The 69,599-nt window shown below is 46.0% G+C and overlaps 3 protein-coding genes, 1 long non-coding RNA gene and 1 other non-coding gene across 9 annotated transcripts in view; 3 read left to right on the top strand and 2 right to left on the bottom strand.

Moving 5' to 3' along the window:
• The first annotated feature begins 2,427 nt into the window (after window positions 1–2,427).
• CALU (calumenin) lies at window positions 2,428–31,658 on the top strand. 2 transcript variants are annotated; one of them, XM_036089294.2, is made up of 7 exons: window positions 2,428–2,538; window positions 11,673–11,904; window positions 17,059–17,252; window positions 21,332–21,498; window positions 22,583–22,643; window positions 27,819–28,018; window positions 29,258–31,658. In XM_036089294.2, the coding sequence occupies exons 2-7, from the start codon at window positions 11,684–11,686 to the stop codon at window positions 29,360–29,362; spliced, it is 948 nt and encodes a 315-aa protein (XP_035945187.1). In that variant the 5' UTR covers window positions 2,428–2,538; window positions 11,673–11,683; the 3' UTR covers window positions 29,363–31,658. The 2 variants fall into 2 exon arrangements, with proteins under 2 accessions (XP_035945187.1, XP_035945188.1); XM_036089295.2 differs by lacking the exon at window positions 17,059–17,252 and adding an exon at window positions 17,326–17,519.
• A 904-nt stretch (window positions 31,659–32,562) lies between these two features.
• Window positions 32,563–35,762, bottom strand: OPN1SW (opsin 1, short wave sensitive). Its single transcript, XM_036089282.2, is given in 7 exon segments — window positions 32,563–33,098; window positions 34,010–34,023; window positions 34,261–34,318; window positions 34,321–34,341; window positions 34,344–34,423; window positions 34,960–35,128; window positions 35,411–35,762. Coding segments are annotated over 7 exon segments (846 nt in total). The 3' UTR covers window positions 32,563–32,946.
• A 6,381-nt stretch (window positions 35,763–42,143) lies between these two features.
• On the top strand, window positions 42,144–42,215 carry TRNAP-AGG (transfer RNA proline (anticodon AGG)). Its single transcript has one exon. It is a non-coding gene; the product is annotated as a tRNA-Pro (tRNA).
• Window positions 42,216–45,889: 3,674 nt separating this feature from the next.
• LOC118533847 (uncharacterized) lies at window positions 45,890–48,150 on the bottom strand. Its single transcript, XR_004916389.1, has 2 exons — window positions 47,800–48,150; window positions 45,890–46,211 (listed from the first exon to the last, which is right to left on the bottom strand). It is a non-coding gene; the product is annotated as an uncharacterized LOC118533847 (long non-coding RNA).
• Window positions 47,221–69,599, top strand: part of CCDC136 (coiled-coil domain containing 136) — a 26,633-nt gene continuing 4,254 nt past the window's right edge. Inside the window, exons 1-18 of one of the 4 annotated variants that reach the window (XM_036089289.2) lie at window positions 47,221–47,375; window positions 48,159–48,266; window positions 49,827–50,075; window positions 50,153–50,227; window positions 54,247–54,570; window positions 57,364–57,475; window positions 58,043–58,211; window positions 58,477–58,617; window positions 58,954–59,112; window positions 59,391–59,561; window positions 59,979–60,164; window positions 61,807–62,001; window positions 62,502–62,729; window positions 64,168–64,665; window positions 64,998–65,225; window positions 66,302–66,580; window positions 67,251–67,553; window positions 69,431–69,537. In XM_036089289.2, coding sequence (XP_035945182.2) covers window positions 47,318–47,375; window positions 48,159–48,266; window positions 49,827–50,075; window positions 50,153–50,227; window positions 54,247–54,570; window positions 57,364–57,475; window positions 58,043–58,211; window positions 58,477–58,617; window positions 58,954–59,112; window positions 59,391–59,561; window positions 59,979–60,164; window positions 61,807–62,001; window positions 62,502–62,729; window positions 64,168–64,665; window positions 64,998–65,225; window positions 66,302–66,580; window positions 67,251–67,553; window positions 69,431–69,532 — 3,585 coding nt within the window. In that variant the 5' untranslated portion in view covers window positions 47,221–47,317 and the 3' untranslated portion in view covers window positions 69,533–69,537. The remainder of the gene's footprint in view (window positions 47,376–48,158; window positions 48,267–49,826; window positions 50,076–50,152; window positions 50,228–54,246; window positions 54,571–57,363; window positions 57,476–58,042; window positions 58,212–58,476; window positions 58,618–58,953; window positions 59,113–59,390; window positions 59,562–59,978; window positions 60,165–61,806; window positions 62,002–62,501; window positions 62,730–64,167; window positions 64,666–64,997; window positions 65,226–66,301; window positions 66,581–67,250; window positions 67,554–69,430; window positions 69,538–69,599) is intronic. The other 3 variants (XM_078059547.1, XM_036089291.2, XM_036089292.2) reach the window with 3 other exon arrangements.

The following is a 69,599-nucleotide window of genomic DNA, read 5'->3' on the forward strand; positions in this document are numbered from 1 at the left end:
GCCTCCTGGCCAATGATCCTTCTAAGTATCTCCTCCAGCCTATTGATTCTTTTTATTTTTATTTTTTTAAAGACTTATTTATTTGAAAGAGAGAGAAAGAACGCATGAGCGTTCTTTGGAGTGGCAGAGGGAGCGGGAGAAGTAGACTCCCCACTGAGCAAGAAGCCCCACGCTGGGCTTGATCCCAGGACGCCGAGATCATGACCTGAGCCGAAGGCAGACACTTAACCAACTGAGCCACCCAGGCACCTCTATTGACTCTTCTTAGATATTCTGCCATCATCTTAGACTTTCCATGTCTTGAACTCATTTCCCTTTTCTTACACCCATTTAGTTCATTCTCCCAGTTTCCTATGATTAAAATTTTAAATTTTTGACTGCTCCTTTATTTCTTTCATCTAAGCAGTCACTGAGTCGAGGACTTGTTATTTCCACTTTAAAAATTTCTCTTGTATATGAGAGGTTTTTTTTTTTTTTCCCAAGGCCAAGCCCTTATCCACAGGGAATCTCAGGGTTGGAGGGCCCCATCTCTGGCAGAGTCCCACTACCTTATCCAGCTTCCTCTAGGACACTTTTGAGATGGGTGGCTCTCCTGCTGGACTGCAGTTCCTTGAGGGCAGGGACCTGTCCTATTCATTGTGGGTTTACCAGCACCTGGCACAGTGCTTGACTTCAAGGAGGCATTTCTCCTGATGCAGCCTATTCTATAGTTAATCCCTATTAGGAGATGTTCCTCCTAGAAAGAACCACTTTCCACTTTCAATCTCATTCTACCTCCCACATAGGCACAAGTTTAGAAACCTTCAGAAGACCCACAATTCCCACTGCCTTCAGCTCAGGCTCCTCAGATTAAGACTTTGTATTACTTAGAGAAACTTACACATGTGCTTTCTCTTCATGCCCCCCCCCCTTTTTACCTCCCTCATCCCCTGCCTGGCCTAAGAATTTATCTCCCCGCTCTGTCCCCCACTTGCTCTTGTTTCTGTTACTGCTGTTGCTGAATAGTTGCATTCAGGAATTCCTTAGTCCAGTTTGAGTTGCACCTTCTTAGGAGGAAGACCTCTCTGGTTAGCACCAAGGGTCACTGTCATTCCTAAAGCATTTGTTGTCAATCTTTCACCTTGGCAATTAAAAGTACGTTAACTTGCTTTGTATTTAAAGCTTTCATCAGCATACTACTTGTTTCAATTCGATGTTAAAGTATGAGGCTTTATGTGCTAAGACCATAGTAGGTTTATGTTCCATTGGTGTTGCTAACATAGTAGTCCTCATTCAATGTTTGCTTGAAATTCATGACATGAAATTGAATGAGTAAGTGAAAAATTTCCTGTATTCCTCTTAACTCAGGGACATGCAATGGGTTCAACCCATTCAGTTCACTTCACTTAACATTATTGAGCATTTACTCTGAACTGGGCAGCAAGGTCAGAGCTGTAGATAAAAAGATGAATAAGGCAGGGGCGCTTGGGTGGCTCAGTCAAGTATCTGCCTTCGGCTCAGGTCATGATCCCAGAGCCCTGGGATCGAGCCCCGCATCGGGCTCCCTGCTCAGCAGTGAGTCTGTTTCTTCCTCTCCCTCTGCCTCTCTGCCTGCTTGTGCTCGCTCTCTCAAATAAATAAAATCTTTAAAAAAAAAATGAATATGGCAGATCTTTACCCTGGAGCTTAGCCTAGAGGAGAACATGTGGATAAAAAGCTTTTTATAGCAAAATTTGGCAAAGTGTATTGAAGATACAAAGTGTTAGTAAGGCAAAAAGAGGAATTATACCTAGTGGGGTCAGGAAAGACTTCAAAAGCTAACCGAGACTGAACCAGGACTTCTATTGGCATTCATAACACACTTAGTCCAGGCAGAGGAGATCACATGATGAAGACAGATCAAAGAGATGTGAAAGGGCAAACTGTTAGGATACACCGAGATGGTGGTGGCCAGAGCACAAGCTATGTGGGAGGGACTGGTGGGAGATAAAGCTGAAAGTTACACTGGAGCCAACGAGTGAAGAGCCTCCCGTAGGCTACATCAGGGCGGTAGCGCTGAAGGGAAAGAAGTTGGGATTGTTCAATATAGTTGTTGACTGATACAGTCGAATTAATTCGGTCCTGTGTGCTTGTGGGCATGAAGATAACTGGAAGGGTGATCCAAAAAGCCGTGTGGAGGCCGAGTCACGCGCTGTGAACTGGGACCAGGCCGCCAGACAGCCGCGCCCACACGCCACCCGGAGTAGGGGGCTGGGGCCCGCCATCCCCACAGGGCCGGGGACCAGGGTTGGGCGGGAATCCGGTCCACGCACTCGGCGCGCTCGCGGGGACGTGGCGCTTTCCAGCCAATCCCGGTTACGCGACTGTAGGGCCAATGGATGTCGGGGAATGCTGCACGTCAGCGGCGGGTTCGTTGATGATTGGTCAGGAGGCCGCCGGCGAGGCGGATGGGGGCGGGGCGCGGAGCTGCTTCCTGTTGGGCGGTGCTTGCGCGCGTGAGCTGAGCCGGTGGGTGAGCGGCGGCCGCGGGAACCTGGGCTGTGGGCGCTACGAGGAAAGGTAGGTACTGCGGTCCCCAGTTCTTCTGCAGCCTCGTCCTTTTCCGCTTTTTGTCGTCTGCCCTCGCTCCCGACGCGGCATGGGTCCCCTTCGTTCGGGGCCCCTGTTTCTGCTAGCGCGGGGGGAACGGGCCCTGAGCCTGCTCGCGACCCCGGGGCCCTCGGCGCGCAGTCTGAGTTGAAGGCCGCCGCTCGCCCTCCCGCGCGCTGGGAAGGGGCCTGAGTCTCGGCGAACTCCGGCTCCCGGTTTTGCGTTCTGGGGGGTACTGTTTTGTGCCTGGCTTGCCACGTCCTCTGCCCCTGGGCTCCGTCTCTCACCGAGTCCCTCCTGTTTGCCTACTGAAGGTCGGAGGGCAGTGGGGTAGTGTTAGTGTAACAGTTCTCTGCCACCTCCCACTAACCGGCCTACCTGTGTCCTCCAGCCCAGCCCCAAGGCCACATCCCGAGAGTAGGGTGCGTCTGCCAAGAAAGTCGTGTTGGCTGACTTTGAGGGTGTAGAAACGGGGCGGGGGGAGGGGGTGGGGGAGAATGCGGGAAGACACTATGTGATTAAAAAACAAAACAAAACCTTTGTGTAATTTTAAAGAAAAGCCGACTGCTTCGAGCTTCCGTGTTTGGCTGCATACTTCTGTCAGCGACGGGAAATAGTTTTTAAGCTTTATTAGGGAATTGTATTTTACTTTTTTTGTTGCTTTTAGGTATAGATCTTAGTTCTGATTTTTGGCATGCTGTGTTGAGAAGTAAAGTTAATTCCCAACAGCTGCCCTGATTAAGAGCATAGTTAGGTGGTAGGTAGTTTTGAAAGCAGCTTGTGCACTATGGCAAAAGTTTCCTGGGTCTCCTGCTAAAATTGTAGGGCCCTTGATCTCAATTCCTGATTGTTTAAATTCTCAGAGTAATGTCTCTGAGAATTGAATTGCATTCACTTCCTGGCGGCATGTACCATAAGATCAACGTTAATGAATTGGGAATAAGGTTGCTTTTAATATGGTTTTGTAGTTGGGAAGTAGACAACGTGTAGTGTCCCAATAAATTATTTTTTGCCCTAGAGTGGAAGACACAAGACAAATACATGTCTGACCTCATTCCATGAATTTAGTGAGCCAAGTAACGATGGCCATCACTGAAGAATTTAAGTATTATAGTACAAATTTACAGTACAAACCTGTAAATTGTATTTGTGGGTAGAGGATGAGTTGCCTAGGCCTAATCTGAATTTTACAGTGATTCAGGGGTCTCCAGTAGGATTTTTTTTTTTTTTTTTTGAGAATTGCAACTAGGAGGACCATGAACTGATAAAGATGAATTGGGTATGCCTGAGTGGATGGTAATTGGTTACAGCTTTGAAATCAACTCCTACCACTAACTCTCAATATAATTGTTGGCTTCCGTTCATCCAGTGATGTGTCACAAGATACATATTGGTGGCATTTTCTATACATCGCACCAGTACAGGAGATTGGTAATTGATATTAACACAAATTTTCTATAACATGGGTGTGCCGGGGTATTGGAAGGACAGAGGTGTAGCCGGGGATAGCCATTGGAGATGCTAGGCCATAACATCCTAGATCCTTTGTGAACTCTTAAATATGGGTGTTGTTGATGTTGTAATTTATGTATTAGAGTTAAAACAGCTGAAATAACACTTGCCTGTTGCTGCCTGATGGCCAGATCCGGTGAGGGGAATTGGGGGTTGGGGAGCAGGCAGGAACTGCATTGCTGCCAAGTACTGTCCAACTAATCCAGTAAAATGTATTGGTATATAAAAAATGTAAGACATTGTACTGGGGACTGTAGAAAGATATTAATTTATATTAGCTGAGAGTCCTGCCTTTTAAAAATGTAGTATCTATAAGGGGAGCTAAGGAGACAACTTAAAGTAGCCTATGATCATTATTGTGGAGTGGTACAAGTTTTATAAAAGTTAAGTGGAATGGGTACGGATTACTTCCAGATGGAGTAATCATAGTAGATAGGTCTTTTCATCTAGGACTTTAAAATTATTTATAGACATTTGGCATCAAAGGGAGGTTGAGCTAAAATAACTACCAAATTCTCAAGGACTTTATGTGTGTTAAACATGCGCTGCAGAATTGCAACTAGAAAACAAAGCTCCTGTCCCTACATTTTGCAAAGCATTCCTATGGCAATTAATTATGTGTTAAAGTTTCATCAGCCCCAAAGGAAACTTTTTTCTTCCAGAATTTTTAGAACTTTTTTCTTAATTTTTTCACTCCGTAGCCAGAAAATTTTAGTTTGTACTGAGCTGCTTTGGTTATAGAACTAAGGAAGCCTGAGTAATAGTTTGTCATTCTCAAAGCTCTTCTTTAGGCAAATTTTGCAGTTTTTCTATTCTCAGCTGTCATATAAATGTGTGCTCTCAGTACCACAAATAATTTAATTAGAATGTGTTAATGATCTAATGTAAATTTGCTTTGTCACTAGAGAAACATGGAATAAATGGTTTGTCATTACAACTTTTATCAGATCATGCAGGATGACATTATTCCTTGAATGTGATAATCCGTTGTACTTGCACTAAAGTTGTAAGTGAAGAATGTCAGATAACCAGATAGCTTTAATTTCTAGATTTTATAACCTGGGCCTTAGTATACTTAAGCTGCTGTCAGGCTGTTCCCGCAACCCACAACTGAAGTAGACACTTAGGCAGTGAGATCCTGTTTTTGCTGCATTATAGAGGATTGTCCTTTTTTGCTGATTATCCAGCTCAGAGAACTGGAATTTTACCACCACACCCATTTCTCCCACTTGTTAACTTTGAGTAATGGGTCTTTGATCAACCAAAATACCTGTGGGATCACTCAGTGCTAATGTTCTTGAGAAGTTGTATTTAATCCAGACATCTGAATTTCCCTGGAACAGTTTAAGTGTTCTGTGACCAATGACTGGGAGGGAAGGGAGGGAAATGGCAAGAATTTAGAGCTTTCAAGGAAATTTTTGAATGGATAAAATAAACTGATTCTTAAGGCTAATCTTTGTTATTGAAAGAAATTTAAGCTTATGCTATTAATTTTCTCCTTATGAATTAACTGGAGCAGTTCATAAAAATAACTTTTGCGGGAGACCATTGTTGGTGATATACTTTGAAGGATGATAGTTACTTGATATCTTTCCTGTTCTGTTTAGTTTGTGTCTCTAACATGGCATTATCCAGTAGAAATATAGTACATGTCACATGAATACATTTTCACCTGAAATTTTAAAACAGATTAATGTTAATAATTTAATCCAGTGCATACAAAATGCCATTTTTTCTATGTAAAGTGTAACACTTATATCACATCTTATTTACGCCAGCCACAGTTCAAGTGCTTAGCAGCTGCATGTGATTCATAGCTATTGTCCTGAACAGTACAGGTCTAGATTTTTTTTTTTAAAGATTTTATTTATTTTATTTGAGAGAGCACATGCAGGAGCCAGGGGAGGGGCAGAGGGAGAGGGAAAAGCAGATTTCCCCGTGAGCAGGGAGCCCGACGTGGGGCTCAATCCCAGGACCCTGGGATCATGACCTGAGCCGAAGGCAGACACTTAACCGACTGAACCACCCAGGTGCCCCAGATTTTCTTTCTTTCTTTCTTTTTTTTTTTTTTTAAGAAAAAATATTAGATGTTACCCTGGGTGAAGGTGGGACAGAATTATAGAAAGAAAAACTTACAGGTCATTTGAGAAATAGGAGATGGGGAGATGCTTTTTCCACAGCCATTGATTTACCTTCTAGATCACATGATAAAAGTTCATACAGCTACGTCCGCCATTTATGTTTTCCTGATATCCTGTTATCCATTGATGTGTAGCTGTGATGAAGAGGGAAGGAGAAAGAGAAAGGTCATTATTTGGTTTCAGTTTGGTTGAAAAGTTAAACATGCTTCAGAAATAACTGCACTAATGTAGTTCTTCAAATACATTGTGTGAAAGGTTGTTTTGTACTGTTCTCACATCTTCCTATATAAAATATCCTTTGTCTTGGTGGATATCTTTTGTTTCTACTTGAACATTTTTATGTACTGTATGGATTTAGATAAATCTAGTACAGTCTTTTTTTAGTGTCTATATTCATAGAACAAGAGGCCTTTCTGAAAGTTTCTAATAGCCAGGAGTTGGTATATTATATGTGGGTACAAAGGGTGTATATTTTTTTTTAAAGTTATTTAAAGTGCAGGGTTTTTTATTGTCCACTGCAGAGAGGTGAAGGTAGGACCATTGGCTTTGTCCATCACGTGGTCCTTGTGACCTTTTTAAGAAGTAGTTCCATCAGTGGTAGATAGAAAGCTAGATTTCACAGTGGCAGTAGGTGGTGAGGAGCAGAGATAGCAGTATAGACACTCCTGTGGGTGAAGGAAAGGGAAGGGCAACCTTGAATGAATAGCGAGGTCTGGGAAAGACTGATTTTGGATTGTGGAGACCTGAGAAGTAGTGATTGACAAAATGGGAGAAGGAGCCTTTAGAGGCGTGGGATTGGAAGTTAATTGAAAGAGAAGGAAAAGGGATGGATAGATGATAAAGCAGAAGCTCTTGACTTTTACTCTGGAATTCTCTTATCCTTGTTATCAAGATGTTAAGCCTCAAACTTAAATGTAGCTTTGCCTCTAAATCACAGTGAATCACTGTTAACATTTCTGTATGTTACATGTATCAAAACTTTGTACAGTATCTTTTCCAGGCCTGGTAATGGGCTTAGGCATTTATTTATATTGTAACATTTGAGGTTTGCAAGAGTTGTTAAGGAATTATGCAAGAATTGTTGGGGTATTTTATTCTGAGGATGTAATTAATCATATATAAAATTTTCCTAAATGTGAAGTTTCCTTATTAATAGGCATAAGGAAAATCATCTGTTGCAGTGACTTGATTTTACTTGATTTTGTAAACCTCTAACATTATAGATATTGTTTGGATATATCACAAAATATCCACAACAGAAATTTGTTCCTTTTCTCTACAGAGTTTTATTGGTCTAAAGAAGTGTTTGTAGTTTGAGATGGAAGTCTTATTTTGTCCTAAAATAAAGTCATACTCATTTTGGCATTTAAGAGAGCCATTAAATCTCTTAATTTTCTCTTGTGCCACTGATTTGATTGATCAGTTGAATTATTGAAGGACAAGCTGAAGTGTTACTCTAGAGCAGCATGTTTTACTTTAAAAAGAGTTTATGTCTTAATAGATACGTGTTTTTTCTTCAGTCTCCTTTTTCAATGTGGAGAAATGGCTTGAAAATGTTTTCTTTGCAACTAGTATTGAAAAGAGTTTTTATAATATTTAAAAAGTAATATACACAGGTAATACACATGAGTGTGTATTCATTTACAAAATATAGACAGCAGAGTACAATACTAAAGTTCATACCAGCCTCACCACCCTGCCCCATCTCTTCTTCCTTGAGTCTGGGGGTTACCACTGTTTACAGATAGATGTTTATCCTTCCACGCCATTTTTGTTCATATGTGTTCTATATTATACAAATACAAACAACCTGGGAGGTTATTTGGTTTCACTTATTACATAAATGAAATCTTAACATTGTTTTGCAACTTGCTTTTTGTTGTTCACTTAACATGCCATGGCGAATTCTCCGCTTCAGTGCAGATAGATTCACCTCATTCTTTTTAACCTTTGTGTAGTCTCCCATAATAGAGATTTCATGTGTATTTACTAGTTCTCTGGTTTTGTTTGTTCTCCATTCCTTTTTTATCATTATAAACTGTCATTATGGAATATCTTTGTGCAGGTGTCTTTGTATACAAATTTGGGCGTTTCAGTGGGCTAGCATGAAACAGAATACTGATAAACTTTCAGAAGCATAGCTGAGTTCTGATGTTGGTAGGAACAGCTTAAGAAAAGTCCCACCTTCTTCCCGGTTCTCTAGCGGTCTCTTGGTCTTGCTTTCACATTGCTTCTTACGGGTTTTCATCAGTCTCACCAACTATCCAGTAAGACTACTCTTTTTTTGGAGAATGAGCATTCCAGGAGTGACTGCCTTCAGTCATCTCCTTAGAGGCGTTTCTATTTGACTTATTGGTGCTGTCCTATTTACGTAGAATACTTTCTACTCTCTATTGATGCCTCCTCTGCCATTTCGGGACCTTCTCACCCTTCCCCACTGCGCTGCTTTCCCAGGCACTGCATACAGTGTCCTTGTGTGCTCTTACAACCTGAAAGTTACTCGTGGAGACCTCAGGTTGTGCTTTTGTATGATCATCTTTCTAGGTTGTGTTGGGATTAAACATATTTCTCTATTTGCTTTCTTTTTACTTTTAAGGAATCTTTATGTAACATGCTCACCATTAGCTGTTGTAAGCATTTTTTAGTTTACTGAATCCAAAGGACTCTCTAAATCCGAGGTAATACAATGTAACTTCCTTTACTATTTGGTGGTTACAAGAAAAACAGATACATTGAAATATGTCTAATCTGTTGGCATACTTAATTTCTTTAATTTAATTAATCCCCTGGAACAATTCATTCTAGCTCCCAAAACTTTCAGGCAGGATCAGATATATGCAGTTTCTTCATGTTAAGTATATTTTCAGGTCAGTTTTTTTTTTTTTTTTAAGATTTTATTTATTTATTTATTTATGTATCTATCTATTTATTTATTTATTTAATTTATTTGTCAGAGAGAGCACAAGCAGGAGGAGCCGCAGGCAGTGGGAGAAGCAGGCTTCCCGCTGAGCAAGGAGCCTGATGCGGGGCTCGATCCCAGCACCCTGGGATCACGATCTGAGCTGAAGGCAGACTGAGCCAGCCAGGCACCCCTAAGAGAAATAATTCTTAATCAGGAAGAAACAAGATAGATAGGGGTGTTTGTATGATTGCAGCTTTATTTTTTTTTTAAGATTTTATTTATTTGAGAGCACGTGCACACGAGCAGGGGGAGGGGCAGAGAGAGAGGGACAAACAGACTCCATGTTGAGCAGGGAGCCTGATGTGGGACTCGATCCCAGAACCCTGGGATCATGACCTGGGCTGAAGGCTGATGCTTAACTGGCTGAGCCACCCAAGCATCTCTCAGGTCAAATTTCTTAAGATATTACTATGGCTGTTTGAGAGGTTAGTTAAAATAGTGGTTCTCAGCCTGGCTGCCTTTTAAAAATACTAAGTTAGGGTTGGGATTTAGTGATCATATCTTCTTAAAAGTCTTTGGGTGATTCTAGGGTATAGTCTAGATTGAGAACCGCTAAGTTAAAAGTTATGCTGAAAGAATTTTCATGTTTTTAAAAATATTTACATATAAATTGTGAGCCCTTGGACTAGATGGTTCCACTAGTGACATCCTGGGGAAGGTGAAGTCTGTCTAGCTTAATCTGCAAATTAGGGTAAGGCAATGCATTTACCTTTCATGTGATACAGTGGTCCTCTGTACTGAGCCTTTTATTAGTTTCCTAGAGCTGCTGTAACAAATTACCACAAACTGGGTGGCTTAAAAGGTCAGATATGTATTCTCTCATAGTTCTAGAGGCTAGAAGTTAGAAATCAAGGTGTTAGCAGAGCTATGCTCTGTCTGAAGGCTCTAGGGGAGGATCCTTCCTTCCCTCTTCCTAGCCTCTGGGGTTGCCTGGAATCCTTGACATTCCTTGACTTGCAGATGCATCATTCCAATCTCTGCCTCTTCATAACTTGGCATTCTCTTCTCTGTGTGACTGTCTAAATTTCCCTCCTTTTATATCAATCATTGGATTAGAGCCCACCCTCTAATCCAAAATGACCTCATTTTAACTTAATTACATCTGCAAAGATCCTGTTTCCAAGGTCACATTCACGGGTACTGGGGTTAGGACTTCAGCATATATATCTTTTTGGGGGACACGGTTTAACCCACAAACAAGCCTCATGCCTAATAACCACCTGCCTATCCAGTAAGGGAGCCATTGGTTACAAGTGGAAATGAGTTAAGATTTTGTGAATTTACAAAAACTGACTCACTACAGGGGGAAAGGCATTCAGAATCCATGTTCTACTGGTGAAAGAGTTAAAATATGAAAATTGGGAAAACCTTTCCTCTTGATTTTTAATTTTATAGTTTTTTTCTCTAAGACCGTAACCTCTCTAGACAATACTCTGGGGAATCTGTAGAGTATGCTAAACAAGTTACCATCCTGCAGCTTCTCTGCAAATTTTGGTCAACATTTTTTGATAAAGTGTTCCAGCCTTGTGCTTGTTCATTAGAGTCAGCTGTGACTGCCGAGATTCTGAAAGTATGGAGTAGGACCCAGGGATCTGTACTTTGAACAGTACTCCAAGCATCCTTATGCCTGGGCAAGTTTGGGAAACCCAGTATAAGGAATGCTAAAGCAGTTGTTCTCCATTACCGTACCATCTGAATGGTTTGATCTTTGAAGGTGGTTTGAGGTTGAGCATGAATATGGGAGACAACTTGTTGCTGTATACAGGACAACTGATCTCAAATATTCTGTGGTTCCTAATCTAATGATCACCGGAATCACCTGAGAAACGTTTAAAACTTCAGAGATTCTAATTCAATAGGGGAAATTTTTTAAAAGCTGCTTTGGTGATCCTAATAACCAGCCAGTTTTAAAGACCAGACCCCTGATACAATACAAAAGTAAAGTTATTTGGAGTCAGTAGGTCTGAATTTAAATGTTGGTCTTTTTGCGGGGCGCCTGGGTGGCTCAGTTGGTTAAGCGACTGCCTTCGGCTCAGGTCATGATCCTGGAGTCCCGGGATCGAGTCCCACATCAGACTCCCTGCTCAGCAGGGAGTCTGCTTCTCCCTCTCCCACTCCCCCCTCTTGTGCTCTCTCTCTCTCTCAAATAAATAAAATCTTTTAATAAAAAAAAAAAAGTTAAGACTTTTAAGTCTTAAGAACTTGGGCAAGAGGGTTAATGTTCTACTTTTGTGTTTTTAAAAGGGAGCCTACTTACAGGGTGGATATTTTAACTGATTCCATGTCAGCTTCCAATCAGATGAAGGAAACCGGTGAAAATTTCTCACCATAAAGTTGGAAAGTCTGATATTCTACCATTCTTATTTTATGGATTAAGTAATAATACTTGGGATAATATCAGATTAATAACTGGATATGAGCTTTTAATTTCTTATTTAATTACAGAGCACACTGTTTCCTGAATTAACTAACCTTTGTTTTTCTTTAAGATCTAATTATCATGGACCTGCGACAGTTTCTTATGTGCCTGTCCCTGTGCACGGCCTTTGCCTTGAGCAAGCCCACAGAAAAGAAGGACCGTGTACACCATGAACCTCAGCTTAGCGACAAAGTTCACAATGATGCTCAGAGTTTTGATTATGACCATGATGCCTTCTTGGGTGCTGAAGAAGCAAAGACCTTTGATCAGCTGACACCAGAAGAGAGCAAGGAAAGGCTTGGGTAAGGTGCCAGCTCTCGGGGGGCTAAAGTAATGACATTTCTTTGTAAATCAACGCATTCTTTTTTTCTCTTCTGGCTTGGCCACCCAGTAAAACTGTTTCGAACTACATTCTTCTGAAAGCTAACCACAGAATTCCTACCACTAAAATTTAATTGCTTGCTTTCATACATTTCTCCACTGAGTAACAGTTTACCTCATTCTACAAAGCAAAGTCATTTTTGCGTAAAAGTACCAAATACTACAGGACCCAGATCGAACTGCATCTTATTTCCAAAGGAACATTACATGGGGGGCATCTCATCCCTGATGCTTTTAATTTTTAAAAATGATCCGTGACCTATTATTCATTGTTTCCCAAGCCAAGCCTTTGAGTGGATAATAAATTGCAAATGAGACCCCTGGGCTAATTTCTATACAGTTTGTGATTTCTGAGAATGTCCTTCACCTTCTTTGTTTTCATTCTCAGATATTTGCTTAATAAAAAACAAAAGCAAACCAATCTTGCCTTTTATAAGATTGTAATAAGTAATGTTCTTAATGTCAGAGTGTGAGTTGCTGGGTTTTTTTGTTTTGTTTTTAAGATTTTATTTATTTATTTGACAGAGACATAGCAAGAGCAGGAACACAAGCAGGGGGAGTGGGAGAGGGAGAAGCAGGCTTCCTGCCAAGCAGGGAGCCTGATGTGGGGCTCGATTCTAGGACCCTGGGATCATGACCTGAGCTGAAGGCAGACGCTTAATGACTGAGCCACCCAAGTGCCCCTGTGAGTTGCTGTTTTAAATAACAGCTGGGCCATAGTTGGGTTCTGTGGCTCTCAGCAGGCATCTTTTTACCTAGTGAGTTGATTCGGTGGAATCCCAGTTGATTATTTCTGAGGATCTAGGAATGTCTTTTTTTTTTTTTTTGGCTCATCCAAAGCCTTGCTTTTTGAGGAAATGCGGATTAATTTAGTGAACATTTTCTCCTTAATGAGCACCATTGGTGTAACTTTCTGAACTATATTTAAGGGATTTGTTTGGAAAGTTGTACCACATAAGAATTTCCAAAAGTATTTTGTCATCATGGATAGTCCTATGAGTAGAAGACATTACAGAGGGACACCTGGGTGGCTTAGTCGGTTAAGCGTCTGCCTTTGCCTCAGGTCGTGATCCCAGGGTTCTGGGATTGAGTCCCACGTTGGGCTCCCTGCTTGGCGGGGAGCCTGTTTCTCCCTCTGCCTGCCATTCCCCCACTTGTGCTCTCTCTCTCTGACAAATAAATATATAAAATGTTAAAAAAAAAAAAAAAAAAAGACATAACAGAGTTTGTTTTGGGTGATACTTCAGAATAAATTTATTTTATCCTTTCATTGGATTATCTGCTAACTGAAGGGTACAATATTTTATTCTTAAACACTGACAGAAATACTCAAAAGATTTTGCTATGTAGAATGAGAAACTATATTCAAACATTTGAAAATAGAAAAAAACAAATACATTAAAGAGTCAGTCTTCTATTAGGTTACTTTTCTAACTTTAAGAGACCACGCTCACTTTTAATTTTAATCTTCTAACTGTGCTAACATTTGGGCTAAAAATAGGGATGCATGAGGGTGTCTTGGTCTTCATGTCTTAACCTATTAATAATGTGCATGTCCGACCCACATTTGGGTCTGCACATGGCTCTTCACAGAATTACTCTTAAATAATGAAGGGCCTTTAGCCTTGGTGTCAGTCAGTATATTCTGGCTCTCTGCAGGTAGTGGGATAGCTCTGCTAGCAGTTGTCAGTAGAGAGAATGTTCCTTTTTGTCATTAGTAAATAGCAAAAGGTCAACACATGAGCAGACTCTATATTTGATTAGAATAAGATGGTTAAAATAATGCTTTTCATAGAATGTATGAATGAATACTATTTGCTTCTAAATTTTGGAGATAATGAGAAATAAGGTGATGTACTATGGAAGCAAGGATTCCAGATGAACTTTCTTTTTTTTTTTTTTTAAACTGATTCATTGTGGCATTTCTAAACATTGTTTTGATAGGTGACTGCACACCAGAGGTTGGGGACAACAGATTCCCCACCCCACCCCTTCTGCCTATATAGAAGACAAGTGATTAGGAGAGAAGATCATTGTTTACACCTATAGTTGCAAAAATTCACTACTATTTTAAGATCTTCAGTAATACCTAAAAACATTTAATATAGTTTTCCCTTTTTCTTAAGAATGTTGACAAATAGAACATTTTTTCTTATGTGTGTATTCTCCCCCTGCCACCCAAAGAAGTGTACTTAATTTTCATTTATGTGTCCTTCAAATGAGGTTTATTTGTTTTGAGGTGGTGGTTCTTAATATTAAAAGTTTTCACCCTTGGTATATTTGCCTTAGAAATGAACTAGAGCAGTTCATCATCACGGGCCAACCCCTTTGAGAGTCCAAGGAAAGCAAAGGACTCTACCTCAGAAAAGTACATATATGAATATGTATTAAATTTTGCATGCTAAAAATTTCAGGAATATTATGAATCCTCCTGGAGCCTATTTACTCAGGTTCACTTAAAAAACAACAACAACAACAACAAACAAAGGATTTGCATTTTGACTCTTGAAATGTAGAGGCATGTGTTACCTCTTAGGAGAAATAACGTAAGGTCCACTAAGTACATTGTGTCTATCCTGAAATGCTTATTTGGTGGCATCATAACTACATCTGTAGGGTTCTTCAGTGTCACAGGAAAACAACACCATTAGCTTCATAAATTTGCACAGGCTTTAAAAGATCAGAGTTTAGAGCTTAGTGCCTAAAATAGGACATACCCACTTCCAGTGTACTTTCACAGCTGCCTGCAGGCTGGATGGCCAGCAAGATAAGAATGGCTTTTATATTTTTAAATGGTTATTAAAATATAGAGATATGTGACAAACCATATGTGGCCGACAAAATAAGAAATATTTATTATCTATCCCTTTTCAGAAAAAGTTTGCCAACCTCTGTGTTAAAGCATTTGAGATATTTCTGTTGGAATAAATAGAGTGGCATTCAGCCAACTTCATTAACAGAAGCCCATCTTGAGCAGTCATATGCTTCTTTATCTGAATGATCCTTCTCTTCAGGCTATTTATAATAGTTTAAAATTTTCATTTGAGACCGAGAGGCATTCTGATACCTTACCCTTTTTTTCTTAACGGTACAATGGCAGTATTGGTAGTCAGTACCATTTGGATATAAACTGGGTTCCATTTTAGATAATGCAGGTTTTTAATACTGGTAGAACTTAATGTGTTAATATTTTTTTAAACTCTCCAGGGTTAAAGTTGCAAAAAAAAAATTTGTCTTATGCTCATGTAGATAGAGGAGGGTATTTAAGATATAGCTTCTTACTGCTTTACCTTTTCTATTAACTTTTTTTTTTTTTTTAAGATTTTATTTGACAGAGAGAGACACAGCGAGAGAGGGAACACGAGCAGTGGGAGTGGAAGAGGGAGAAGCAGGCTTCCCGCTGAGCAGAGAGCCCTATGCGGGGCTCAATCCCAGGACCCTGGGATCATGCATGAGCTGAGCTGAAGGCAGACGCTTAACGACTGAGCCACCCAGGCGCCCCTCTATTAACATTTTAGAGCAAAAGCTAGATTACACATTCCCTGAAGGAAAATGCTTGTTAAATTACAGAGTTTAAGTACTAGACAGTTAAGGCTAACAGCAAAGCAAATATCAAGATGAATATCTTTTCATAGTGTCACTAGTACTCTGTGATTTTAATCATTTTCCAATGTTGTATTCATAAAATGCATAGTGGGAAAAGACATTTGCTACCAAGTGACAGTCTTTTTCAATCCTGCAAATAATAGGGCATAGGAGTATGCCAAGATTTCAAATCTCTTGGATGTTTTTTTGTTTTTTTTTTTTAAGATTTTTATTTATTTGACAGAGAGAGACACAGCAAGAGAGCGAACACAAGCAGGGGGAGTGGGAGAGGGAGAAGCAGGCTTCCCGTGGAGCAGGAAGCCCGATGCGGGGCTGGATCCCAGGACCCTGGGATCATGACCTGAGCCAAAGGCAGACGCTTAATGACTGAGCCACCCAGGCGCCCCCTCTTGGATGTTTTGATTTGAAGTTCCCATTCCAAACTGGGCTACTTACTTGGGTGACTTTACATAGGTTGTCTGTGCCTCTATAAATGAGTGGTTGCATCTTCAAAGGTTTTCATGTCATGCACATATTTCAAAATTCTTGAGTTAAACTTGAGATGGCAAACCTGGAAGAAAAGCTCATGAAGAGTGAAGTATATTGATTCTTTAGCTTTGTAGTTTTGCTTTATCATCTGTATCCTCACCCTCTCCGCTTATTAACATTCTCCTAAGCTCACATATGTCGGGGCAGACATTCTTACCACATCATTTCCTCAGAGTTCTCTGTTTTTGTGGTTATATGTGAAAGTCCAACATAATGTATAATTAGCTGCTAGCTATTTTTTTTGGAATAAGCATGCGTCTGTCCTTCTGGCTTTGTGTAACTTTGTGGATTTTTTTTTTCCCTCTGTTTGGGGGTGTGTGTGTATGTGTGTATGTGTTGGTTTTTTGGTTTCTGTTTTTAAATCTTGACTTGAGATATAAGTGATCCCAGAACTATCTTTGTATCTTTATATTTTTAACAAAAGTGTTCCTTTTTTTTTTTTTTTTTAAAGCAACTGAATTAAAAGTCTGGTTTAAATTTTTGAATTTTTTAGAAAACTGTATCAGTGATTGTGATTATTTACCAAGAAATTGAGATTCTCCTAAAAGCAATAAAGAAAAACATAAAGATTTGCATGTTTTTTGATACAAAGAATGGAGAATCCAGATAGGGATGGGTATTCACTCCTGAATTCTGGCCGCTGGCTGTAACCTACCCGGGTCTAAAGGGATGAGACTGGGTTTGCTTGACTGGGTTTGCTTTTGCATGTAAGTGCACCAGCCATGGACTGTGCTTGCCTTATCTAGATGGCTCATTTCAGACCAGTAACAGGCCATTTATGAGAAATATTTTCAGTTGCTTGTCTGGAAGGTTTTTTGGAGACTTTTTTTATGTCCATGCTTTAGCCCTGGGCAACACCTCTAGTTACAGCACACGCCTGGCTAGGTGTAGAGCCTTGTGTCCCTTTAACCTCTTGCTGGATTTCTCTGCATTTTCTACAGAAAGATTGTAAGTAAAATAGATGGCGACAAGGACGGGTTTGTCACTGTGGATGAGCTCAAAGACTGGATTAAATTTGCACAAAAGCGCTGGATTTACGAGGATGTAGAGCGACAGTGGAAGGGGCATGACCTCAATGAGGACGGCCTCGTTTCCTGGGAGGAGTATAAAAATGCCACCTACGGCTACGTTTTAGGTAGGTCCCTACTATCTGGGGGAAAAAGCCTTATGGAGCTGGCACCTTGAAACGTAACTGTTTTGTCTTGTAGAATGATTGTAGATAAAATAGACGTGGATAAAGATGGGTTTGTGACGGAGGGGGAGCTGAAATCCTGGATTAAGCACGCCCAGAAGAAATACATATATGACAATGTTGAAAACCAATGGCACGAATTTGATATGAATCAAGACGGCTTAATCTCCTGGGATGAGTACAGAAACGTGACTTATGGCACTTACCTGGGTAAGGGGCAAGATGTCAGCCTGATAGAGACTGTGGTCTTGAGTCAAAGAAACAAATGGGTCACACAGTGAAGGAAAGGAAGAAATTGTGCTTATTTTAAATAGTCCAGTGCTGAACTGATTTCCCTTTATTTTATTAACTTTAAATGTGTATATTAAGTATTTAATTTTGGCTTTCTAAGGTCTGGCATCTTCTACATCTTTAGCATTTCAGATACTTTACCGATTTTTCTTTCTGTGATCCCTCAGAGACCATTTTTTGGGGTAGATCTCAGCTAAAAGGCTGCATTGTTTCAATAATGCAAAGCAAGAGACTTTGAGATGTCTCTTGACATGGTCACATTAAAGTATTGGACCTGATGGGTGTTTTATGCAACTGATGAATCACTAAATCCTACCCCTGAAAGTAATAATACACTATATATTAACTAAATTGAATTTAAATAAAATTTTTTTAAAGTATTGGACCTGAAATTCAAACCAAATTAGACTTCTTTATCTGGTGAGAATAGGAAGATTACTGTCTTTCCTTAATAAAATAAATATCAAATATAATAGTTTTCCTTGATAAAATTTAACTGTTTTATTTTAGTATGTCTGCCTGCCGAAGTTTAGAAATGAAAATTTCCCATTTGTTTTCTCTGGCACATGAGTTTATCAGCCTGCTATGCAAATGCTTCAAGGCAAATAAATGTGACTTTGATTGCTTTCTGTTGATTTGGTAGCTTGTGTGCTTGGGCCACCTGTTAGTAATTTTCTTTTCTTTATTACACTTGCCTGTTGCTGAATGCTAGGTGGCAATCTTACAGAGTTGATGACTTAGGATGTTTTTGTTAGTGAGATTCCTCTACTTGGTTACAATTTGAGATAAGAATGTATAAGTGTTACTTCTTGCATTTCTGTCCTGGAAATTAGGCAAATTTCTGGGTTAAAGCAGGCATTCTCCACCACTGATTAACAAGCAGTGAGTGTATAATGGTCTGTTTCCCCTACTGGATAGCCAGCTGTCTGTGTTAATTACAGGACTGCATGCATTTCTAGTGAAGAGACTTTTATTTCTGTGTTGGGCTTGTTCTCATTCCTAAGACTAAAGTGGCAGTCTCTCTTCATGCTTGACACTTAGCCAAGAACCAAACATATCCTTCACCCAATTAAGAACATGTGTATTAAAAAGTCAGTGCAGATGGAGAGGCACCCCATGCTTCTTGCTTTCTGGCTGAAAGCCAACACCCTTCTGATTTATTTGGACTTATAAAAATAGAGTGAAGGGTAGGCTATTGGTGATCTAAACAAAATGGTGTGTTAGTAAATCTCCCGTTCAGACCTAGGCGCTCACTTGCTATCCAGAATGAATCTTAAACTCTTTGTATGATTATGTGCATAAAAATCTGTTGAGAGCTCTTCTGCTCTCATAGGTCAAATGATTCAATGTAATGGGTATTTCTACTGAGACTGCATAAGCTGAAGCACTTGCTAGAGAAGCAATATCTTTATAAGGCATCTTTCCCTCAAGGCCTGTGGGTGGATAGTGCTGGGGTAATGAGGTGGCTTACAGAAGTGCTGAGGGGATTTTTGTGAGAGTATGTTCTTGATTCAGTTTTTGAGTTCAGGCATAAATAATCTTAGCTTTTAATTAAAATCTGTCTTAATGAATCTGCTTTCCACAAAAGGAGGGTTAACGCTGTCTCTGCCACAAGTAAAATAAATAATAAGATGCATTCCGGCTATACCAAAACTAGATCAAGAGCCTACCCAAAATGATGCAGGCTGGATAGCACAGTAAACTGGTACTTAGGGTAGATCTGGCACTCCAAGCAATGACAGCAAACACATGAGTTTAGTTATTAAAAATAAAAGTTTTTTGTCTTCCTTTTTCATCCTTATGTATGTGCATGTTATCAGGCTACGTGATTGCAGTCACCATGTTTTACCCTAAGGCAGTGAGGAGGGCTCTTTGTTAAGAATCTAGTCTTAATATATAAGTTGTCTTCTATTATCTTTCTTTTTTTTTTTAAGATTTTATTTATTTGACAGAGAGAGAGAGACAGCCAGTGAGAGAGGGAACACAAGCAGGGCGAGTGGGAGAGAGAAGCAGGTTTCCCGCTGAGCAGGGAGCCCAATGTGGGGCTCGAACCCAGGACCCTGGGATCATGACCTGAGCTGAAGGCAGACGCTTAACAACTGAGCCACCCAGGCGCCCCTTCTATTATCTTTATTTTTGTTGTGTAGTTAGGACTGAAACTTTGTTTAGAAAGATGACTTAGTATCTTAAAAAAGTGGTGTATTTTCCTTAAATTCTCCATCTTCGACCTGTTACGGTTTTGAGTATCACGTATACTCATGATTCAATAAGCCGTCTTACTGAATTTTGACACTTAACGAAGAATAAAGCTTCAAACTGCCCAACTCTCAAAATGGAGCAGTAGTTTGTTTTCCAAACTGTGCTTAAAGTATGGAAGGATTGAACTCTATATCAGAAATCAGCAGTGTGATGTTACTGTTAAAGGGGCCCTGTGGGTCTTTTTATAAAACTAGTGTCATATCTTTTTTTTATCTGATCGATGTGTTGTAGGAAAAATTGTTTCTTAGCTTTAATGTGGTGTCTTTTACATTCATAATATCTTCACATGTTACCTTTTGGTCCACACAGCAGATTGAATCAGGTTTTTTTTATTCATTTGTTTTGTTTTTCCTACAGATAACTCCTTCACATTTTTTCAACTTAAACAAACTGAATTTTATTCTTCTAGATTGTTATGTAGAGACTAAATAACTACTGCTTATGTAGTTCAGCATCCTAACGGATGGATAGGTCCAACTTCAATTTGGTTGTAATCTAATGTTTAATTTTTGTAACAGCTTCATTGAGGTATAATTGACAAATAGTACACTGCACATATTTAAAATGCACAATTGATGAGTTTTGCCATAGGTATATACCAGTGAACCCATCACTACAATCAAGATAAATGAATATATCCATCACCCCAAAAAGTTTCCTCATGTCCCTTTATAATCCTGCTCACCTTCCCCATCCCCTATCTCTGGGCAACCCCTGACCTATTTTCTGTAACTCTGGATTAGTTTTGTGTTCTAGAATCTTACATAAGTGGGGGGGAGGGGGTGGCAAACAGTACTTGTGACTCATGGTAGATCTCTGAGTTGGCTGAAAAAACTAAAGTGTGATCTTTCAGAGGGTAATATTCTGTTGTTTGAATCAGAGTGGCCTTAATATGAGATAGGAGGCCTTTGATATCTAGCTTCTCAGTGGGAGCCTAATGTTAATAAAAATAGCAATAGCTAACATTTATTGAGAGCCAACTCTATGCCAGGCACTGTTCTAAGCACTTAGATTTATTTGCTCATTCACAACTCCTGACGGCCCTGTGCAGCCGGCACCACTATTATCTTCATTATTCGGATGAGTAGATTGAAGCACAATTAAGTTACTTGCACACAATCACACAGTTAGGAGGTGGTAGAGTTTAGGATTCAAACCCAAATTGTATGGCTTTAGACTACCACTGTCTCTCAGATACAACCAGAAAGCTTGAACCTTCTAGTAACCTTAACACCAAAAACAGCGAAGCGTCACGTAATAGGTTACATAGCTAAGGAGCCAGGGTTCCATTGGAGTGGCACACATTTACATTGCACCTGACTTTGATTACCAAAATGTTTTCACACTGTTAAAATTTTACCTGTTATTTCTTCATTGCTTGGTTTATCTTTCTTGGAAATTGATTCCTCAGCCCACACATTTTCATGTTTTGTGGCAGTCTTAAGATTGGACTTAAACATTTTGTTTTCTAGATGATCCAGACCCTGATGATGGATTTAACTATAAACAAATGATGGTTAGAGATGAGCGGAGGTTTAAAATGGCAGACAAGGATGGAGACCTCATTGCCACAAAGGAGGAATTCACAGCTTTTCTGCACCCTGAGGAGTATGACTACATGAAAGATATAGTAGTACAGGTTGGTGGAGAGCAGTGATTCTCAATGGAAACTCAGTTTCTCTCTTTGTTGCTTATACTATTTTTCCTCTTTATTCTTTACTCTGTATCTGGAAGAATGGCTTGCTTTTATTTTGAAGTAAGCTCTAAGCCCCACCGTCAGGCTTGAACTCATGACCCTGAGATCAAGAGTTGGATGCTGTACCAACTGAGCCAGCCAGGCACCCCAGGAAAATCCTGTTTTTAAAAATGTCCCGTTGGGCGCCTGGGTGGCTCAGTCGTTAAGCGTTTGCCTTCGGCTCAGGTCATGATCCCAGAATCCTGGGATTGAGCTCCGCATCGGGCTCCCTGCTCCGCGGGAAGCCTGCTTCTCCCTCTCCCACTCCCCCTGCTTGTGTTCCCTCTCTCGCTGTCTCTCTCTGTCGAATAAATAAAATCTTTAAAAATAAATAAATAAAAATAAAAATGTCCTGTAGCCAGTGATCAGACACTAATAACAGTAATACTGAAGAATTCTCACAGAAGGCAGTTACCAATAAAACATAAACCATGGACTTTATAATAGTTTTGTAAACAAAATATAGACTATAGCTATAGACATATTAGTTACATTTCCTGTGACTGTTAGAATGACTTCAGCATAACTAGGGCTGTTCCACATCATTGTGGGTTTGGTAGGATAGGTCATTTTTTAAACAGTGTACCAGTGTTCCTCCAAGAAGATTTGTAGTTATTTTGGGTTGAAGCATAAAAAACAAGTAATGTTTTACCATTTTTTAGCTAGAAAAACAGCAATTTCCTATGGTTTAACCATACCCACATATATACATATGTGTGGTGGGGGGGGTTTAAGATTTTATTTATATATTTGTCAGAGAGAGAGCACACAAGCGGGGGGAGCAGTAGGCAGAGGGAGAAGCAGGCTCCCAGCTGAGCAAGGAGCCCAATGTGGGACTCGATCCCAGGACCCTGGGGTCACAACCTGAGCCCAAGGCAGACACCCAACTGATGAGCCACACAGGCGTCCTTGTGTGTGTGTTTTAATGAATGCTAAATTATTGCCTAAATTTCATCCAGATACTAACTTCGTCTCCTCTTCTGTCTAGGAAACAATGGAGGATATAGATAAAAATGCTGATGGTTTCATAGACCTTGAAGAGTATATTGGTAAGTCTGTTTCTACTGTTTTTCCTAGGAGAAGCTGAGAAGCTATGGAAGTGTGTTTGCCCACAGAAATAATTTACCCCGTGGGTCAACTCGGAGCACATCATTAAGGCCAGACCAGTATGAGGAATAGTGGGTCGTGATAAAGTATCTGTAGCAGCACTGTCCAATCAAAATGTACATGTGAGCCACATATGTATTTTTACTTTTCTAATAGCCACATCAAAAAAAGTTTCTTTAAAACATGATTCTTTTCTGTTCTTTTTTTTTTTTTTAAAGATTTTATTTATTTGACAGAGAATGAGAGTACAAGCAGGGGGAATGGCAGGCAGAGGCCCAGGGAGAAGCAGGCTTCCGGCTGAGCAGGGAGCCTGATGCCGGGGCTTGATCCCAGGACCCTGGGATCATGACCTGAGCTGAAGGCAGATGCTCAACCGACTGAGCCACCCAGTTGCCCCAAAACATGATTATTTTCAATAATGTATTTTATTTAGCCTAATATTCTAAAATACTGTACTTTCAACGTGTTATCCATATAAATTAAGGATTTTTTTTCATACTGTCTTCAAAAGCATATTTTACACTTACAGTACATCTCAGTTCAGACCAGCCACATTTCAAGTTCTTGATAGCTCCGTGTGGCCAGGGGCTACCATATTGGATAGCAGTGATACAGTACATCCCAGATGCCTGTGGAATTGACAGTAAAGAGTTGCAGGGAGCCTAGGCTGGCATTAGGAAACCCAAGAGAAGAAGATAGGGAATAGAATAAAAGAGATCGGTGGGTGAATAAGCGACCACGAGTTGCTGATTTCTCTTAGAGCCTTTCTTTGCTCCTTTCCATGGTTTTCTGTTTGTGTTTTCTGTCTAGGTCTTCTATCTCCTTTTTTTTTCACCTGTCCCTTGAATTAAACAAGTTATTTCTTTTCTCAGATTTTATCTAATTATACTTGCTATTTATATCTAGGGTTATTCCAGTTGAATTACTCCCTGAATATTTACCATTCTGTTCTTCAAAGACTCAATGATGTGTTTTGAGTTTTTTAGAGAAAGAGGGACGAGCAGAAGATAGATTTTTTTTTTTTTTTAACCAAAATGATTATTTTTAATGGAGTTCATCAGCACAGTGGAAATAAATGTCTGGGTGCATTTACTGAGCCTGTTTCAAAGTTGACTATTTCTACCTTTAAATATTTAATATTTTATCCTTTCATTCTTGTCTTTTGCCATTTTATCTTCATTGCTAAAACTGAGGAACTTATTTGAACCTCCAGAGGAGAGGAATTAAGTTTTATAACTGTTAAGTACCATCATTTATCAAGCACTGAGGTCAAATAAGGAGATATTTCTTTCTACATCCCTATCATATAGATCCAAGGGCAGAGGAATTGTATTTTGAAACTATTAAAACTATCAAGTCTGTGTGTGTATGTTTGTTGCTTTTTTTTGCAAATCATCAACTAATGTAAACACTTTTACACTGGGGATGCTGGGCTTTGTAAATCTGAAAGTCTCCCAAACAGTATCTTCCAGTTTCTGGGGATGTACCCTGTTGAGGAAAGAGATCATAAACAAATGGTCATTGTTTCTTACATTTAGCATTAATAAGAAGTCCCCGGAGTTATACTATTAAATATTTTTATTCTTTAAATTCGTTATAGGGGCTCCTGGGTGGCTTAGTTGGTTAGGTGTCTACCTTGAGCTTGGGTCTTGATCCCAGAGTCCTGGGATCGAGCCCTGTGTTGGGCTTTCTGCTCAGTGGGGAGCCTGCTTCTCCCTCTCCCTCTGTCTGCCGCTCCCCCTGCTTGTGCACTTTCTGTCTCTCTCTGTCAAATAAATAAATACAATCTTTAAAAAAAATAAATAAATTTGTTATAGAACATTGCAAACATACACAAAATTAGATAGAATAGCATAATGAACCCCCATGCGCCTGTGCCCAGCCCTAACAGCCATCAGCCCATGGCCAGTCCTTTTAAATCTTTATCTACTTCTTTTTTTTTCTGAAGAAAATCCCAATCATCATCTCATTTCATCTGTAAGCATTGGGTTATGTATCTCTAAAAACTTTTTTTGACATAATCTCAGATTATATTAAAAGGACTGAATCCTTTTTGAATAGAAAATTCAATAGTAAGTAGTATTGTTATCTTTACTTATCTAGCTTTAAAATGTACTCATTATGTCGTATATTCTAGCTTCTGTTAAAAGTAGGTCTTTTAAGGGGTGCCTGGGTGGCTCAGGCGTCCGACTCTTGATTTTGGCTCTGGTCATGATCTCAGGGTCATGAGATTGAGCCCCTCATTGGGCTCTGGGCTCAGCATGGAGTCTGCTTGTCCCTCTCCCTCTGCTCCTCCCCTTGCTCCCTCGCTTGCTTTTTTCTCTCTCTCTTAAATAAGTAAATAAAATCTTAAAAAAAAATAAATATAATAAAAGTATGTCTTTTAAGTATACATGTATTCTCTCTCTAATTCAGAATTTCCTCATGTGTGTACTGTGAAAGTTCTTGACCCACAGGAGCGCTAAGGCAGGGCACTGGCCCAGTGGATCGTACAAATACTACATTTTCTGAATGTGCTGTAGCATAGAGAAAGAACTGGCAAGTCCTGCTGTCAGGTATTCCTCCTTTGTTTAAAAAAAGAAAGGTAGTTCTACTCTTAGCACTCAAACTCAGGAAAATGACAGTACCAACTGTCAAATGACAGTAATACAGTTTAGTAACGAGTCTATCCTTTATTCAAGGGAAACAGCCCACGGATTGGGGAGTGCACTGCCGAACAAGCAGCAGAGCACTTTTCCCAAGGGATTTTGGGCATAAGAAGAAGCAACGCAGAAACAGGGCGTGATTGGCTAGAAGGTCAGGGGTTTCCTTATAGGGCTAGCAGGTCTTGTGTTCTGGGGTCAGGTAAGCTGCTAAGCTGAGTTGGGAGAATTGTGACTGGTGTATGTTAAATTTCCTTGGCAGTGTGGTGTACCCCCTAAGTGCAGGCTAGCTTGGGTTCAGATTTGTGCCGTGGGCCGTGCTGCTGGAGCCACCTCCACTTTGTGGGTTTCAACATATGAATTACCTTTATCACAACTAAATAACTACCTGTGCTTAGAACTGCTAGAAACTATTTAGACGTATATAAGGTATGTTCCCATAGCTTGCATGAAATGCACGTATACTTTGATGTAGTAAACTCGGGAGTCTTCAGACTTCTTCACTCACATAATTCTAAAAGAATTTTGACAAACAATATTCCTTTACATTTTAAAGTTGGCATCTACAGTATTTAAGTAGAAGTTTATATTTTTTTAAAGATTTTATGTATCTGAGAGCAAGAGCAGGAGGGAGGTAGGGGCAGAGGGAGAAGCAGACTCCCTTGGAGCAGGGAGCCCAAGGCAGGACTTCATCCCAGGACCCTGAGATCATGACCTGATCCAAAGGCAGACACTTAACCGAGCCACTCAGGTGCCCCTAAGTAGAAGTTTAAACGGTTGTAAAGAATAATTTCTCTTGGTTGTAAATACTGAATTTTAAAGTACTTTAACTCATAAATAAATCTAGTAAGATTTAAATACCATAGCAACTTCTTTTTTTATTTGTTTCTTTTACCGTAGCAACTTCTTACCTACTAGCATTCATATAAGTAATTTGAACAAACCAACTTTATTTATTTATTTATTTATTGGGGGGGGCTGGTGGGAGGAGCAAAGGGAGAGGGAGAGAGAGAATCCTAAGCAGACTTCATGCCCAGCACAGAACCTGACTCTGGGCTCGATCCCACAACCCTGAGATCATGACCCGAGCCGAAATCAAGAATTGGATGCTTAACCGACTGAACCACCCAGGTGCTCCTGAACAAACCAACTTTAAAAGATAATTAGGAAATTCAGATTTGGACTGAGTATTTGATAGTACCAAAAGTTGATTTTGTGAAATGTGATAATGGACATTATGACTATATAAGAAAATACCCATCATTTTTAGAGGTACATTCTAAAAAATACTTAGTAATTGGTTGTGCACAGTTTGGGCTTCTAGCACACACTTCTCAAGTTTACTTGAGAATTTAAAATAGCACCTTTCTTTTTTATAAGATATTTATTTATTTATTTGTCAGAGAGAGCACAAGCAGGGGGAGCAGCAGAGGGAGAGAGAGAGAAGCAGGCTCCTCACTGAGCAGGGAGCCCGATGTGGGACTCGATCCCAGGACCCTGGGATCATGACCTGAGCCGAAGGCAGACGCTTAACGACTGAGCCACCCAGGCGTCCCTAAAATAGCACCTTTCTAATAGCAATAGGTTTAGCTACCTTGGATCGAAATGGAATGTAGGGAACAGCTATCTTTTAAAAGTTATTTATCTTTCTGGTTGCTCATCATTACCCTTTATTTCTGCATTTCTTAAGGGCTAAGGATTCTCTTTGCACTCATATTACAATCAGCAATTGGAAACATTCTTTTTAAAAAATTTTTTTATTTAAATTCAGTAGTTAACATGTAGTGTATTATTAGTTTCAGGGGTAGAATTTAGTGATTTATCAGTTGCATGTAACACCCAGTGCTCATTATATCAAGTGCCCTCTTAATACCCATCTCCCAATTATTCCATCCCCCCACCCACCTCCCCTCCAGCAACCCTCAGTTCCCTATAGTTAAGAGTCTCTTATGGTTTGCCTCCCACTCTGTTTTTATCTTACTTTATTTCCTTCCCCTCCCCTATGTTCATCTGTTTTGTTTCTTAAATTCCACATATGAGTGAAATCATATGGTATTTGTCTTTCTCTGACTTATTTTGCTTAGCATAATATACTCTAGTTCCATTCATGTCGTTGCAAATGGCAAGATTTCATTCTTTTTGTTGGCTGAGTAGTATTCCATTGTATATATATATATACACCACATCTTCTTTATCCATTTATCTGTTGGTGGACATCTGGACTCTTTCCATATTTTGGCTATTGTGGACATTAAGCAGTTGGAAATATTCTTGTTACAAGGTCATTAAGTAAGCCTCAGGAAAATGCCTTGCTTTCTAAGGCCTCGGACCTAAAATACCCTTGTAACTGCTACTAGGTTCCAGACAGATGAGCTGGAAGATGGATGAGGAAGAAGAGTTAAGCCAGATTACCACGTGGCAGTCTTGAGAAAAAGACAAACTCACCTTTTGCATTATGTACATTTGTGCATGCAGGTGACATGTACAGCCATGATGGAAATGCTGATGAGCCAGAGTGGGTAAAGACAGAAAGAGAACAATTTGTTGAGTTTCGAGATAAGAATCGTGATGGGAAGATGGACAAGGAAGAGACCAAAGACTGGATCCTCCCCTCAGACTATGATCATGCGGAGGCAGAAGCCAGGCACCTAGTCTATGAATCAGACCAGAACAAGGTAAGTCTGGCCAGGCCCAAACAACCTAGTAGCGATCAAAGTCTGTTTGTAGGGGATTGCCTAAAACATTCCTGTTGAGGTACATAGAGCGTGTAAGGTCTTAATTGGTCTAAGTCTGCTACAAATCTTAAGTTGACAATTGAAAACTTGGGCAGTGCTAGCTATCTGATCTCATTTTAGAAATCCCTTTGCCCAGTGTTCACACCATTGGAGGCATTTGGCTTCAGAAAAGAGCCTCTGTATATAGCCTGTGTCCAGCGTGCGTCATCTGTTATCTTTGGATCCCCAGGAAATTTTCTCTGCTTTTTTTTTTCTTACTTCCTTTGTGTTTTTACCTATTACAGGCTCATTTTGCCTGCTCAAAGTTGGTCATTTCCTTCTTAAATACACTTTTTAAAATTAAGTTCTTTATAGTGGGTTGTAAATCAGCATTTATCTGGAGCTTGTTAAAATTTTCCTTGATAAATTATCTGAGGCATTTGTTTCATAAAAAGAATGGTAGTCTCACTAAGCCATCACCTTTTCAGCAATTTTAATGCTCTGCTTAGAGTAAGCTGAAAATCAATCTAAAGGTGTTGGGGGGGGGTTGTATTCTGAACATTCTCCTATCTAGGCCAGTCTTCTGTTTCAAATGCAGTGTCTTATCATCTGAGCCTGTTTAAGGCACAGTCTGTTTTGAGTTCTTGCTTCAGTCACTTCAGTAGCCAGGTGCTGTGTCCTGAGATACGTGAGAAAAGGAAACTCCCAAGGTCATCCCTTGGGAATCCGGCATAGATAATTTTTGAGCTGAGGTCTGAGCCTTCATTTGGGGTTGTGTCTGGAATCTGTTGGTGGCTAGGGCATTGCGGGGGTGAAGACTATGTGGGAATGTTAGCAGATTTCATCGTTCCTGTTAGGCAATGACTGGATTCACTTTAAAGTATTTTCCCCGGTTCTTCCTGTCTCTTACCTATACATAGGAGATGGCCCACATTTTGCTTGATGCATTAAGTTATTGAGCTGTGTTATTCCCGTCCTTCCACTTTTAACTTTCTTGATAAGAAAAATGTATTAATTGCTATTTTCTTCTCTCTTTGTGTATATGTTATGGAGGGTTCTGGGTGAAGGTTGAGTTCACATTTAATTTAGTGGGAATTAGAATCTTAAATCCTGATTAACCCCTTTTGTTCTGTAGCGGTGTTTCTAAATTTGGAATGGGAAATCGTTTTTGCCTCGATTCACTCTTCTCTCTAATTTCAGGATGGCAAGCTTACCAAGGAGGAGATTGTTGAGAAGTACGATTTATTTGTGGGCAGCCAGGCCACAGATTTTGGTGAGGCCTTAGTACGACATGATGAGTTCTGAGCTGCATACAGAAGAACCCACATTTCTTCAAAAGTAATTTATTTTTACAGCTTCTGGTTTCACATGAAATTGTTTGCGCTACTGAGACTGTTAATACAAACTTTAAGACCTGAAAAGGTGTAATGAAAACCATCCCGTCCCCATTCCTCCTCCTCTTTGAGGCACTGGAGGAACTGTGCTTCTGAGGAACAACTCTAATTAGTACACTTGTGTTTGTAGATTTACACTTTGTATTATGTATAACATGGTGTGTTTATTTTTGTATTTGTTCTCTGGTTGGGAGTATGATATGAAGGATCAACATCCTCAACTGACGCTTGTAGGCAAATGTTAGCCCTTCACTCTTTCTCAACCCTTGCCATATAATTTTTGTAATTCTGACTTAACTAATTTTTTAAGCCTGAGATCAATAAGAAATGTTTAGGAGAGAGAAAAGGGAAAAAAATATACCCCACAATTATATTTAGAGAGACAACATTTAATCTTGCCTATTGAAAAGTATGTTTCATAAGTAGTAGGGGCCACATATTCCATTCAGTTGCTCTAAGTCCAGCAATTGATCGTGGCATTATCTGGGCAAGGACAGATTCCTGTGCTGTCAGAAAACTTGGCTCGATTTGATTTCATTCAGTTTTTTTTCTTCCCAGTAAGACTAGCTGTTTGCTAATTTTGCCAAGCACAGCTGTGGTGGGAAGAGTTAGGGCCAGTGTCTTGAAAATCAATCAAGTAGTGAATGTGATCTCTTTACAGAGCTATACATAGAAACAGCTGGAAAACTAAGGGAAAAATACAAGTGTTTTCAGGGCACACACTTTTTTCTGGGTGTGCATCTGTTGAAGTGCTCAAGACTTTCTTGCCTATTGAATCACTGTAAGTGCCCCGTTCAGCTCCTATTTCCCCAGGTGTTCCTAGGAATTAATCTTGCTTTCACTACATAGTTAAAATGTACTCCTTTCCAATTATGTCATTTCATTGAAAGTGCCTTTAACGAAAGAAATGATCACTGAATGAGGGTTCTCTTAAGAAACCCTGAGATGAAATAAAGAGATTATTTGGACCACCTTGTATGAAGCTTACAACCTCCCAATGTATTGGGGATTTTTTTTTTTTTTCTTCCCTTTCTCTTTCAGACAGTGGTTAAATAGCAGTATTAGTTAGGAGCTTGGTTGCAGTGTTCTTATCTTGTGGGCTGGTTTCCAAAAACCACATGCTGCTGAATTTACCAGGGATCCTCATACCTCAGAATGCTAACCACTTACTACCAGGCCTATTTCTGTGTCAGCTGAAGAGCTTGAACTCAGACTCAAAGATGAGAGGGCCTACTGAGAGGACTCTTTGGTTTGAGGACCATTGTTCAACCTTCTTGCCTTTGACCCATCGCCCCCTCTCCCCGCTGCCCCCCAAAAAGTTTATCGTGGATCAGCAGATTGCCAATCCTTGTCAAAGAGAGGGACATTGTAGAAAGAGCTGAAGAAGCTGCCTTCTGTTCCCAACTCACTTTACCCATATTTTATGTAACACAAACTCTGTCTTTTTTGGTCCTTTTCTTACAGATGGACCTCTTTTGAGAAGAATTATTGTATTCCAAACTTTTTTAGCCCTCAGGTTACTAAGATAAATATATGTATATCTAACCTTTATTATTTCATGTATCTTTCTGGATAATACATTCAGGTGGTGCTGGGTGATTATTATAATCTGAACCTAGGTGTATCCTTTGGTCTTCCATGATCATGTTGAGGTGGACTACTTGGCCTGGCAAAAAGCCAGATTATCACGTAACTTGATCCTGGCCTTTGCATTGAGCTCTTGAGAGTGGATACACTCTTTTTAATCCCAATATAGGGGAATGTAAATTCTCTGCTCTCCAGATTCCCCATTTTTATCTTTAAGAAGATCAAAGATAATAATGTCAACCCAGGATTAGAGAGGGCACATCATGAACTGTGTGGCAGGAGAGCCTTGCAGCTCACTAGGTACAGAGAACCCAGCCTGATGTTAAAGTTACGCACTTAGAAAGCAAACCTTCGTATGCTAAAATGGCAACTTCTGGATGCTGGGTGCTCAGCAGCAAGCGTACTCTAATAATCTCTAATGATCCCCCTGGATTATCTTTTTGGTTTAAGTCAAGCCTGAGGCTGGTGAACAGTAGCTACACACCCACATTGTGTGTTCTGTGAATGCTAGCTCTCTTGAATTTGGATACTGGTTATTTTTTATAGAGTGTAAACCAAGTTTTATATTCTATAATGCAAACAGGTACCTATCTGTTTCTAAATAAAACTGTTTACATTCATTGTGGGGTATGCGTATTCCTTTATTCTCTTAAGAAATGGAACTCTTACTTAGAATGATGGGTGCTGTAAAATATCAAGAAAAGGAGGTCTCCTAGAAGGCTTACCATACTCTCTCCCCATCCCAGAGAAGTTCTGCCTTCTCCCAGATTAGCTATTCCTTTTTTATTTCTGAAATCTTCTGGCATCTTTCCCACTACAGCTGTAACCCTCTTTGCTTCCCTCGGGCCATGTAACTGGAGAGGAGTCCAGCTGCTCATTACATAATTACCTGATACCAAACACAAGCCATTCCTGAATGTACACACAGCATTTATTCTGACTTTTATTTCAAAAAGGCTCTTTTTCAGGGGGTGCAGAGGGGAAGCATAAAGTAAAAGTAAAACAGTTCTTTGAACATTTTGGTATAGTTCATAAATGGTGTTAAGATGTGCACAGTCATTTTGAGAACATGAAGGGAATTAACCATTAACTTTACTAAATAATGCAGCTTAAGGCAGGTTTAGCCAAATTGGGTGGGGAGCACCTGGAATAATCCATCCTGGCTCAGGAGCTTCTGGACATGGCTGTCCCTGCCACAACTATAGGATTATTGGCAGTGATGGCATAAAGAAGTTCTTTCAGACTCGTATTTTGGGCCTACTCAAGGTTTTGGTTTTTTCTTTATATCTCTCCGATTTTTCTTTTTTTAAAGATTTTATTTATTTGACACAGAGAGATAGCACAAGCAGGGGGAGCAGCAGGGAGAGGGAGAGGCAGGCTGTCTGCTGAGCAGCCTGATTGGGGGCTCGATCCCAGGACCCTGGGATCATGACCTGAGCCGAAGGCAGCCGCTTAACCGACTGAGCTACCCAGGCGCCCTATCTGATTTCTAAGGTGTTTTAAGTTTGTTCTAATTCAGAATGTATCATCTCAGAACAGATCCTCAATAGGAAAAAAAAAATTACAAAGAAGGAAGATAATTATTATCCATACACTGAAAAATCCGCCATACTCCTGTATAGTTGCCTCATAAATCAGTTATCCAAGTGCTATGAATGATGCCACTTAGGAGTAAAAATTGAGTATTGTTGACATGGCCTTTGGAGTGGTCTAAAGTAGACCTGGTTGGAACAGTAGCTTTGTGGGTAGGAAAGGAATGGTAGGAAAATGGGAAGTGGACTCCCCGAATTGCCATTATACCCTTCCCATCTTTTTCTGCATTTGTTAGTAGTTTGGTTTTTGAGAGAGAAAGAAGAAATTTCCCTAAATGTAAAATCCTAGTTGCTGCAAATAAGCCAATATGGCTCCTTAGTTGGGGCCAACTTGACTGGGAGAGACAGTAGAGACTTCTGTTTTCTGGGAGCTGGACATTTCAGAATCATCTGTCATGGACTTCCCACACACCATCTCCATGATGCAGGCTCGGAACTGGAAGGAAAGGACAGAATTGGAGATAGCCCCTTGCGGACCAGTACAGACCATTTCTTGCAGACATCAAGAAATGTGGGGAGCCAAGAGATCTCATTCTTTGTATCCCCAAAGCCTTGTGCAATGCCTTATACCCAGGATCTCCTCACGTGTTTTGTTTTTTTTTAAAGATTTTATTTACTAGAGAATGAGCGGGGAGCGAGGGGGCGAGGGGAGCAGAGAGAGAGAAACAGACTCCATGGGGGCACCTGGGTGGCTCAGTTGGGCGTCTGCCTTCAGCTCGGGTCGTGGTCCCAGGGTCCTGGGATCAAGCCCCGCATCGGGCTCCCTGCTCCGCGGGAAGCCTGCTTCTCCCTCTCCCACTCCCCCTGCTTGTGTTCCCTATCTCGCTGTGTCTCTCTCTGACAAATAAATAAATAAAATTAAAAAAAAAATAAAAAAGACTCCATGCTGAGCATGAAGCCCTACTCAGGGCTCTATCCCAGGACCCGGAAATCACGACCTGAGCTGAAGGCAGACACTTAACTGACTGAGCCACCCAGCCAGGCGCCCTCCTCAGGTGGTTTTGAATACATCTTCCCAATCCTTAGAGCTCCTCCTAGGTCTACAATAATAGTCCCTACATATTTTGGCTCAGAGACTTGACTGTTGGTAAACCTCAAAGCAGCACCTGCCTCATCAAAACACTGAAAAGCAATGCCGGAGTAGGCCTGCCCACACACCCCACCATTATTAGAGGGTGCTCCCAATTGGAAAGAATTGCCAATTTTGTTTCCATCCAGAAGTTTTGAATCCGTCTCTGTAGACTGAGGAAACAAAATAGCTGTTAATAATTCTCAAAGCAGGGAGTTTGCCCCACAAGACAGGAACTCTCCTAGATTTATCTAAGTTTGGGTTTTTATTAGCTCAGATACAGGATTTGGGATAGGAGGCCACTTGGTACCTTCAGATGGTAAACTGTTAGAGATGTATGCATGTGTTAGGATTTCTGTGCTTTTGCATATGCTCCTGCAGGCTGGAAGCTGGAAGGGAAAGGATTAAGAACTTGTGAAGTGGAAGGACTAGGAATTTAGGGGAATGATTAATCTATTAGTTTTTCAAGATGTCTTCTGTTCTAAAGCACTCACCTGCTCTTCCCTCTCTTCCGGAGCCCCCTGACTCCCCTCCTCCTTGACCCTCACAAAAATCACTCACAGCTCTGAGGGCTCCAGCAGCTGCGAGTAGGAGAAGCAGATGAGGGAGAGAGGCACACGAAGCAGAAGATGAAGAGGAACAGGTATAGTACTCGCTGCGGTGTTTGGTGCCCACGGGGTACCAGTCGGGGCCACAGGAGCACTGCAGGCCCTCAGGGATGAACCTGCAAGGGACCAAGCACTCACCCACTGGACAAGCACTTGCCCGCTGCGGGGCTCAGCACAAGAATGAGTGGAGTGGGAGCCGAGGTTCCTGGACCGTGCTCTCCACTTAGAGGATGCTCAAGGACTTCATGCAGGGCCGGTTTCTGACCTCACCGGCTGAGGCTATAGCAATCCCAACTGCAGGGTAAACGTTAGCACTTGCCTCCCACGGCCCTTGCCCTCAGCTACTCTACCAGCTCTTTAAAAGTGGAAGTCAGGGGCGCCTCAGTGGCACAGTCAGTTAAGCATCTGACTCTTGGTTTCGGCTGCGGTAGTGATCTCAGGGTTGTGAGATCGAGCCCCGCAGCTGGTTCCACGTTCAGGGCAGTCTGCTTAAGACTCCTTCTCCCTCTGCCCCTCCCCGACCCCTGTGCTCCCTCTCTCTCTCAAATAAATAAATAAATAAATAAGAGGTCAAAGACTAAGGTTATACCCAACTCTTTCCACCCACATCAGCTTGAGCTCCTAGCTCAGCACCACTGCCCTACACTCTCACCGGCTCCAGCCAAAGAAGGGTGGGATGGAGACGCCAACACCAATGGTCCAGGTAGCCAGGACCACCATCAGCGCGTGCTTGGAGCTGAAGCGGAAGTTGCCGAAGGGCTTACAGATGACCATGTAGCGCTCAAAGGCCAGGAAGGCCAGTGACCAGCCTGTCACCAGACCTGTAGTGAAACACGAGGGTAATTGGGGTAGAAAGCCCCACCCAGCCTGGCAGGCAGAGTGGAAGACAGATGGTGGGGCAAGCATGGGGACTGATGGTTGGTGTGGAGTTTGGGACTTGGTCAAACTTCTAGTCCCAGCTACTTTGTACCCAATGATAAAGAGCACCAAACTCCTTTTCCCCAGGCTCCTCTTTAGGGGCCCACTCGAACCCAACAGTCTGGTCCCTGGTTCCAATCCTGGAGCAGTCCTTTGTCTCCCCCCAGTCTCCTTCCCCTCAGTACCTGCTGTAGGGGCCAGGAAGGCCTCCAAAGCACAAACATGGCGGCCAAAGATGAAGTATCCCTGACAGCTGGCCATGAAGACGCTGGAGACAGAGATGCAGTAGAGGAAGCCCCCCAGGGACACATTGACCAGAATATAGTTGAGCGGCTGTCGCAACTTCTTGTAGCACAGGGTGGCCACCAGCACCGAGGCATTGAGTGGTGTCCCTGCAAAGAAGACAAAGCCCATGAAGACTGCCTGGAGGCGGAAGGCCCAGACAGGGGCAATGTGGTACTGAGGCCCATCCCATGGCCCCACCAAGGAGATGTTCTTGAACAGATAAAACTCCTCCTCCCCTGACATCTTACTCATGGGATGTCCCCACGCTCTCTGATTCCTCTTATAGATTACCGTCCCACCACCACTTCTCCCCTGCCCTCCAAAGCCCCTTTCGGGCTCCCTGAATGATCAGTACTGACCCTAAGCCTCCTAAGGACAAAGTTTTGAGATTAGAGATGTCCAAGCCCCCACCTAAACCTCCTTTGTGGCCCCAAAGCCGATTGTGTGTTCTTGAGAGGATAAAAATATTGGGCTCAAAGAATCGACATGCAGTGCTGGGTGCTGGAATGACTAGGCGTCTGCTCACTGCAGCCTGGGGGTGCTGACCCATATTTAGCAGGGATGTGTCCACCACTTTGTGTGTGTGTGTGTGTGTGTGTGTGTGTCCTTTGAATGGAACTACCGAGGGTATGCCTTTCGGTTTAGCTTCTGGCGCCACTACATCCCTATACATTTCTGTGCCCATCTGCTCCTTTGTGGAAGGTGCCCCCTAAGTCTCCCTCTCCAGAGATCTTGGGCTCACAGCCAGCCTGGGAAGCAGCCTTGGGCCACAGAAGAGGCAGGCAATGGGGATCACCCTGGGTGGGAGCACCTTCGTGAACAGCCTTCACAAATCAGTACGGGGGCAACTGGACAATGCTTGAAGTCTAAGGCCTCCCTGGCTGCCTGTTTCTTCATGTTGAGTCTACCCAGGAGGGTGTATTTTCTGCTCAGCCCACCCCCCCTCCAGACCTCAGCCAGGCTGAGGTTGGTTTGCTCGCTGGCCCCGCCTTGAGCTCAGCAGTGCCCAAGTCGCCAAGTGCCCAAGTCTTGCCCTGTCTGCTCTCAAGTCCTGCCCAGCCCTCACAGCTGGACTCAAGACCTGTTCCGCGCAGCCCGCCCCAGCGAGGCCACGCAGCGAGGCCAGCTCTGCCCTAAGCTCCGCCCTGTGAATGTGTCCCCTGCCCCACCTCAGCGGACTGTGAGCACAGAGATCAAAGCGACGCACTTTGAATACAGGTAAGGGGAAGCGAAAGGGTGGCTCCTGGTGGCCCAGTTGTTTGTATTACATGAATCCCCCCACAGGGAAAAATTATAAACTAAATATGAAAAACGACTCCTGGAAAGCGCTATAAAGTAGCCCAAAGCAGGCAGCAACGGAAAGGACCCCGTCCTTGAATGAAAGGAACCATCTACATGGAAATGGATTATTTCCTGAGGGCACTCTGCCCAGGCTAAAGGGCAGGGGACAGCTGGGAAGTCCCAGCCTTTATGCCCCGAAGAGGCGGAGGACAGAGTCTGGGACTCCAGAGTGGCTGAAGATGGCAGGCGGGCCTCCTGGAAGGAAGGACGCCCCAGCAGAGGAAGACTCCCCCCCCCCCCCAGTCGGAGGCTGCGGGCCGAGCTCTGCCAGGAGGAGTGTGGCAGGAGCCCAGCAGAAGGCCGGAGCTGGGGGTCTGACCGCTGAGCGGAGGCGCGGGCCGCTAAACAGGGCGGCAGAGAGAGAGTTCGAGACCGATCCCACCCAGGTAGAGGAGCGGGGCAAACCCTCCTGGCTTTCCATTTGAAACTCCAAGAGGCCACAGCTCAGGATAAAATCTGCGGCCCTCGGATCGTGAGCTAGAAGGGCTCAGAGCCGACTGGCCAGCCGTTTGCCAGAGACCGACGTCCCCTCGCACATGCGCGCACCGACGCCCGCCCGCCGCGGACCCTCAGCCGCCGCGGGGACCCCGGCGGAGGCCCGGCTCGCGTCCAGGAATTGCACGGCCCCTGGCTCTCCATTGGATCGCTGGGGCAGCTGGGCCTCTGCCCCGGGCAGGCTCTTAGGACCAGGGCCGGAGGCCATCTCTCGGGCCGTGTGAGGTGCTGCCTCCGTAAAGGGTTCCGACAGGAAGCCTCGGCTTGGCCTGCCGACCCAGCGGGTGTGGACAGAAGACACCCCAAGGCCCTCCCACTGGTACTACCCAGGCCAGGTGGCTGCACCTTTGGCCTCTTCTAGGTCCGTCCTGAAACCTTTCCAAGCAGTCCCTTCCCACCTTATTCTCCCCTACATCAGAGGGCGGGGCGGTGGGCGCAAGCTGGGAGCAGCCCAGCACCCGCTAGGATGGGCCAGAGGCCCAGCGCCCGGGGTGGGGGCGGGGGGCGGACAGCTCGGGCCAGAAAGAGCCTTTCCCAAGGATAGGGTCTTATTGGTACCCACGCAGGGGACAACAGATTTCCAGAGTCAGCGAAGCCATGGAGTAGGAAGCAGGAAGATTTTGAGGATGGGGCATGGGGTAAAGGTGAAGACTGAAGACAGGGGCGCCTGGGTGGCTCAGTCGGTTAGGCGTCTGCCTTCGGCTCAGGTCATGATCCCGGGGTCCTGGGGTCGAGCCCCACATCAGGCTCCCTGCTTAACGGGGAGTCTGCTTCTCCCTCTCCTCCCCACTTGTGCTCTCTGTCGCTATCTCTGTCTCTCTCTCTCTCTCTCAAATAAATAAATAAAATCTTTAAAAAAAAAAACTGAAGACAGTTTGAGTACATTTAACATATACAGTGCCCTTTTCAAGTTTAAAGTCACTTTATTAATTGAGGAACATGATATACTAAGGCTTTACAGAAGATTATGTTAGTTAGGTATATTTAGACCAGGATTTCTCCATCTCCACACTATTGATATATTGGATCAGACAATTCTTTGCTGGGGGAGGGGCGCGGCTGTCCTGTGCATTGTAGGATGTTTACAGCGTTCCTGGTCACTACCCGCTGGATGCCAACAGCACTGGCAGCACCTCAGTCATGATAATCAAAAATGTTTCCAGACACAAATATCCCCTGAGAGGCAAAACCACCCCCTGCCTCCTCCCGTCTAGTTAAGAACCACTGACTTAGATTTAGATGTATAAATGTCCGGAACAAAATAGAAAAAACAGTCAAGAGGAAATTTGTTTTTCCATTCTAATTGTCTAGAAAAAAGGAAAGTCCTAGAAAAGAAGGATTTTTTTTTAAGATTTATGTTTTCATTTGAGAGAGAGAGAGAGAGAGACCGCACGCATGTGAGGGGGGGAGGGGGGAGGGGGGAAGGGGGGAAGGGAGGCTGAGGAAGACGGAGAGAGAGAATCCCAAGCAGTCTCCACTCCGAGCACAGAGCCCGATGCAGGGCTAGATCCCACAACCCTGAGATCATGACCCAAGCTAAAACCAAGTCAGATGCTCAACCCACTGAGCCACTCAGGAGCCCCCCAAAGAGGATACTTTTTGAAGAGTCTTAGCATTTTGGTTTGGTTTTTTTTCCTATTCTCTTTAGGAGTTTATCCATCTATACTCCCACCTTTTCCAGAAATAGTTTAAGGGAAGTTTGTAGGAATATATGGGACACAACAAGAAGTCAGGAATCAAATGTAGGAGCAAAAGAAGAAGAAAGAGAACAACAGTGAGGAGTTCAAAAGTCAAGAATTAAATTGAAATATGACCACACATTCATCCTTTCTAGAAGCTACATATTTACATAATTCAGTGTCCAGAAAGCAAACGCAAACCAACTGTTCTTGGGATTATGACAGACAAGAATACCTCCCTAGGGACTATACAAAGGCGCCGTTGGTGTGATATAATAAACTATGTCCTCAAGAACATTCCCGAGCAGACAGAACAACCAGTTTCATAGGATTGGATATACTCCTGACTATTACCCCTCAATATGGACTCAACACAAAGCATAATTCAGAATTGGACATAAACCAGAACCATTAGGCTGGGTGCCAAATACCAGCTCCGGTGGGCTGCTCTGATCCAGAGGACATTTAGGCTCTCTGGAGGTTTGAAGTACATTTCCCTTTGCCTTCTCTAATCCTTGCTTCTCTCGGCTTAGAGTCCCATAATTTAATTTCTGTTTTTGAGTGGATTATAGATATGTCCAGGACTGAATATTCAAAAAGTACAAAAGAATGTACAGTGAAAAATTCACTTATTTCCCACTCAGTTCCCGTCTCCCAAGACAACCAGTGTTGGCTTTTGCTGTGTTGTTGATACATAGGAGGTGACAGTGAACTTGAGATGATGTGTTGTGACAATGTTGTCTGTTAAATACTGACCCATAAGAGTTCTCCAGACAAATGATGAGATAAGAGAAAGGTCTACACGCTGACGTGGATATGAGGAATCGTCAAAAGATTTGCCCGACTGAAAGCCACCCTCTCTTGGGAGGAAAGGGAGGAAGCTCCTAGAAGTAGAGCCAGGATTCTCCCCAGAGAATTCCATCTATGGCTTGTTAAAGGCAGAGACAAACAAGTCACTGAAGGCCTAAAGTCCTAGTGCCCACAGCAAAGCCACAGTAATTTTAGCCTGGGGGGAAGAATAGTGTATGGTAGGTGCCAATGGATTCCCACCAGAGCAGCGCTCCTCTCCCCAGACCCCTGCCATCCTGGGGGCATTAGGCGGTGTGCGGGGGTGTTTAATGGCTGTCTCAATGGTGAAGAAGGGATTACTGGTATTTAGTGGGCAGGACACTGTTCCAGACAGGCCACACAACGAAGAATGATCCTGCCTCAAATTTGAACAGCACCCCCAGAAAGAAGCACTGGCTGGAATCCAAGCCCCGTCTCATCCCTGAAACATTCTTAGCCCCTAGGAGACTGTCTTGGAGTAACCTCACTTCCTGGCACATCTACCAAGAGGAGCAATTTAGGGAATGTGTGCTGAGGTAATGGAATGACGTGTTGAGTGCGCTATTATTTATAAGCCAGTTTAGAGCTGGGGAACAGCTACCCAAAAAAGTCTCTTTGGTTTTAGAATAGATGAGCTGTTGCCTTTCTCCCTGGCCATGTCTGGTCCGGCCCTCCTGGATGGAGACCATGAAACTCCCCTGGATACAAACGAATGCTGGCCAACCCTCTCTCTGAAGCAAGGGGCCATTCTTCCTGCTTATCCAAGAGAAGACTGGGTTCATGAGGAAGCCTGCTTAAAAGGATGGAAGGCAGGAGGTTTTCTTCAGGCTTATGGTTTCTACTTGGAGCCAAAAGACGAGGATTGACCTGAATGTCTGTTGCCGCTAGTGATTTTTTGTGTCCTCCCCTGAGACTTTTCTTTCACGTACTCACTCACTCATTCATTCCACAGACATTTGCTAAGTGATGTCTACAATAACAGTTGTACTGTGAAAATGAGATTAATTTGGTAAAGTGATTACACAGAACCCAGCGCATAGAAATGCTTGGGAGTCACTTGTCAGCAGGATTGCCAAGTGTCAGACACGAGGCTGGACCCAAAGACCAACAAGACAGGGCTCTGCCTTCTGCAAGCAAGCAGGGCTCGGTGGTGGTGGGTGGGGAGGAGGGGTGACGGATATGGTACAATGGAAGCACAAAACAGAGAGCCTGGCAGGGCCCACTGGGTTCTCCCACAAGACCCCAGTTTCTGAGCCTCCCCCTCACTCTCACTGGGGAAACTCCCAGCCAGAAGGAACCCACCCAGGCCACACTTAGCCTGTTAGCAGATTTCTTCCTGCAGCGTCTCTGGGCAAGATGAGGAGGGCAGGCTGGGGTGTGGGAGGGAGTGTGAGTATTTACAGGATGTATTCCCATCTTTAGTTTTCTAGAAAGTCTGGGTAGCAGTGTCTACTGTGTTTAAAACAGGCTTTAGGTTTAGATAAATGTGCCTCTTGTAAGCTGAATGCAGATCAGTTTCCTTTTCTTACAATGGGGATGACACCTATTTCACAAGGTTGTTATAAGGCTGAATAAGATCCGCAAAGCACAGAACACACTACGTAGCTGGCCCATATTAAGCATCAAGGGGCAACTTTCCTATTGAGTGTTTTCCCCCCACCCTCATGTTGCTGTCATAATAACCCCTCTCCTCCGTACAGCATCTTACAGTTTGCAGACTGCCTTCACAGACATCGTCTTGCCTGATCCTCAAATTACCCTGCAAGGCACCCAGGGCAAGTGTTACTTCCCCAACTGACAGATGAAGAAACTGAGTAAGTCTGCAAATGTCTTCTAGTCCAGGTGATCTGGGTCAGTCTTCTGCTTCCTCATCTAGGAGGCTGATGATGTAGAGGGTTTTTTCTGGTGGTCTGATCATGAGGAAAGAAAGAAGGGTTGTTCTTCATGGGGTGCAGGCTCCCTCAGACCTGGGGCTCCCCTGGAAAGTGGAGGTTGCTGCACCCTGGCTTCTTCTCTGCCTTTTCTCACCAGCACCCCCACAAAGTCCACGTGGTAGCCCCGGGGGAGAACCGGCTGGTCCTGGGGAAAGGACCCTGCCCGTAGCATCTGCGTGGCTCCACGGTGGGCCAGGGAGGGGCGGAGAGAGCCAAGAGAGAGGCAAAGCCCGCTGGAGTGCAGCCAGCCTGGGCTGGTTGCCAGCCTGGGAAAAGATTCCACCTCTAGGAACCATAAACTGCGCCTGCTGCTGATGTGGCAGGGAAGGCACATCTGGCCAAACATAACCATCAGTGGCTCGTTGGTCTAGGGGTATGATTCTCGCTTAGGGTGCGAGAGGTCCCGGGTTCAAATCCCGGACGAGCCCTTGTTTTCCTGATTTTTTTTCTTGTACCCCAACATACATTGCCTGCCCCTTTTAGGGTTGAGGCAGAAAGATGACCTAGTGGTGAGTGAATAAAGGACCCTAAAGACAAGCTGCCGGTCATTCTCCCCATTAGCAATGGCCTGTATATGCCCCATTTGGACTCAGTGGAGAAAAAAACCCATTTTTTCCACTGAGTCCAAATGGGGCAGGAGGGGACTGGCATCAGGAGCTGACCTAGAGAAGGTTAAAGTCAAAGGGTTGCATTGTGTTAGGCAAAAAGAGCCTCTCAGAGGGCCTCATATGAAGAGTAAATGATCAGGACAATTTGGGGGGTGGGTCCGAGCCGGAGGTCAAGAAAAGACAAGCTCCTTGTATAAAACTCAAGCTATGAAATGCACTGGATTCGAAGTCCAAAAGGTAGGATTAAAGTTACAATTTTGAGTCTCAGTTTTCCCATTGGTAAAATGGGAACAGTAATGCTTATTTCTTAGAGTTCTTGGGAGGATTAAAGCAGAAAGTCTCAAGCCTGAACAAATGCTTATATTCCATCTGGATTTATGCTATTTACATGATGCTGAATCCTCAAGCAGAGAAATTAAATCTAAACCTGGTTTAGGACACTTGGAATACCATATAGCCCCACAGAAGCAAGAAAGAGCTCTGTCATTGAGGCATCTGGGTGGCTTGGTTGGTTAAGTGGCCGACTCTTGATTTCAGCTCAGGTCATGATCTCAGGGTCCTGGGATTGAGCCCTGTGTTGAGCTCCATGCTCAGTGGAGAGCCTGCTTGAGGATTGTCTCTCTCTCCCTCTGCTCCTCCCCCTGCTCATGCTCTCTCTCTCTAAAATAAATAAATCTTTTTTAAAAATTAAAAAGAAAAGAAAAGAAAGACCTCCATTGCAATGTTTCATAATCCAGGGCATATGGGACTCTCACTAAACAAACAAACACCTACTGAAGAAGAGTTCACAATATCAAACTAGACAAGGAAGCAATCCACCATAAGGAAGAGTCAGCCGACACAACAAATAGGAGAATCAACATTCCAAGAACTGTGCATAAGAAAACAACATGAAAAACACTATATATTAAGTATACTTAAAACTGTTAAAGACAATGGGGCGCCTGGGTGGCTCAGAGGGTTAAGCATCTGCCTTTGGCTCAGGTCATGATCCCAGGGTCCTGGGATCGAGCCCCACATCCCATGCTGAGCAAGGAGCTTGCTTCTCCCTCTCCCTCTGCCTGCTGCTTCCCGGGTGTGTACACTCTCTCTCTGTCAAAAATAAATAAAATTTAAAAAAGAACTATTAAGGACAAGAAAATAAACCATAATGAAAATATTGCACTATATAAAAAAACACCTTACTGAGGGAAAAAAATAAAACATAGGGAAAGACATACCATTGCAATTAGACTCAATGACCCATTAAGCAGTAGACTAGACCCAGCTGATAAGAGAACTAGTGAATTGGAAGATAGAGCTGATGAAATCATTCAAAATATGGATAGGGGAAAGTGATGAGATATGAAATACGAAAGAATAGTTAAAAGACACTAGTGAAAGCAGAAGACAGCATTAGCAACAAAAGATTGCAGAAAAACAAATAGAATATCTTCCAGAGGCCAAGAGAAAACTGTCAACCTAAAATTCTATACCCATTAAATTTCTATTTAAATTATATGAAATAAAGACATTTGAGAATGTTCACCAAAGACTTTCACTAAAATGCTGCTAAAAGATATACTTCATAAAAAGGGAACAAATAAGAAGCAAGTAGTGAAATGCAAGAAGGAATGGTGAGCAGAGAAATTTAGAAATATGTTGGTGAACCTAAATGAGCACTGAAAGCCAGTGTTAGTGCAACATAAATGGGTCCAACTGCTTTGTAGAGCAATTTGGCAATAATCAGTAAAGTTTAAGATGCACATATACTATGACCCAGAAATTCTACTTCTCGGTATCTACCTTAGAGAAGTGTTTACATATATACCCAAGACACATGCACAGCACTAACCACTAAAGCATTGTTTTCTTTTTATTTATTTATTTATTTAGTTAGTTAGTTAGTTAGTTAGTTAGTTGTTTATTTGAGAGAGAGAGAGCACGGGCAAGTGGCGCCAGGGGAGGGGCAGAGGGAGAAGGAGAGAAGCAGACTCCCTGCCGAGCGCCGAGCAGGAGCGCATACAGGCCAATCTCCAGAAACTCTGAGATCATGACCTGAGCTGAAATCAAGAGTCAGACGCTTAACCAACTGAGCCACCCAGGCACCTCTAAGGCATTGTTTTCTAACATGGAAAACTGGAAACAGCCTAAATGCCTATTAGCAGAAGAATGGATAAATAAATTGTGGTATATTCAAATATTGAAATAATATTCAGCAGTTAAAATTCATTAATTGGAGCTAAATGAAACATGGATAAATGTTAAAAAGAATGTTGAGAAAGAAGAAAGTTTGCAGAATTTTTATTTTTAAGTTATCTCTATGTTCAGTGTGGGGCTCAAACTCAGGACCCAGAGATCGAGGGTCATATGCTCTACCAACTGAGACAAACAGGAGCCCCCAGATAGATTTTTTTAAATACACAAATCAATATTTTGTTGTTTGTGGATACAAAAGTATGAAGTGAAATTGCAAAACCATAAATAGAAGGGTTATCTCTGAATCAAATGTGGCAAAAATGAACAGTTGTTGGATTTCAGAAATAAAGGTAAAGGGGGATAAAAGGCTGCATCAATCCTCAGAGAGGATGATCTGTTGGGATGGGATTAGGGGGAGGCTGAGTCCAGAGTCCAGGGATTACAAGGATTAATTCAGATCATCCCCCTAAGCTGGTTATCTGGCTGGCATCCCCACCACTCCTGGCCCTTCAGATATGCATCCCTGGACCACAGTTCACTTCCCCCCATGCCTGCTAAGCCCTTACCTCCTGCCTCCTAACTTCACCTCCACCCTCAACCCAGTACTGATCTTGCCAGGATTTGCCCAAATTTGGGTCCTGAAAATAGACTGGTTCAGGTGTCTCCTGAATGCTCCCCAAATCAAGGGTGAGTGGTGACCTGCACCCCAGGAGCCAAGGAGAGATTAGTCCTAATACTCAGGATCAGAACTCCCTGAGGAGAGCCTGGATCACTGGAGGTCACAGTTGACAACTTCCTCTCCTGCCCCTCCCTCCATGAACCAAGAAGTCAGCAGTCAAGGTCAAATGTTAACAACTGAACTTGCTGGCTGAGCCAGGACTAGCCGGAGCTGTGGTTGGGCAGAGCAAATAGCCATTGGGCTTCCAACCTTCCAGCATGTCAGTCTCCAGAGCTCTATGTCCCCATCTTGACACCTTGCCACCCCCATGCCAGCCGTGTCTGGACAGGCCTGATATCTGCAGCAGACTCTCTGAATGGGGTCTTCGTGGGCTTGTTCAACAGCCTTTCCCCACAACTGGACCACCTTGACCACAGGATCTGAGGTGTAATCCTGTTCTCTGGGGAGCAAATGAAACCTCCTTGATCTGTGCTCCTCATCTCTCAGAGCACCAGGCTCGGGGTTTGAGAGGGAGGAAAAAAAAAGGAGGTAGGGGGGAGGGAAAGACTTATAGGGCAACATTATACTCAGTAGGCAACATTTAACTCTATGTGAAATCATATATTGAATGATAAGACAGCATTAACTGTGCAGTTGAGAGATTTACCTTTCTCATTTATTGTGTCAGATACTTTGTCAGATGCTGGAGATACAAAAATGACTAAGGTACTTCCCAATCTTCCGGAATTTGGGCAGACACAAGAGTAAAAACCTGATCTTGACACCTGAAAGTGACAGGCGCTGCCCTAAGAGGGAAGGAGGAAGGGTGGAGCACAGCAGGCTTCTACTGGTCTAAGGGTGGGCATCAGGGAAGGCTGCTAGAGGTGACTCCCAACGGAGGGTTGAAGAATAAGTAGGGATGTCCAGGCAAAGAAGGGCCTCTGTCCTGAAGAATATGGAGGGCTTGTGAACCTGGAAGCCTGTGGGGGTGAACACAGACAATGTATGTCCATAACCTAGTGAGTGGATATGCAAGAAAAGGGACTGGTGTGTGTCCCTGGCTCAAGAATCTCCTAACACTTTTCTGGGTGTGTTGGGACTGCCTGGTTCCCAAGTGTACCCACTTCTTTCCTGGCTGAGACCTGGAGAGATGTGAGAACAATTGCCTCCTCAAGATCCGGCACCCGGTGGTAGATGTTCCTTCAATGAGTTAGTGAAATAAGCCCTCTGGGTTTCCACATCTCCCTCGTGTGAGAGTGAAAATCAGTAGTGCCCACTCCGAACAGGCTACCGAGGCACGGTGGGTAGTGGTCGTGGCTCGAAGCTCAGAGGGTGTGGGGCCAGGTGGGAAGGGACAGTGGTGGAGAGAGGCGGTCTTCAGGCAGCGAGGGCTGTGTGGGGCCAAGGAGCGGCCCTCCTAAGACGGTCCCTGGTCCTGGCTTGGTGGGGGCGCGAGGGAAGTAGAGAGATCAGGGCCCTGCAGTTCACGTATCTCCGCCTTGGCTTTCCTTCTCCTGCCTTCACGCAGTCCTGGGACGCAAGAGGCCACCGCGCAGGAATGGGGCCGGCGGCCGGAGGTCCGCGCTGCCTGCGGAGGTGGGGGACTCGGGCCCTGCTCGGTGGGCGTGTGTCTGCGCGTTTGGAGGAAACAGGACCGGAGGGTTCGTCCAGCTTTGTCCCCTTTCTCCCCCATCGCTGCGCGGGACGGGACGCTGACACATGGCCCCGGGGGTCCCCCCGCGCAGCCCACTCTGGGCAGGACCCTTCGCCAGAACCAGGGGATCTTGTGGCCACTCCTGGGGCAACCTCATGCCCCGAGTGGCTCCCGTCCTCTCCCCCTCTCCCACGCCCGGGTCGTGGGGTGTGTCGGGGGACGCGCTCCCTCGGCCTCTCCGCGCCCGCTCGCCGCCACCGGGTCCCGGAGCCGGGTGGAGGGAGGGCTTCCGGGCGGGGGCGGCGTCAGGTGGCCGGGCCAGGCCCCGCCCCCTCGGCCCGCCCTCCTTCCCCCTGCGCACCCGGCTCCGGGTCCCCGGCCTGGCGGCTGCGGCGTCTCCTCCGAGCGGCGGCGGCGGCGGCGCGAGCGGCCATGGAGGCGGGCGCCGGGGCCGGCGCGGGCGCCGCGGGCTGGAGCTGCCCGGGCCCAGGTCAGAGCCGCCCCTCCCTCACCTCTCCACCGCCACTCCTTCCTCTTCTTCATCTCTCCTCCCTCCAGACCCCCTCGTCCTCCCTCCCTCCCTCCGCCGCTCCCACCTTTCCGTCGTCCCGTCTTCCTCCCTCCATCCTGCCCCCCACCCCGGGCCCGGACTCCATCTTTCCCGGCTGGGTCTTCCCCACACCGGTCGCATCCTCCCCTGGCCGTCCCTCGCCCCGAACCCTCTCCACCCCGTCTGTCCAGCCCTGGGGGCCCCAGACCCTGCGCCCACTCCGGCTCGAAGGCTTCGAGAGCAGGGCGAGGGTGGGGTGGACGAGGTCCAGGGAGAGAATGGAGGGGAGGGGAGCGGCTCCGGCCCAGAACCCCTTGCCACACGCCCCCTCCTCCCCGAATCACCCCTTTCCCCTGCCACGCACCTCACCCTTTCAGCCTCATCTTCCCTGGCTCCTGCCCTCGCTTCCATCCTTGCCCGTCTCCTCCCTGTCCCCTCCCGGCTAAAGAGACACACACCCTTTCTGTCCGTGCTGGGAGAGGAGCCTGGAGCTGGGGATGCTGAGGAGCTTGGGCAGCACAGGGCGGGGTCCCCGCAGGCCCAGCTCGAGGGGCGGCTGCGGGAGGAGGGTCGCAGCCTGGGCAGAGTGAGCCAAGCACTTCCACCGGGATTAAAAACTCCAGGGCTCCAGAGGGCTGGAAGGCACGTCCCTTTCTCTCTCCCGTGCACCCCAGCCCCCAGGCCCCTAGCAGCCCACCGTGCCTCCTCTCTCCCTGCTCACAGGACCCACAGTGACCACTTTAGGCTCCTATGAGGCGTCTGAGGGTTGTGAAAGGAAGAAAGGCCAACGCTGGGGGTCCCTGGAGCGGCGGGGGATGCAAGCTATGGAGGGTGAGTTTTCCAAAAAAGCTTGCTTTCTGTCCCCTCAGCCAATTTCCCTTCCCTCCTCCTTACCCCATCCGGTCCCCAGAACTCCCAGCCAGGACAGAGCCCTTCCTCTAGCTCACCTGAGCCCCCTCTACCCTTCAGGTCTGAGTTCTACCCCTCCTCAGGGCTCAGGCTTTGAGGGAGGTTCTGGGTACATCCCTTTGGGGCCCTAATCACCAGCTAACCAGGTTGTGTGTCTCAGGGGGAGCTGCCAGACAGAGAAAGAGGCCTCGTTGGACAGAGCTTTGAAGCAGCCTTTCAGCAGGGGGTTTGTTCTCACTGCCACCCGACCCAGATCCCAAGCTGTCTCATATTTTTGAAAAGCAGGGAAGTGAGCATTCTCTTTCTGGTGCCACCACCACTAACTTTGAATGTAAGCCTTGTGGCTGGCCTGAAAGAATTGCCTGGGAGGGGGCACGTGAGGCCAACCTTGCAAAACCCACGTATCCCCACCGTACCAGGTGACTTGGCAGTTGCTGCCAACACCAGGCCCCTGGAAGGATGCCTGTCCGCTTCCCAGGACTTCCTGTGAAGTGTCCCCAGGTCCCAATGCACACTGTGTGGGCAACCCTGCTCCCCTATGGGGGACAGAGGACACAAGGGGTCCCAGATGAACCTTAGGCTGCTGTTGTGAGACCAGGGATTCAGAATTGTAAAACAAAGCAAATAATCAGTATCCTGACAAAATGTCACTATTTCAAGGAACTGCATTGCAGCAAAGGAGGGGGTACTCACCAACCAGAGGCTGGGGACCAGTACACCCCAGTTTCTTAATGCATTAAAATGGTAGGCTTTCTTTTACACGCAAGTAAAACCTGGGACTTGAAACCTGAAAATTGCCCTATGGTCAGCATGGGAGGAGGGGCCTTATAACACTTGGGGAGGGGAGAGGCCTCCTGACACTACGCAGAGAAAAGGAAGGTGGACCTTGCAGAAAATTTCAAAAAGGCTATGTGATAGAATACATTTGAAAGGGCCCCAGTGTTTATCCGGTAAAACATTTTAGAATCATTTCATTCAGATGTTTCCTTTCTCTAACTGTTGATAGGCAACCCTTTCTCATTATGGAACAGCTAATTTCTCCCAAGCCACCTGGATAACTTTTTAACTTTGGACAAACCCCAAACTGTAACTCTTGCCCCATTCAGCCTAAAGACACGCCCAGCGTCTGAATCCTTTCTTGGGTACTTGTCCCCAACGCAGGGACCACCAGGACTGGAAGAAGCAGGTATCCTTGTGTAAGCTCACATGGCTGACCAGCACCCAGCTGCTCAGTTTGCCCGAAGGCAGTTACTAGGAGGCCACCTGGTACAATCCTGGTCCAGAAAGGGCCTGGGAGGGGAATGGGAGACCTTACACCTGAGGACGAATCATGAGTGCAGGTCCTGCCCAGGGACTCCTTGGGGGACACCAGGTGGCACTATTATACCATCCCTGCCCTGGGACCATGAGCTTGAGGGCCCTTGAAGGACTCTGGAAAGGAAGTTGACTCCAAGCCCCTGGGGGGATGGGTTTCTCTTCTAGGGGAAGTGTTACTCCCAGCTCTCTATGAGGAGGAAGAGGAAGAGGAGGAAGAAGAGGTGGAAGAAGAGGAAGAGCAAGTGCAGAAGGGTGGCAGTGTGAGCTCCCTGTCTGTCAGCAAGCACCGGGGCCTGAGCCTCACCGAGACAGAGCTGGAAGAGCTGAGGGCCCAGGTGCTCCAGCTGGTGGCAGAGCTGGAGGAGACCCGGGAGCTGGCGGGGCAGCATGAGGATGACTCCCTGGAGCTGCAGGGTGAGTGCCCGGGAGGGGGCCACAGGGCCTGGGCTCCCTGGATCCCAGGCTCACGCCTGCACCCCCTCTCACTGCAGGGCTCCTGGAGGATGAACGGCTGGCCAGCGCCCAGCAGGCAGAGGTGTTCACCAAGCAGATCCAGCAGCTCCAAGGTAATTCCCAACTCTGGGACTGGAGGGAAGGTGGCCATCCAAGTACTTTTGTCCTGAGGGTTTGGCTGAAGCATAGCAGACAAATATAAACTAATTCAGTACTTTCTCCTCATTTCCCCCTTACTATTCTCACCCTTTTCTCCTTCTCTCTCCATTCTCTTCTTTACCTAATATCTGTTCTTTGCATCTCTACCTGGCTCTTCTGCCCTCCCCTGCCCTTTCTTGCCCTCCCATTTCACATCTTCTCTCTCTGGCTGACACTCTCCCTTTTCTCTCCTCCAGCTTCCTCCCTTCACACCTGTATCCTTTTCCCTTTGTTCTCCAGGTCAGGGGGGCAGGTAATCAGGGCCGAATACCTATAACCAGACTGCTTTTCCCTGTCCCTACAAGGGCACCAGGGGAAGAGCAATGAGCCAATGAGAAGTGACTGAAGGGGACTCTGCTCTTTTAAGGGAAGCAGATGAGAACGTTTCTCTTGCTTCCTAGGCCCGAGCTTGTGGCCCCAAATCCCTTTATTCTAACGCCCACATCCCTTTGTCTCTGGAAAGCAGCAAGGCAGGTGTCCCACATTCCACGGCACCACCAAAAAAAGAGGCAGCTTTTGTTACTTCCATGGACTTCCAGAAGGTTTAGGGGAGCTGCCCTAGAAAACCGCAGGGGCTCTCCAGGGAGAACTGAGATCAAACCAAATGGAAAATATAAATGGAGAAAAAAGGAAGGCCAGGAAGCAGGCCTGGAGAGGAAGAAGCAAAGGTGGAGGAAGGGGAGGAAAAGAGAAGGGAAAGATATAAGCCTAGGTAGATGCAGGAGAAGTAGACAATGGATGGGAAGAGGGTGAAGGAGAGAAATGGCTGGAGATGTGTTGTATCTGGGAAAACAGTGTGAGCACTAGTCTCGGATCACCTAGGTTCTGGGCCCAACTCTGCCACATAACAAGCTTTAGGATCTTCGGCAAGTCACTTTTATCTTTCTGAGACTCAGTTCCTTATCTGTAAAATGGTGCTAATTTATTTGTTTATCATTCATTTATTGAGTACCTATATACTCGGAGGACAAGCTATGAACAAGACAGACCAGATCCCTGCCCTAATGAAGAGTACATTGTAATGGGGAGAGGCAGAATATAAACGACATAAGTCCAGGTGGCAATAAACACTATGAAGACAATGTAACAATATGAAATAGACAGATGGGGTGAGATGAGAACTTTTTTTGATGGGGCAGTTAGAAAAGTCCTCTTTGAGAAGATGACATTTGAGCTAAGGCTTGAATAAAGAGAAAGATCTGAGGGAAGAGCATACCAGGCAGAAGGAATAGCAACTGCAAAAGCTCAGAGGCAGGAATGAGCTTCATGTGTTTGCAGAACAAAAGCCATTGTGGCTGGAGCAGAGTGCATGTGGAGGCCCCTGGTAAGAGAGAGTTCTTTTTTTTTTTTTTTTAAGATTTTATTTATTTATTTGACAGAGAGAAATACAGCGAAAGAGGGAACACAAGCAGAGGGAGTGGGAGAGGGAGAAGCAGGCTTCCCACGGAGCAGGGAGCCCGATGCGGGGCTCGATCCCAGGACCCTGGGATCATGACCTGAGCCAAAGGCAGACGCTTAACGACTGAGCCACTCAGGCGCCCCAAGAGAGAGTTCTGAGAGGCAGGCTGAGACCAGATTACAAAGGGCCTTATAGGCCAGCTGGGAGGTTTGGTTTTTATTCTTAGTAAAAAGACATGGGAGGGTCTTATATTGAAGGTGGAGACCTCAGGACTTCTGATGAATTGGATAGGGTGGAGGGTGGGGTGGGGTGGGAATAGGAGAGATATGGAAGATAAATTTGCCTTGAGAAACTGGATGGACAGTGCTGTCATTTATTGGGATGGGGAAGACTTAGCAAAGAACAAGTCTGAGGGCTAAGGGAACCATTGGAGACATGTTTTTACATGTTGAGTTTGAAGTCACTAATGACATCTAAATAAATTAGTATGTTATAAGGGGGCAGTTGGATATATGAATCTAGAACAAGGGGAGAAATCAAGGCTGGAGATATAAATTTGGGAGTCGTTAGCATATAGATGGCATTTGAATCCCTGAGAGATCACCATGAAATCACAGGGAGAGACAGGAAGAAGAGGAAAGGCCCTGTCCCAGGGATACTCCAGTATTTAAAGGTCCAGTAGAGGAGATATGAACAAAAGAGACTGAGGTAGGAGGAACAGCAGAAGCCTTTGATGCCCTGACCGCCAAGAGCAGAAAGTGTTTCAAAGAGATTCAAAAGTTGCTAAATCAAATAAGGTGGCCATTGGATTTGGCAAGATGGAGGGCTCTGAGATACTTCGGTGAAGACAGAAGCCTGATCAGATTGGGATTAAAGAGGAAAGGGGAGGTGAAATAGAGAAGGTGAGTACAGATAATTACAGTAGTCATGTTTTGAAGAGAAGCAGAGAAATAAGGGGAAAGGGAATGAAGTCAAGGGAGAGTTGGGGGGGGCGGGCTTGAGATAGGACTCACTCACTACACTAGATCACGTTTGTATGATGAAGGAAACAATCCAGTAGAGCCGAAAAAGACCTTTGCTTGGAGAAGGGACATACTCCCTTACAAGGAGGAGGGAAGTCAGTAGACAGGCAGGTAGGCAACTACTTGGGGAAACAGAAGTTCTGGAGCGACTCCTTACTCACTAGGGTTGTTTCTGAGCGTGAGCTCTCAAGCAAGCTAGGGACTGCGGTCTGGTGAAGACACCCAAGCGCCACCCCGCGGGAGGAAATAGAGATCGTCCTTGCGCACGCGCGTTGCCCGTTTCCGCCAAGAGGGGGCGCGCGCGACCTCAGAGGTAGCTGGTGTTGAGGCCGTTCCGGCCGCCACAGCCCCGCGGGGGCCGGGACCGGCCGGCGGCGGGGGGGCCCCCCAGGGAGACCGCTTGCGGGGGGGCCGACGAGATGGAGGCCATAACCAGTGAGTAAGAACCTACTTCTCTGTCCCACAGCTCAACTGCCGGGCCCTCCGCTTCTCCCCGACCGACCCACACCCCCTGTCAACCGGCGCTAGGTCTTCGGAATCCGGGTCCAGTCCTCCCAAGTCCCGGCCAGGGTCCGCCCCGCCCAGTTTTCGGATAAGCCCCTCCCCCTGGGGCCTGCAAGCCCCGCCTCTCCATCCTGGGCGTGCCCTGCCCCTTTGTGCTCCACATCGAGAGCTTGCTTGGCTGAGGAAGACCTTCCTCCATTCTCCAGTGGATCTGAGAAGGCCATTTTTTTAGGGCCAGACCTTAGAGGGGAACCTAAGGGAAATTTGAACCCTGACATCAAGGACATAGCCATGTTTGGTTACCATGTGATGAGCCTACATTTGAATTTCAGCAGTGAACTCTAAATACACGTTAGGGGCCAGTACTTACCTGTGAGGCTCTTACCTGCGAGGCTCTGTAATTTCTAAGCTTCCAGACTAAATAGATGAGAATAGTGTGTGTAAATTTTTTTAGTCAGGGAATTTTTGGAAAAACTCAGTGCATCAGTAAAATACTGTAAATTAGTTTTGGTCTTCAGCGTAGAAGCACTTAATACTTTTTGTTTGCAGTAGCCCAAGGTGTTGCTTTGGTGCCAGAATCTGCCTTTTTTTTTTTTTTTTTAAAGATTTTATTTATTTATTTGAGAGAGAGAGAATGAGATAAAGCATGAGGCGGAGAGGGTCAGAGGGAGAAGCAGACTCCCCGCTGAGCAGGGAGCCCAATGCGGGAATCGATCCCCGGACTCCAGGATCATGACCCGAGCTGAAGGCAGTTGCTTAACCAACTGAGCCACCCAGGCGCCCAGAATCTGCCTTTCTACTGCACCTTACTACATGGAGTCACTCCATTCCCTTCTTAGGTACTCCTTTTATTCCATAGCCGATGAAGCTATACTTCGCTGATGGGGTAGAGACTAGATTGCCAGTAGTTTCCAGATAAGAAATAAGTCTGCCTTTAACTTTCTGCCTCTAGAACATGGTAGATGAGTTCACTTATCCTCTTGACCATCCCAACCTCTGGGCTTTGCAGGTGAGCTGCGGTCTCTACGAGAGGAGATTTCCCTGTTGGAGCGAGAGAAAGAAAGGGAACTTAAGGAAATAGAACAGGAATTGCACTTGGCCCAGACTGAGATCCAGAATCTGCGGCAAGCAGCAGAGGACTCCGCGACTGAGCATGAGAGTGACATAGCATCCCTGCAGGATGATCTCTGCCGGATGCAGAATGAGCTTGACGACATGGAGCGCATCCGGGGAGAGTATGAAATGGAGATCACTTCCCTCCGTGCAGAAATGGAAATGAAGAGCTCTGATCCATCCAATAGTTTAAATCTTTCAGATTACTCTGAGATGCAAGGTACGAGAGGGCAAGCCTTTTTCCTGGTCTGTCAGTAAAGCCAAGCAGAGGGAGTTAGTATCCAAAAAGATGGTGGAAGATGGTCTTAGATCATGAACTGGGAACCTCTAGAAAAAACTTCCAGGTTGAATTCAAGACTATAAGGGAGAAAAACTTATCCAGATGTCACAAAACCGGTCAGTGGTGGTATAAGAAATAGCACTGTGGAGATGTACCTTGAGAATTCTTCCTCAGAGAGCCATATGGGAGAGCCCTTCCTAAGAAAGTCTCCAGTGCCAGGATGGGAGGATAAGGGGCTGGTCACCTTAGGAAACTACCTGCTGCTCTGGCATGGCAGTTTGCCTGGCCCGCATTATGGGGGGGCCTCTAGTCCTGCTCCCAGGTCCCAGGATGCTAATGCTTAGGCTCCTTGAGTCCTCTCCAGCGTAGAAGCTTTAGGGGGCAACAAATCAGAGCACAAGACAGCTGGAGAGGAAGAGAGGTTATTTCCAGTAATACATGAGGTACTAAAAACCTTAGAGCTCTGCTTTCAGACAATGAGTCTCCCAGCTAGTTGCTAGGATTCATGACATCAGAGAGTATGCCTTTATTTTGAGGCTAGATTTATGATCTGAGTATAATGGGAGGCCCTGTATTAGGCCAGGTCAAGCAGAGGCAATCAACAAGGAATCAAAGAACTGCAAGTTTCCCAGCTGTAACAAGCTTCTCGGAAGAGCCTTTGGACTGGTGGTGCCAGGAGAGTGAGGCCAGCACAGTGGGAGAGCTTGGGTCGAAGTTAAACAGACCTGAGTTCAGAATCTCAGTTCTGCTAATTAGTGGGATGAACTTGGCCTGGTTATTATCTCTCTGAACCTTAGTTTCTGTATCTGTAAAATTGGTTAATAAAACTTTACAGCCAGGGGCACCTGGGTGGCTCAGTTGTTAAGCGTCTGCCTTCGGCTCAGGTCATGATCCCAAGGTCCTGGGATCGAGCCCCGCATCAGGCTCCCTGCTCCATGGGAAGCCTGCTTCTCCCTCTCCCACTCCCCCTGCTTGTGTTCCCTCTCTTGCTGTGTCTTTCTCTGTCAAACAAATAAAATCTTTAAAAAAAAAACACAAAAAACTTTACAGGCAGAGGGGATCCTGGAACAGGAAAGGACCTTAGGGAAAATGGAGAGAAATCTGAATAAAATGTTCAGTTTATTTAACAGTAATTTATGAATGTTGATTCCTGAGTTGTGACAAATATACCCATGGTAAGATGTTAACAATAGGGGAAACGAGGTGAAAGCTCTCCCGGGGAATTTTGCACCATCTTTGTAACTTTTCTGTGAATCTAAAACTATTGTAAAATTAAAAGTTTATTTAAAAAAAAAAAAGAGAAAGAAAACCTTACAAGGCTATTTTTGGGATTAAATGAAATGCCTAGTATGTTGAAGTACTCACAGACTAACTGAATGTGAGGCTGAAACCATCAAGTCTAATGCTTAGCACATGGTTGGCTTGTATTAAAGATTAGTTTCCTTCCTTCCTTCCATGATAATCTGCAGTATTCCAAGGACTTTTGATTGGAATAAAGAAGGAACATTAGACGTGAATTTCAGGGTGTTGAATCTTACAGCAGATAAGATAGGCCTTGTGTTCTAATTGGAGTAAATTAATGTTCTTTAAATATCAGTAGAATTGGTATTCTAAGAGAAATAATTCTTTTTTTTTTCTTTTAAAGATTTTATTTATTTGAGAGAGAGAGAGAGCACAGCAGGGGGAGGGGCAGAGGGAGAGGGAGAAGTAGACTCCCTGCTGAGCAAGGAGCCCGATGCGGGACTTGATCCCAGGACCCTGGGATCATGACCTGAGCCAAAGGCAGGCACTTAACCGACTGAGCCACAGGCACCCCTAAGAGAAATAATTCTTAATCAGGAAGAAACAAGATAGATAGGGGTGTTTATATGATTGCAGCTTTATTTTTTTGGAAAAAATTTTATTTATTTATTAGAGAGAGAACAAGCAAGGGGAGGGGCAGAGGGAGAGGGACAAGCAGACTCCATGCTGAGCAGGGAGCCCGATGTGGGACTTGATCCCAGGACTCCGGGATCATGACCTGAGCCAAAGGCAGATGCTTAACTGACTGAACCACCCAGGCGCCCATGATTGCAGCTTTAAAAAGTACTGGTACCTGGTACTTAGGAACATGTGCTGGGGCATTTCAATGAGATCTCTGCTGGTGATTGAAGATGGTATGTGGGTCTGGTTGGGATGGGCTCTTCTTTGAGCAGATAAAAGATCATTAGAAAGAATTCTTGACCACATGCTGGCCAGTGTATTTGGTGTGGTGATAAGTAAGTAAAAGGACGTTCAGGATGCCGGAGTTGTCTCTGAAAGGCCAGGACTAGCGGTGTGACATCCGGCAGTTCACATCCCTCAGCTCTTGTACTAAAAGAGTAATAGGAAGGTAATCATAAACAGTTCAATGGAAACTTGAAATACAATAACCCAGAAACTCAATTAAAACCTTCACGAGCTCCTAAAATCTCAAGACTCTGCCTTGGTTGGGGTTTTGAAGATGGGCACACAGGGCAGAGCTTCTGGGCAGATGAAAAGAAGGGCAGCTACCTGAAAGAGGACAAATACACATAGCAGTGTGGAATTTGGGGGGCCTTGTCTTCTAAGCCGCCGCATGTGGTGTGTCTTCTGTCTTTAGGAAAAAAGAAGCTATTCGGCCTTCTGCTATCTGATTTCTAGGTAGGAAAAGTAGGGGCTGATTACCAGTGCTTCTCCCCTAGGATCTCACATGTCTCCATTTGCCCTTTGCAGAAGAGTTGCAGCAACTGCGGGAACGCTGCCGCTTCCTGAACGAGGAGTACCGGGCCCTGCAGGAGAGTAACAGCAGCCTCACAGGGCAGCTTGCGGATCTGGAGAGTGAGAGGTACAGCTAGCTGGCTAGGGGGCTCTGCAGGGCTCTGCTTTGGGCTTTTCTCTTGAGTAGAATCAGTGAAGGCAGATGCAGGCTAATGAATGTCTCTCTGCTCCTAGACAGCCAGTCCTTCACAGGGTATGGATGCCGCCTAGAAGCAGGCATGGAGATCCAGCTGTCTCAGGACTGGGGTTCTAAAATTTAGTTTTCTTCCATTCTAGGGATTGGGGTCTGGTTTGCTCTGCCCTAGAGTTGATCAGAAGTGATTCCTTTGTTGTCTACACAGAATGGATTCAGTCTAATGGTGTAGGGCCTCCAGATTAGAGCTGGCTTGACATAAGGCCCAGCCTTGAGCCCAACTAGACTAGCATGCTTAGGTCTCCCAGAGCCAAACATGCCTTGATTGAGGTGCTGGGACTTTTTCTTCACCTTCTCAGCATGTTTATTTAGGAGATAAACTACAGTAGAAGGCTCTTTACCATCTTGGCCTAAAATAAAGGCATCAGGACCAAGCACACTTAGCAGGTGATGCCAGGCAGAGCACTTACCCAAACATGGCTCTGGGGTTCTGTATCACAGGACACGAAGAGCAACAGAAAAGTGGCTGGAGTCCCAAATGCTAAAGGGTATGATGTCAGCAGAGTCTCAGACTTCAGAAATGGATTTTCTGGAACCTGATCCTGAAACCCAGTTGTTGCGACAACAGCTACTGGGAGCTGAAGAGCAGATGCATGACATGCAGAACAAGGTAGGGGAAGGCAGGCACCTTCATTGTCTCTCTTTTACCCTCTGCTGGCCCATGGTAGAAACATCTCCTTAGACACAGGGCCGACAAAGGGGGCATGCACTATGGCAGGGGGTAGTACTCTGGGGTCTCGCTTGCTTGCCTGGTGTAAATATTCCAATGAAAGGAATGTCATCTTCTTTCCAAGCCTATCCCCGCCCCCCGCGCCCGCCAAGCCTATTCTCGAAGTGCATCCTTAGTCGGCCTTTCTGTTCCATCTCCTGCACAGTGTAAGGAGTTGTGTTGTGAGTTGCAAGAACTACAGCATCATCGTCAGACGAGTGAGGAGGAGCAGAGGCGGCTGCAGAGGGAGCTCAAGTGTGCACAGAATGAGGTGCTTCGGTTTCAGACTTCCCACAATGTCACCCAGGTAAACACTGCCAGGGGAAGGGCATTTGGGGAGGGCACACGGGCCTCCATGGAGTTGCTGCGTCGGGGAAGGATGAACGCAGAGCAAGGTTGTGCTCTGCTGACTCTTGCCCTGCGACCAAGGGTACAGTCTACTGGAGACCAGTTGGAGAAGTCACGTAGCATTGCATTCTAGAGATGGTAGTCATTACTGAGTGTCTGCCTCAGAGAAGAAACCCAACCGTAGACCTGTGGGCGCTCCTCAAGATGTCTACGTCTGGAAAGGACCCAAACTGGTCTGAGGAGGGGTCTGCTGTTTCTTGAGAGTAACTGTTCTACCCACATCCTCCCACCACAGAACGAGGAGCTGAAGACCAGACTCTGTGCCCTGCAGCAAAAGTATGATGCTAGCCAGGATGAGCAGAATGAGCTCTTGAAGGTGCAACTACAACTTCAGTCTGAGCTCCGGCAGCTCAAAGTCTTGAAATCCACAGTCGTAGAAAGCCCAAATGAGAAGGTAACAACAAAAGGAGGCGAGGGGCACCCGAGGTGCTAAGAGGTTTTGGGGAAGGTGGCCCAGAGCGGAGTTAAACTAAGGGCGGCTGCCAGCCGTGCAGCGCCTCTGGTAGGGGCCTCCGGCCACCCCCGGGCACTGTGCCGGACGAGAGGACAGCCGGTCAGCGAGGGGCAGGGAGAAGGCAGGCCTTAGACTGTCCGTGTCCGAGAGTGACTCAGGCAGAAGAGCGAGCGGGTTGATGACCGCAGAGGTACTGCCCACGGCCCCCTCCACCGCAGGAGTTACTGTGGCGGCTACAGAAGCTGCAGCTCCAGTACCAGCACATCACGTGCGAGAAGGACCAGCTGCTGGAAGTGCAGCGACAGCTGTGCGGGGACCTGCGGTACCATGAGGCGGAGGTGCAGCGCCTCAAGGACATCGTGGCCTCCTTCCAGGAGAGCAGTGAGAAGGTAAAAGAAGCTCCAGGTGAGGGAGATGTAGCCAGATGGAATCTTCTGTGAGAGCAATAGTGCCAAGGAGGAGGGAGCATCGTAGGAGCTCTATGGTACAGCCCTTGGTGCGGGGTGTAAAGAGGTGCCTAGTAGAAAGGTGATCTCAGAGAGTCACGACGCTCTCAGCTTCCTTTGATTTTTAATAAAAAAATCAGCCTATAAAAAGGTAGCTCTCTTTCTTCCCCACCTGCCCGAAAAGGAAGCCCCAGAAGGTCCCTGTGTAGAGCCTTTTAGGGTCCATCTCAGGTCACCCCCAGTGGGATGAAATTGGGACTGGAAAGGACCGAGTAGGATCCCTTAGTCCCTGTCTGAGAGGAGAGAGTGCAGCTGCAGGGGCTTCTGGGATGATGGCGGGGCCTGCCTCCCCTACCCCAGAATGCAGAGATGCACGCCCAGCTTCAGGAGATGAAGCGGCTGTACCAGACCAGCAAGGAAGAGCTGGAGCGGCAGAAGTACATGTATGATCAGCTCGAGCAGGACCTCCTGCTTTGCCAGCAGGAGCTGAAGGAGCTCAAGACCACCAAGCCCATCCCAGAGGAAAAGGGGAAATGTGCTAATAAGGTAATTGTACTTAAGAGAGGTGAGATCTCCTGGGTACTTCCTCTGGAGAGAGGAGTTGTAAGGGCAAAAGGTGCAGTCATCCAACCGAGGGGCTTGATGAGCTTCCTTTACAGTCACAGCTGAGCGTGCGAATCAGGAAACAGAGGCAGAGTCCCATGCTGTTAACTTTTAAACAGTTTGCCTTGATCTTGACTTTGAGCCCAAGCCACAGCCTAGTAGGATCAGTACAGCTGGATCCTGTCTGAACACCAGAGGGTTTTGCACTTGATCCATGTGTGTAGACATTTATACTCTGTTATTAGGACTGTAGTGATAGCTTGTCGTTTGTGGAGAAGAACATACACAAAGCCCACATACACAGCTTTCCTCATTCGACCTAAGAAGAGAAGGTCCAGTTTTCTCAGGCAGATTGCAGATGCTCTGGTCAGATGACATGGTCTTGTGCCTAGAGTGCTGATTGGATATTAGAAGGACCTAGGTTCTTCCAGGGTTTACTCTGTGACCTCGGAAGAGTGAAGTTCTTTAAGCTTGAGTTCTACCCTCTTTAAATTGAACAGAATACTATTCTTTTCCCCCTTGCTTGTAGTAATAAATCCTTGTAGTGATAAGTAAGGCCTTCCTTATTCATTTTCTTTTTTCCCATAGTGTGTAAAAAGTCATTATCAGTTACCCTGTGTTGAGCACTTTCAGCTCCTGATCACTGATAGGAAATGGAAGGTGTTGAAACATGATGGAGAAAAGGCACGAGATTCTCAAAAGCTGGAGGAGCCAGTCACCTTCTGCCCAAATCCCCAGTGACCCCTACCACAGCCAGCAGGCTGTGTCCCCGGGGAAAGGCCTCCTGAAGACCCAGAATGGGGAGGTTATTTGGACCACTCCCAACGGTCCACCTGCCTTTCTACACCCAGGCTCACATTTCCTTCTTCTGTTCCCGCTCAGCTTAGAGGCCAGAGTGTCCAGGACTTGCTTATCCGCTCCTCTCCTAGTAGAAGAGACTGTGGGGAGGGAGAAGCATGCTGACACGGAGCCAGCTTTTCCTCTTGTCCTAAAAACAGCATGGAGATGAGTTTGATATTAGAAGGTTTGGGTTCTTGGAATCATGGGATAATTTAGTCTTCTCAACCCAAATTCAGCAATAGCCCATATTTTTCTAGAGATTTAAAAAGATGATTATGAAAACAAAAATGGGGACAAATCGGGTGACGTTTTTATTGGTAAGGAGTATAATTAGGTATAAAACCAACTGGGGATGATGACAGTGACAGGAACTAGAACTCCCAGCAGGGCCGGAGAACGGTGTGTACCACAGGGAAGGGCCAAAGGAAAGGAAGGTGGGGTCATGAGAAGGGAGGGGTGTTGGTAACACTCCCCTCACAGGGCTCTCAGAAGGGACCAGTAGATGAAATTTGCAGCATAGCCGAACAGTCCTGAGCGGCCCGCCGGGGCTTCCCGTTCGGTGTCTAAACCTGTATGGGTGCAGTGTGGCTTGGGATGGTCAGTCCAAGGGGGCTGTAGAGGGTGGGGGCCCCTGCTGAACCACAAAGGGCAGGAGAGCACAGAAGGGCTCTGCCAGCTGGACGGTGCAGAGCAGTGCCTCACAGAGTAACCGCCCCTCCGCAACTCCCTCCTCCCCCGTCCACAGTGTGACACACTGCTGTCCAGACTGACAGAGTTGCAGGAAAAGTACCAGGCCAGCCAGAAGGAGATGGGGCAGCTGCAGATGGAGCAGTGCGAGCTCCTGGAGGATCAGAGGAGGATGCAGGAGGAGCAGGGGCAGCTGCAAGAAGAGCTGCACAGGCTCACGTTCCCGCTACCCAAAGCTGGTCTCCTCCCTAAGGTAACCCCAGCCAGGGAACGGCCGCTAACTAGGGAGAAGCTGCTTGGAGAAGCTTCCGAGGTGTGACTATACTTGGGAAAAAGAACAGGGGGGGAATCGAACCTTTTCTTTTCTGCATCAGCCCCTCCTTACTTTGTCACCGATCTCTTCAAACCAAAAAGTTCCATATAGCTGATTAGGGTTTTAAATCTTAAAACACATAGTATACTCGGGAATCTGTCCAGCATTTTCTCTTTAGATTTTTAGTCCCTCTGGAGAAAATATACTCTGAGAGAACTTTGTAAACTACAAAATACCTGCAAACATACGAGATCGTGGCTACTCACCTAGTGGGTCTCCATAGAAAGACCATTCCCCCGCCACACCGACCCCGTCCCAGATGGCTGTTCAGAGCCAACCCAGAGACTCCTAAGGGAAGGGTCCCCAGCAGGAAGGAGGCATGGGTCTTCCCACGTAACTACCACAGTTCCTGCCCGCTTCCTTCCCACTCCACCTCGCAGAGTCAGGAGCTACTTACAAAGTTACAAGACCTGTGTGAACTACAGCTGTTCTACCAAGGTATGCAGGAAGAGCAGAAAAAACTGGTACAGAGTCAAGAAAGTGTGCTCAAAGAACAGTCAGATCTGCACGAAGAGCTGCATCTTTTCAAAATGTCTCGTTTCCGGGATGTGTTGGAGAATCCCAACGATTCCAAATCACCTAAGTCCTCCAAGTGTGGTCACGACAAGGTAACAGAGCAAGAAGCAGGGAGACAGTTCTGGGGACAACAGCATGGTAGGGGAGCGGGCTCCATGGAAGGCTCAGAGTTAGGAAGGCCTGACTGGCCAAGAGTAAGGATGAGACTAAGGCCCCCTTCTTCAGCCATGACCACCCATGGGCTCATGAAAATGTGGTTTTAGCTATGGGCTGAGGATCTCAATCAGATACATGCCCAGTTGAAGTGCTGTGAACACCTAGGATGGATCAGGGTGACCCGAGAATCTAATCACCTGATAATTTGATGCAGCCCCTTCAACATCATTTTCCAGATTTATAATAGCAACTTAGTGTTTGTCTGGATTCCTTGGGACTGACTCTGAGCATGTCATCCTTTTCTCATGAGCTGGTTGATAATTAAGCAGTACACCTTCAGTGATCAAAATCTATAACCTTCCGGTGTTCTACCTGAGACAAATCTGGGGCCATTCGTTTCCAAGGGAAGAATTCCTAGCCTGTGGCATTAATGGTACTGGCCACACTGTCTTCATTGGAACTTTGGTGGCAATAACAGGTCAAGAGGGTTAGACTAGAGAATCCATGCATCACAAGCACCAGGAAGGGGTTATGCCTCTGAGGTCACACTGGTGGAGATTTCCTGATAAGTCTGTTTGGGGTTGGGGAATGCATTTGGTCTGAGGTCTCAGGGTGGGCAAGGAAGAGCAGGTAGACAGTTTCAATTTAAGGCTAGCCCTATTCATTCAAATATTAGCCTGGATAGGGAGAACCAGGGAATTGCAGAAATCCAAACTGAGATTTGGTCAGATTCCAGAGGCATCAGATTTCAGCCTGGATAACACAGAGACCAGGAACCAGGTAGAACTCTTTCCTTAACTGATCAGATCTCATCCTGGGCATTAGCAGCCAAGAAGCCAGGCCCAGAGGGCCTGGGAAACATGCCTAGAGGCCAGATTCAGAGTTGGGACAGGAGGTGCAGGGACTTGTAGTGAGACCTTAATTCCAGGTCCACATCTGAGGGAGGCATTCTTGTAGGCTCACATTCAGGGCCGGGGCTGATTTTAGAATTGGGGGCGGGGGAGGGGACTGAGCCCCAAGGTCAGGATAATGGGTATATCCTGACTGAGAAGAGGGTAGGGTAGGGAGCCAGAGTGTTCTCGATTATCACTCAGCTCTGCTGCAAGGAGAGAGGGATGTACCAGAGTTTAGAAACCAGCCGAAATGGGAGCCTGGAAATCGCAGAATATCTGCCCGGGGTAGATTTTCCCCAACGAGCAAGTAACTGACATGCCAGTAGCTGCAGGCGGTTAAAGACCTAGGCTGTGGTGAGACTGGAGCGCAGGTGTGCGGGTCTCTGAAGTGTGCCCGCAGACATCTGCCCCAGGAGGGCTGCGGCGAGAAGGACGGCAGCGTCTGGAGTAATGGTAATGTCTCCTCACCCACTCCTGGCAGTCCAAGCTGGTCATCGCCCAGATGCAAGCGCTGCAGGTGCTCTACGAGGGCACGCAGGCCGAGCAGGAGCTACTGCAGCGGGAGCAGGGCAGGCTCCTCGAGGAGCGGAAGAGGCTGCGGGCCGACCTGCAGCTCTGCCTGGAGGAAATGCAGCTGCTCCAGGTCCGGTCCCCTTCCAGCAGAATGAGCTTGGAGAAGAACCATGGCCGCAGGGCCGCCAGCAGCGAGGACTCCCGCAGGAGTTACGGGAGCGGCCTCGATGACGGCGGGAGCTATCACAAGAGTTACGGTAGCACCCAGGCCAGCACCGAGAGCTTTCTCAAGAGCTATGACAGCAGCAGCAGCGCCCCGGAGAGCAGCGAGAGGAGCTATTGCACCGGCAGCAGCGGCAGCAGCATCTATAAGAAGAGCTACGGCAGCAGTGCCAGCTCGGACACCTGTTACGGGAGTTACGGCAGCAGCACTCATGACGGACCTGCCGAGCCTGAAGACCTAGAGGTAAAAGAGCCAGAGGAGAGGTCAGACAGGGAGAAAAGCCTCTTGTCTTACTAAGAGAGAAGTCACCAGGGAAGGGTGCAAGAAGTGAGGTGGGCGGCAGGGTCAGAGCTGAGCTGGGTCACCGGAAATGAATGAGGCAATCCGCCTGTCTAATATGGAGATGCTCCCATCACAGCGATGGTGCTTTATGGGAAGAAACACAGAATTAGCCCCAGCGCAGCTTCAGATCCTTGCCGCCATTGTGCTATACCCAGAATGGGGCCTAGCAAAGAGAGTGGGGCGGAGGGCAGGTCCTTCTCAGGGTGCGGTCATTACTCCTCCACCCTCCGCAGCACTGTGAGGACGTGGTCGCCAAGGTGGTGATCAAGCTGCAGGGGGTGCAGGCCATGTACCAGCTCAGCCAGGGGGAACATGACCAGCTGCAAGACCGGATGAAAAAGCTGTTGGACAGGCAGAAAGAGCTGAAGGAAGAGCTGGTCGCCTGTGAAAAGGAATTCAAGGAATGCATGGAAAGCCTTGAGAAGCCCGCTGCCTCCCCAAACGACAAGGACAAGAACGAGGTAACTGCTATGTGGGAGGCAAGGTTTCTTCTAGGAGTCCCTAGAGCCAGAGCAGGTCATAGGCCCTAGCCATTTCGGAGAGGCTGAGGAAGGAGGCCCGGGAGCTCACTGCTTGCTCTGCAGAGTTGCCCCCTTCCTGGTCGGAGGAACAGAGCAGGGGCTGAACCCCAGGAGGCTGGGCACTCTGCCACAGCACTGGTGGACGGTCCTCACATGCTCACTGTGCTGAGATATACTCATCATCAAGACTCTGAATAATTTTTCTCTTTTTCCTTTTACCACTTCCCTCTTTTGCTGTGTCCCAGAGCACTTCTATAGAGTTGTATTTTTTCACCTTTAGTTATTTTTGGTGTACTTGTCTCTTCAACTAGATTGTAAGTACCTCGAGGGCAGAGCCTTGCCTCCTTTCGGATCCCTTATAATGCCAAGAAGGGTGCTCTGTGTCCATGAGGGATGGGACAGAAGGCATTCTTCCTGCCCAAGAGTAGTCCACAGTCCAGCGGGACTCACTGTGTATGCATGGGAGAGTTCAGACAACAGTCAGCCCGGGGGCCTCGGTTGCTTAGTATTGTTACCTACCAGGGAGACTGTGATGCCAGAAGTCAGGGAAGACAAAACCAGAAATTAGGGAGCAGGGTTGGAATTTGCCTCTGTTTCCAGGGTGAGGTTTGCAGGAGCCCAGGCACACTTTCAGGAGTGGACCACACAGTTCCTTAGGTAGTTGGTACCTGTTAGAGAAATAGCTTGGGCGAAGTAGGAGTTTCCATCAAAAAGACGTCCATAATAAAGCCCTGAGCTTCAGAAGGGGCAGCTCTATAGTTATTCCCCAGACAGGTCCCAGTAAAAACATAATTTAAGTCATCCTTTTTTGATCCCATTAGGTGTAAATCATCAGGTACCTCATTTAGAAGCTATTTCTGAAACCGCTTTAGAGGCTCGTATCCTGCAGTTTAACGTTTCCTCTCTCGTCTACTCCCCCATGGGCCTTAGCAGGGCAGACTCTGAGGCAGTGACCCCCAGGCCGGGCTGTGGGTGACCGGCCGTCCGCACCCCCCCTCCCCCCCCCGCCCCCGCAGATCAAAGAGCTGCAGGCCAAGCTGCGGGAGCTGCAGCTGCAGTACCAGGCGAGCATGGATGAGCAGGGGCGGCTTCTGGCCGTGCAGGAGCAGCTGGAGGGCCAGCTGCAGTGCTGCCAGGAAGAGCTCCGCCAGCTCAAGGAGAAGAATTCTGTTCCCAGAGAGACCAAGGGGAAAAGTGGCAATGAGAATAGGAACAAAAATGCCAACGGGGTTAAAAACAAAAAGGTGACCAAACCAAGCCTGGACGGTTCTGAGGGCTGCTATGAGAACGAAAAGGTGAGTAATAACCTTAGTAGCCTGATAAGCAGAAAGGCAGAGGAGATCTTGGGAGGAAAAATCACCACCACCACCATTCCGGCCAGGTGAGGTATTTGTAGAGAAGCTTCTGGTCTCTCTCATGTATTAGAGTAGATCTCTCTTGGTAGCAATTCCGTTACTTCCTTTTGCTCTGAAGGTAAGGGGAGCGGAACACAGACCACTTATACCTGGGGGCACAGCCCCAAAGGACCATAGCCCCTAGGATGGACGACGGCTCCAATCAGCTCAGCCCAATCTACTGGGGCCCCTTTTCTTCCTGGCTTATGTGCCCAAGAGAGGGACCAAATGGATGAAAAGAAGGAATTAATTCGAAGCGGTGGTGGACTCCTACGTGAGGAGGAGGGGAGGAAATAGGAGTCGTAGCCGCCTTGCAGGGGTCGGAGGCGGCAGCTGAGGGGCAGAGCCCAAGATTCTAGCTCTGGTAGCTGTCCGGATGGCCGTGTGGGTCCCGAGAGGCTGGGCGGGACTGCCCACACGACGCTCGGGGAGCCTCGGTGCCAGAACGCGGTGCTGTGTGCGCGCCGTGCCGGGCTGGGAAGCAGAGCGCGCTTGAGGCAGCCCGGCTTCTCGCGCAGGTAGGCCTCCTGGCGGTAACCGCGGCCCCGTCCTGCCCTGCCTCCGCCCGCAGAGCCTGGAGGTGGTGCTGTACTACAAGGCCAGCCACACGGACTTAGGTGTCCTAATACAAGAGGAAGTGGAGGAGGAAGAGGAGGAAATCAAAAAGGACTCGAAGCAGGACTCCTGCCATGAACTGGTTTCTGTGCCGTCAGAGCCTGCAGAGATTAAGTCCGCAAAAGCTGAGGAGGGGTGTTATGAAGAGTCCCAAGAGCAGGAGGGCAAGGAAGACGACAACAAAGATGAGAGCGCCAGCGACACTTGCCCTGAAGCTTCAGAGGGAAACAACCCCCTCAAGCTTTCTGAGAGCAAAAAGGTAACCGCAGTCGAAGGCTGGACCGAGTGGGAAGTGGGCTCTGGGGTCCGGTGCCCTGGTGTGGCGGGGTGACCCAGCCCGAGGATGGACTTCTGCAGGAGCGTATAGGCCAGCCAGCCCTGAGGCCTAGCGTTCGGGGAGAGTGGAGATGGAGCCAGGAGTGGTGGAAGTGGGCTCTCCACGGGAAATGGCGGGCTGAGACCACTTTGCTGTGGACCTACCTGTGTCTCAAAGATCACCTTTTCTGGGAACCAGGGTGGGGCCGTTGCAGTCCTGCCTGCTTTCACCTCTGTGGCAGCCCTCGCTCCTTACGTCAGGAGGTCTTCCCCCCTTCACCTAGCACTGCACTGAGGACACGGATGGTGTGAGGCCCGCTTCAGGCTATTTGCCAGCCTGCGTTAGTCGCTCAGTCCTGCCTCCTCGAGGTGCCCTGTTAGGTTGACATTTGTTGTTGCTGTTAGGGGTGTTCGGGGGGGTAGGTGTGGCTTTCGGGTTCTGCGTATTACAGGGCATGAGGAGAGGGGCTGGGGGTGGTCAGAAGTAATAGAATATTTTAGTCCGCACAGCAGGGGCGTGGGCCAGTCCGGGGAGAGCAACCAGAGTCCTAACCCTTTAGTTGCTAGATCTTGAGAGGTTGGGATGGGAGTATCCTGGGTAACGTACCAACCATACAAAAGTATTTCTGTATTTTAACTACTGGTACATCTGCACAGGTATGTACCAGCTGAATTCCTGCACTAGTTGAGGTTAACTGGGGGCTCTGATTCCCTGAAGAGTGAGTACTTCCTGAATAAGTCCTCGGTTTATGGTACAGGCTCTTTCCATCTTTCTAAACACCGGGGAAGAAAATAAGTCTCTTGTGGTGGGATGTCCCAGTCAGTTCTAAGGCTATCTGGAGTTTTCCGGCAGCTCAGTCCGCAGCAGTGGCTAGGGATCTAGCATGCAGGTCTCTGTTAACCTTGTGGCAGAGGACCATTACTTAGGATGTAAAAAGTAGGAGCCACCGCAGCCTCTTCCCCAGTGCTCTGTTTCTTCGAATTCATCATATTCCACCACATGCTGGTTCAGAGCCTCCTCGATTTCCTTGCCTTGGGTGCCAACATCTCTAAACGCCAGACCGGATCCTTGTACTTCGAAGTTGAGCGCGTTCCTTGTGTCTACATACGGAGGTGTCCCTTTGCCTCGGCGGGTCCTGCATCTTTTGCAGGCAGCTCTAACGGTGTATGTTACTGCCTGCGAATTCACTTTCTCTCTGGAAGATTGTTGCAGTCAAAGAGCTAGCACTTCTCCATTGTTAGCCTGTTGGAGTGCATTTTGTCTCACAACAACGGCGTTAGACTCTAGGGGATCGTAGGGGCCAGGGCCCAGAACACTGAGATTCGGTGGACAGCAGCCAGAAAAAGTGGGCTAACGGGGGGTGGGGGGTGGGGCGGGTGGCCTGGCAGGAGACTGAGTGACCCAGGAGAAGTATACGTCCTCCTCATCCGGAGAGCCCGGCTTTACTCTCGGAGCTTCCCTTTTCCAGAGTTACTGACCTGTACGAACGGTCTAGGGCAGATCACCACTGCTTGGCAAGATGAGAGGGATATGGCCAGCCAGCAGACTGGCCTCCCCACCTGATTTGGACCTAAGCAGCTGCTTAACCCATTCAGGTTTGCATCCTCCACAGGCTGCCAGTGGGAAGATCCAGGCCCGGGCGCAGAGGAGAGATACGGCTGCCCTCACTGCCTGTTGTTTAACCTCTTGATCTCTTTCTCTTTTCCCTTTGTTTTCTCATCTTCATTATCCATTGGATTCATGTGTTTCTGTCTTTTTATATCCGCCCCCCCCATCTCCTGGCCTCTCCCTGTGCTTCCTTCTCATTTGATATGTTGCAGCCATCCCCTGCCCCTGAGCCCCCCATCTTCTCCTTGCCTCTCGTAGCCCTGGTGGTCATATCGGCTTTGCTCTGGTGCTGGTGGGCCGAGACGTCGTCCTGACACAGGTACTGCTACCGAGTCCTCTCCTTCGGAGGGTAGAGGGGGGGTGCAGGGGCCCTGGCCTCTC

This window comes from Halichoerus grypus, chromosome 12 (assembly GCF_964656455.1).
Source record: "Halichoerus grypus chromosome 12, mHalGry1.hap1.1, whole genome shotgun sequence".
Lineage (NCBI taxonomy): Eukaryota > Metazoa > Chordata > Mammalia > Carnivora > Phocidae > Halichoerus > Halichoerus grypus.

Excerpts from the sequence above, each read along its gene's own strand:
- CALU (XM_036089294.2), top strand. The coding sequence starts at position 11,684 with ATGGACCTGCGACAGTTTCTTATGTGCCTGTCCCTGTGCACGGCCTTT. Across the intron at positions 17,253-21,331 it reads CACCTACGGCTACGTTTTAG|ATGATCCAGACCCTGATGAT; the intron begins GTAGGTCCCTAC and ends TTTGTTTTCTAG. Across the intron at positions 28,019-29,257 it reads ATGAATCAGACCAGAACAAG|GATGGCAAGCTTACCAAGGA; the intron begins GTAAGTCTGGCC and ends CTCTAATTTCAG.